The 56025-nt window shown below is 36.7% G+C and overlaps 3 protein-coding genes across 8 annotated transcripts; 1 reads left to right on the forward strand and 2 right to left on the reverse strand.

Annotated features, from left to right (window-relative positions):
* Positions 1–5440: 5440 nt before the first annotated feature.
* On the reverse strand, positions 5441–12102 carry LOC106875736 (transmembrane protein 223). Its single transcript, XM_014923984.3, has 2 exons — positions 11512–12102; positions 5441–5759 (listed from the first exon to the last, which is right to left on the reverse strand). Exons 1-2 carry the CDS (start codon positions 12023–12025, stop codon positions 5473–5475), a joined length of 801 nt encoding a protein of 266 aa, XP_014779470.2. The 5' UTR covers positions 12026–12102; the 3' UTR covers positions 5441–5472.
* A 2928-nt stretch (positions 12103–15030) lies between these two features.
* On the reverse strand, positions 15031–38842 carry LOC106875740 (putative ATP-dependent RNA helicase DDX28). 6 transcript variants are annotated; one of them, XM_052971887.2, is made up of 15 exons: positions 38722–38842; positions 37062–37151; positions 33961–34230; positions 32898–33005; positions 32002–32059; positions 31097–31239; positions 29497–29568; positions 27667–27742; positions 26756–26862; positions 25285–25446; positions 24387–24483; positions 23281–23426; positions 21097–21189; positions 19016–19168; positions 15031–16012 (listed from the first exon to the last, which is right to left on the reverse strand). In XM_052971887.2, the coding sequence occupies exons 2-15, from the start codon at positions 37131–37133 to the stop codon at positions 15920–15922; spliced, it is 1650 nt and encodes a 549-aa protein (XP_052827847.1). In that variant the 5' UTR covers positions 37134–37151; positions 38722–38842; the 3' UTR covers positions 15031–15919. The 6 variants fall into 6 exon arrangements, with proteins under 6 accessions (XP_052827847.1, XP_014779474.1, XP_089216343.1 ...); XM_014923988.3 differs by lacking the exon at positions 38722–38842 and adding an exon at positions 38401–38539; XM_089360217.1 differs by lacking the exon at positions 38722–38842 and adding an exon at positions 38401–38539 and having other exon boundaries at positions 33961–35042.
* Positions 38796–55446, forward strand: LOC106875734 (BRISC and BRCA1-A complex member 2). The gene is made up of 11 exons (XM_089360219.1): positions 38796–38930; positions 42410–42486; positions 43304–43401; positions 46034–46225; positions 47015–47092; positions 47940–48040; positions 49727–49826; positions 50681–50751; positions 52590–52672; positions 54182–54332; positions 55244–55446. Exons 1-11 carry the CDS (start codon positions 38809–38811, stop codon positions 55305–55307), a joined length of 1137 nt encoding a protein of 378 aa, XP_089216345.1. The 5' UTR covers positions 38796–38808; the 3' UTR covers positions 55308–55446.
* Positions 55447–56025: the final 579 nt, after the last annotated feature.

The following is a 56025-nucleotide window of genomic DNA, read 5'->3' on the forward strand; positions in this document are numbered from 1 at the left end:
GGACGCCTTGAGAGTAACTGATAAGGCCTGAAGTCACACCAAATTCCATAGTTTGTTTTAGTTTGGTTTGTCCCCTAAAAATATTACCCATTCAGCCGAGTTTCAAAATAGGAATGAAAATGCCATGGAGATGGGAAGAGGGGTAAAATATAAAATACTGAAATATTTAAAAAGAATTTTTCAAAATCGTAATTATCGTTGTATGAAACATAGGAATAATAATAAATTACTTGACCCTTTCCTTGCCCATGCAGTATTGATAGCTATTCCAAAGTTCTGTCCACCATTTTACCCTGTCAAAAAGGACATTATATGGTGAGCTTCAAAGAGAAGAGGAAAGCACTTGGCAATCCAGTTTTAAAGAAGAGTTGTAGTTACATCACTTAATTCATGATTCTAATGCTTTTGGTAATGGTATGAGTGTCGCACAATTTCAACCCCTTTTCTTAAGCCTTCCTGTCAAAGAAATTAAATATATTCCAATACAGAAGAAATGGAACTTGTATATATATATATATATATATATATATATATATATATATATATATATATATATCCTCATCATCATCCTCATTTAAAGTCTATGTATCCCATACATACATACATACATACAAGACAGTAAGGTGATTGTTGGTAATGAGTATAGTGAGGAATTCCGGGTAGAAGTAGGTGTTCACCAGAGACCAGTCCTCTGCACCCTCTTATTCATCAACAGAGGAATTCAAGATAGGCTACTCCTGGGAGCTCCTCTATGTTGATAATCTTGCTCTAATAGCTGATTCACTACCAGAACTAGAGATGAAGTTTCAGATGTTGAAGCAAGATCTAGAATTGAAGTGCCTAAGAGTCAATCTAGCAAAACCCAAAGTCCTAGTAAGTAGGAAGACAGACAAATCACAAACCCCTTCAAGTAGTTGACCCTGCTCAATCTGTAGAAAAGGCATAGGTAGAAACTCCATATGATGTACCCGGTGTAAGCTATGGACACAAGAGGTGCAGCAATATTGAAGAAAGGTTAACCAGGAAGATAATTTTTGTGTGTGGCAGATGCACAGAGGCAATAAATACCAAAAATGTACAGAAAACAGATTCCATCACATGCCAGGGGGAGAAACTAGAAGTAGTTGATAGCTTCCGCTACCTAGGTGACAAAGTCTGTAGTTGGGGTGGATGTTTAGAGAGCGTAGCCGCTAGAATAAGAATAACCTGAGCAAAGTTTAGAAAGCTCCTACCACTGCTGGTAACAAAGGGCCTAGTGAAAAGTAGACTCTATGATGCAAGTGTGCAAATAGCCATGCTACATGGCAGTGAAACATGGGCCATTACTGCTGAGGACATGCGTAGACTTGAAACAAATGAAGCTAGTATAATCCACCTTGAGAGAAAAGTTAGGCATAGTCCAACTTTTCTCTCAGGGCACTTACACTGTTGTGTATGCACACTGACATTACACATCCAGCAGATCATACTAGCTTCATTTGTTTCAAGTCTACACATGTCCTCGGCAGTAATGGCCCATATTTCACTACTGTGTAGCATGGCTGTTCGCACACATGTATCATAATGTCTACTTTTCACTCTGAGTGAGAGACTATGGTGCTGCTATGCCAGTCATTGGTTATGACGCCTTCGTGAACTACCTGGTTTACAATACAGGTGACTAGACCATAACCCACACCCTCAGATATTTTAAGCATCTCAGTAGTGATTCCTAATGGGCCAGGTGCTTTCCCTGTCTTCATATCATTAATTACTTTATTTATCAGGGTACTGTTGATGCGAGTAGCTGGTTCCTCAATTGAGTCAATGTTTGGCAGGCTCGCCTCCTCCCATTCATTCTCCATGTTCAGCAGATTTTCATAATGGCATCTCCAAGCCTTTTTCTTTGCAGAATCATTAAATGCAAATGCACCATGATCCATGTGGATACGTTTCCCTCCTATGACATCTCAATTTTCTCTCACACACTGTTTTGTATGTATGTATGTATCAGAGGCATCAGATGTGGTGTGCAAGAGAGACGACTGCACTGGTATGGTCATGTGCTACGTATAGATGAGGACAGCTGTGTGAAGAAGTGTTACACCCTAACAGTAAAAGGAACCTGTGAAAGGGGTAGACCCAGGAAGACATGGGATGAGGTGATGAAGCACAGCCTTTGAACATTGGGCCTCCAAGAGCGTAGTTCCTAGAATAAGAATAAGCTGGGAAAAGTTCAGAGATCTTTTACCTTTGTTCAGAGTGAAAGGTAGACTGTATGATGCCTGTGTACGAACAGCCATGCTACACTGCTGTGAAACATGGGCTGTGACTGCTGAGGACATGTGAAGGCTTGAATGAAATGAAACTAGTATGCTGTGCTGGAGATGATGACAAGTGATCGAGATCTTTGGCAATTTGCTGCGCTTGAGAAGACACATCAACAGGGAAGGTCACCATTGGACAATTCATTTAGTTTCTCAGCAAAGATGTCCATCTAATATGGGATTCCAAAACTGGGGTTAGCTCAGTATTCAGAAACACAACTGGGTCATAAAAACAGTGTCTTTCCATGTAATTATCAGAGATTTTCCCACCCAGAAAGTAATAACATAAGCTTGAAAAAACTGGTCAATAGTTGGACACCCAATTTAAACCAACCCTTTAAAATCAATATCTTGCATGCAGATGTGGACATTTCCTATAAGGCTTCAAAAATGAATAGATGTTTGTTAGACTCTGTTGATTCTGGATTAGAACATATTTGTTTTCACTATAATTTCAAAAATTCTAGGGATGAGAAATAAATTTGAAGAAGGGCTATTTTGTGAAAAAATTGTAATTTTTGTTCTACCACTTTGCTAACTTACCAACCCATTCACTCTGTCCTGTTTTCTGAACCATTTTAGTTATATTCACCTTCCTGTAACTTGAGGGTACTCCTAGACACTTCTTCAGTTATCTTCCCTCCAACTGGGGTAGCTATTTATCTTCTCTATACCAAAGCATGCATTTTCTATCCCTCTATCATACTTTAGTCTCTCATCGCCTGGCATAAAGCCACCTCTCTCAGCACTACACACCTTCAATCAAGGAATCTCATCTTGCAAATTACTTGATGATCTAACAAGTACTAATGCTACAGAAAAAGCACCCAATACACTCTGTTAAGTGAATCAATTAGAAAGGGCATCCAGCCATAGAAACCATACCAAAGTAGACTTTGAAGCTCAACATGGCACTGTCAAACTATCCAACCCATGCCAGCACAGAAAATGGATATTAAACGATAATGATGATGATCTGTAATTGTATACGTTTCAATTAGTGTTGCTAACGAAGTCGTCGAATTCACAATACTGATCTGGTTTCGATAGATATTTGTTCATCATTCATTCAGGAATAAGTGAAAAAATAACATTGTTATGAGCTATTTTTATCGTTGTTTGAACTTACTAAAATGTTTAAAATGTTTTCTTGGTTGTTTTGCAAATTACTGAAAAAGGAAGATTGCTTTTACTTCTTTCAGTCAATACACTGAGACCATACTGGAGCACAGACTTGAAGGGTTTATTTGGACAAATTATCTCCACTACTTACATTTAAGCTTGGCAATTTTTTTTACTGGTTTCTTTACCAATCCCTTAAGTTATGGGGATGTAAACAAACCAACACTGGTTGTCAAGCAAGTAGAGACAGAAAAACAAACTCAAAGACACATCCACCCACCCACGCATATATAAATATATATGACAAACATCCACAGTTTCCCTCTACCAAATCCACTCACAAGGAATTTGCCACTCCTGAGCTACTGTAGAAGACACTCGCTCAAGACGCCATAGAGTGTGATTGAACCCAAAAGCACATGGTTGCAAAGTGAGCTTTTTAACCACACAGCTAGCCAGGCCTGTACCTATGGGAATATGTAAGTCCCACTGCATGGCACCTTTGGCAAGTGTCTTCTTACAATTGCCCCAGGTTAACCAAAGCCTTGTGAATGGATTTAGTAGACAGAAACTGAAAGAAGACTATCATGTGTGTGTGTGTGTGTTTACCATGGTCCTGATATCACATGATGTTATAAACAAGCATCATTGTCATACAAGTGGGGTTCATTTCCAGTTGTCTATGAAAAGTGTGTCTGGCAATGGGGAAATGTTACCTTGCTTTGAAACAGGTGATGCTAGGTGACAGGAAGAGCATCTCTGGCTATAGAAAAACTGCCTCAACAAAATATTCTCTGACCCATGCAGACATGGAAAATTAGATGCTAAATGGTGAGGATGAAATTTTAAAACAGTTTCCATGCATTGTATACCAGTTTTATATGCGTGTATATATATATATATATATATATATATATACATATAGTCAGTTGAGGTGTGTTCTGTTAAGAACATATAAGAGTACAAATAGAGCCATAAATGTTGTAGCATGGAAATCTAAATTTACTTATGGAGACAGCAACTGAGTATCACCTGAGGAGATACATACAGATCTTCTTATACAGGTAAATCGTTACATAATTTAATTTAGACTCAACTTTAAATCCTGTATATACGAAGATCTGCATGTATCAAAACATTTGTAGCGATTAAAAAGCTGCCTAACCGTACTTACTATTCCTTTTGACTCTTTTACTTTTTACATATACATATATATATATATATCTCCAGCGTGTGATGAAATAAATATATTGGGAAACATTGTTCTAGGTTGACTTTGGCTGAAGTAAGGCTGTATAATGTGTATCTTGCATAAATACCAATTGTGAAGCTAAAGACAAAATTTGAACATATTAACTTTAAAACTAAAATTTACAAATGATCTCATAGCTTTATTTAAAGCAATGAGCTGGCAGAATTGTTAAAGTGCGGGACAAAATGTCAGGTGGAATTGCTTCGGATTCATTATGTTCTGAGTTCAAATTCCATCAGGGTCAATTTTGCCTTTCAATCCTTTGTGGTCAATAAAATAAAGACCCAATCAAGTATTGGGGTTGATGTAACCAACTTACATTTCTCCTCTCAAAATTGCTGTCCTTGTATCAAAATTAGAAGGAATTATATATACAAAGCCTTGCTAGCTAGCAGCTGTTGCTGCTCTGTCTTCCGTGATTTTTCTTCTCCGTTTTATAATTCTGTTCTCTAGATCTTTACCACTCTACCCACACCCGCCAACAACCTTCAATGAAACTTGTCTGATGCCTCCCTTCCTCCCTCTACCTCTCTTCTTCCTATTTATACTGTTTCTTTCACTCTGAACTCCACCACCGAACATAAGGTATTTTATCCTCAGCATAAAAATCCCTCCATCTTTTCCTATGTGTTTTTACAAAACACTTATCTCTAACTCTTTGAGGACAATAATCATACTAACTTCATTCAAAGAATTATTACATAACCAAGAAAAAGCACCAGAAGCAACAAAACACAACAAGAATGACAATGACCATATGAAAAATGAAAACAAAAAACAAAAGTGTTACTTTTATTTTAAATTTCGTTTCAATCCAATACTAAAATCAAATAGTTTCTCTTGGTGAAAAATTCCTTTTTTATCCAGTAGGAAATGGAACCATTTTCCTTTCATTTTCAATGGGATCTGGGTTTTAGGTGAATTTCGTTGCTGGAGACAGCTAATCGAATCAAGGGGTGCAACATAATTAGACTTGTAACCAAATGTGTCGATTTTCACAGCACGCCCCCCTTTCAGGAGCCACAGTTGTTTGACAGCTCGGCGTGGATAGATGATGCTAATGAATAATACAAGATAACCTGCAAGAGAAAGAAAACAAAAAGATAACTATCTTTGATGAAGGAGATGGAATGTAATAGCTGAAACAGATAGGGTTGTTGTTGTTATTGTTGAGTAGCTCTGATCAGTTCGACCACAAATGCAGTTGATTAAAAGTCAAGGAGCAAACCATAAATTCATTTACTCACTCATTTAATCCCTTTGCTCCTTATGGAGTATAATCCTTCAACAATTTCTCTCCATTGTTCTCAATTCTGAGCTGCCTTTTCTGCTTCTCTCTAGTTGGATCCCTACTTTTTCAGCTCTGCCTTATTCATATGTTTCCCTAAGGGAAGGCCTTCTTCTTCCTGGTCCTGTTGGTTTTGAATTGTCATTGATGTTTCTGTAACTTTGTCATTTTTTCTAGGTAGGGATGTTGGCTCTATGCAAACCATTTTTTTTTTTTATCTCTAGGAAGAGCTGGTCCATATCTGTCTGGTTTCCCTTGACATGGGAGTTTGCATTCTGCAGGCATAGCTCTCAGGGTCACTGAGGCACATAAGCCATCACACAAGCTGGATATTATGGTGGAACCCATACATTCAGCAGACTAGAAATGCAATTTTTTTTAGTTTAAACTTTATCCAAACTGAATATAAAATTAATAATTAGCACATCCAACATAATTGGATGTGTTGACTAGATTACCTTTGAACTGCTATTAACATCCAGAAATACCATCTCATGCTGATAGCTTGTGCTTATTAAGCACTGACAATATGAACTGATGAAACAATTGTCTGCACTGCAGGATGGTATTACCATATGATGTGATTTCCCTGTGAACCTAAAATTACTGAGGTGTAACAAAATAACAAATATGAAATATCGGTTTAAAATTTTGATACAAGGCCTGCAATTTTGGGGGAGGAAGTAAGTCAATTACATTGACCCTAATGTTCAACTGGTACATATTCTATCAATCCTGAAAGGATGAAAGGTAAAGTCAACCTTGGTGGAATATGAACTCAGAACACAAAGATGGATAAAATGCCACTAAGCATTTTGCCCAATATGCTAATGATTCTGCCAGCTTGCTGCTTTAATAATGGTAAAATATTGACTGGAAAATAGCATAAACAACATCACAAAAGATGAAGCTAATCTTCAGCATTTCATTTGATGCAGACTATACATGAGGAATTGACAAATTAAAAGGTGGAGGAACTGCTCTGAAGCACCCCCGCCCCACCAAAAAAAACCCAATAACAATGAATTTGTTTGTCCTCAAGGAACCTACACCTCTTCATCTATATTAGCCATCTAATGGACATAATCCCCCAATATAACCTGCTAAATTGTGTTATATTCATATATTTTTTTCTCTCAGATGAGTTTCATTGAGGTGTCTGTTTCTCTGACTATTTCCCTTCTCTTTCATGTGCTGTTGACACAACATCTCAATTGGCATTTTCCCTAATTGTCTTCAGGTGATATTTCTGAGCTTGACCAGTGTTTGAGCTGGGTAGCTTTATTTTACCAAGTGAGCCAGATGTTTTCACCACTGACCTACTGCACTGAAGAATGATAACATTGTCATTTTAAGGTACTTAAGGATGAGACTAATTAGTCTAATTAATCTCCATATTTTTTCATCTCAGAAAAAATATGGACAAGTCTTGGCATGGACGTGAGATAATGAAAGATAGTACATGTTTAGTTTGCGAGAATTGTGGTGGGTGAGTGCAGTGGTTTGAATCCTTATTGCGAGCTGGAAATAAGAACATGAAGGTTGTAGTGTTTTAATCATTCTAGGATTTTTAAAGTTAAGATTAAGCTGGCAAAAGATTGTGTGGAAACTGCCCATTTTAAGTTTAATAACTGTGATGACTTCTCAGTTTTCAAATTCTGGAGATTTAGCAGTGTTGAAACGGGTAGTTAAAGATGTTAGTGAGTAAAGAAAATTTTTCAAGTGCCTTTGTGTTTTAGTGTGTTTATGAATTTGTGAAATTTTTTTTTTTTTTTCGGTACTTTTTATGTTACTCTAGCCTATTCAACACTGAAAACAAGTACCAGCTGACTGCCGGTGTAGCTCTTCTTACCTCCAGTTACCACATCTCGATTCGATGTTCTGTTGGGCTTCGAGTGGAAAAATCAAGATGTCTGTCTGCTCGCGACGGTTGGGAACATCCAAGACAACTAGCATAAGCGTGGTACAAGTACCAACTCACTTTCGCTAGCGAAGTAGAAGTAGTATAGAAGTAGTAAAGATGTGTGTCTTTTGCCTTCTATTTCTGCCTCTTATATATATATATATATATATATATATATATTGTGTCCGATTTTGGTAAAGGGTTTTTATAAAGAAATTTAATTATCTCCCATCTTGACAGAGCGTTTCTTACTTACCTCCCTTCGATGTAACTTCAGCAACAGTAGAAAGTCTGGCCAGCTACTCGATTGTGATATTTTAGCTCAAATTTTGGAGATTAACTTCGTCTTTCAAAAGTCACGAACAATTAAAATAAGTACTAGTGTCCTATTGCGATCAGATCAATCATCTGTACACCTTTTTACAGCAAGGACAAAATTTCAAGCACTTGTTGAGATGAAAACTGAGTATACATATATAGTTGATTGCATGCCAGACGTAACCCAGTTTTAGCAGCGCATATTCAACAGAAAGAAACTTTTTGGTATATTAGAATATATAGACCCCGTTTCGGTCATGAATGACCACAGGATTCTACATAGAAAGTTCCCCTCCGAGGCACAAGTCCAGGTAAGTTTGTTAATAGGAGACCAGCATTCGCCCATGCGTACCAGCCTCCCCTCTCCATGCCACCAATATTATCGAAGGGAAAAGCAAAAGCCGATACTGCTTGGCACCAGTGACATTGCAACTCATTTTTATAGCCGAGTGAACTGGAGCAACTTCGCATATAGGACTCCGGGTGATTCTTTCGGAGCCTTTTTTTTTTTTCATGTATGTCATATATACCATCAAATATGGTAACTTTTGGGGGTAAATTTTCAGATTAACACCCGCACGATTTTCACTAGGGTGTTAGGGTCAGGGTTAAGTACGGAATTTCCTAACCCTAACCCTAACCCTAACACCCTAGTGAAAATCGTGCGGGTGTTAATCTGAAAATTTACCCTTTTTTTGCTAATGATAGATCAGTCCATCAGAAATCTACACTTCACAGAGATAGAAGAGGCTTATAATAAAAAAATAAATGAATTGATAGATGAATATAGATTCTGAGAAAAATCTTGTGTTAGTGATGAAGTGCTTAGTACGATAAAGAGATAAGAAGTGTTTTTGTTGCATAACATTCATTGATTCTTATCTTCCTTGATGTACAATATCAGGTGTTGTCAGTTGTTAACTGTCTCTTTTGTTATTTATAATTTATCACGAAGTGAATGCATGTGGCTTTTGGTTAAGGTGTTGCCATCACCATTGCCATGCACATGCTTTCAATTCCTAGACTCAGCAGCATGAAGTGTTCTTGAGCAAAACACTTCATTTCATGTTGCTCTATGATTACTTTGACAGCTGATATGTAACACACTGTGCAATGTTGATTTGATGGAAGGAGTATGCTAATGTGCAGCACAAACATTATACGTGCAAATCATCAATGAAGGTTGTTCAGCAAGAAAATGCAGAACACGTATCTGTCATTTACAACAGGAGAGTAAAAAAAAATAATAAAATGAATAAACATAAGAGTATGGTAGATGGCAGAAGCAATAATGCACCGGACTGAAAATCATGAGTGTTGTGTTCTTGAGCAAGACACTTTATTTCACGTTGCTCCAGTTCACTTAACTGTAAAAATAAGTTGCAATGTGACTGGTGCTAAGCTGTATTGGCTTTTGCCTTCCCCTCTGTGGCATAAAGAGGAGAGGCTGGTATGCATGAGCAACTACTGGTCTCCTATAAACAAACTTGCCTGGACTTGTGCCTCTGAGGGGAACTTTCTAGGTGCAATCCCATGGTTATTCATGACCGAGGGGGGGGGGGAGGTCTTTATCTTTTCTTTTTACCTATTATATAAAAGATACGTAGAATATAGCAGTATAGCCTCCTCTTCATCATCATCATCATGTCTGTTTCCTATGCTAACATTTGTTGGATGGGTTGTTATAGTCCGAGTCAATTCTTAATTGGAGTTACTGCTTCCTTAGATGAATTGAAAGGCAGTAACATCAAGTCTTGCTCACATTTTCCAATCTTGGAGTGGTTTCTATGGTCAGAAGCCCTTCCTAATGCCAACTACTTTAGAGTATTTACTGGGTGCATTTTATTGTGGCATCAACATTAGAGAGATTGCTGTGTCCTTGGGAAACCTAAAGAGTCCTCTATACTCTGAGAGACAGTGATTGGCAGCTGCATGTTGGTTGTTGGTAAGGAGATTGACTAGAAAAGAGGCATGATGGAAAAAAGAGTGATAAGGAGGTGATAGTATGGGAGATTAGGAACAGAGATATAGTTAACGAAGAATGATAGAAGAGAATATTTTAACAGAAATACTGAAGGACTGAAAGATGTAACGGTAAGAGAGATGGCTAGCAGTAAAGAAGAATTATGGTAGAAAGCAGTGAATCAGATGGTCTGAGTTTCTGAATGGTCATTGATAGTCCATTCCAAGCTTTGATGCCACAAGGTTCTCAGTATGAACAATGGACATTACCATGTCCATTGTTCATTGGAAATTAGATCAGAGAAGTCACTTAAACATTAAACATTAGTGCTATAAACCTAGTGTCCTGTATATTGGTACATCACTAACAGTGTAAACTGCAGTGATGTAAAAGAATAATATATTATTTTCACAGGGGCTGTGCCAGGATTTGAACAAGCATGTAAGCTAATGAAGCACAACCAAACAAGACAACTTCTACATGATCCACTAGAATAGTAACTAATCTCTCTAAAATCACATCCAATCATATTAAAGAAACGATAGACACATTAGCCAGTGTAGTCTTAGATACATGCGGCTGGGAAAAAACGACAGAATAGTTAAGACAGAAATGTTTCTGATCATAGGTTGAGATAAAACAAAACTGACCAGTGGCTAAACAATTAATGAAAATCCCTTAATTACTCATTGTACTTGGTTGTCTACAACATTTCTCTTCGTGACATCTATTTATAGCTAAGTGCACTACGAGGTTATGTATCATTACAAAACTCACGTATCAACATCTGTAAGACAGTATCGAACTCACTCGGACAACGGTGATTTTCAGTACAGATGTTGTTTACCCTCAGGACAACCGAGCAGACCAATGATCAAAGGCATTTTCAGCTATGATAATGCTGTCTTTTGGTAGGTATCTAGGAATACATAATTCAATGTCTCCTCCGCCATCCCATTTTTAGGGCGGTAGAGTTTGAGTTGATAGGTATTTGGCTACTGTTTTTAGCAGGTCGAGTAAATACACATAGGCTCCTTCTAGGCAAGGATAAAATAAAAATAAGAACATTTACTCATTCATTTGTTTCAAAGGCTCTTTGCAAAGTTTTAAAAAGTTCAGGTTTGTCTCGAGCATACAAGCTCACTTGGCCGGAGGTAATCCGGATTCTATTGCTATTAAGCGACTGAGAATACCAGACAGACCAGGATTCTGAACGGAGAGCCAAATCTATCGAAAGGTTAAACCCCTGTTCCTGATGATACTCATTTAGTTGCAAAGTAAGTGATATGATTCGCCCAGAAGATAGCTCCACAAAGAAAGAAACTAACAAACACAAAAAATATGAATAAAAATACCAACCAACAGATATACAAAGTAAAGCTATGCCGTTGCGATACTTGTTCTCTCCTAAATTAATTCTTTTCCACCACGGTGGCTTAGTAACATTCCCATTTGTTTCCTGTTCTTTGGGTTTGACGTCTCTCAACGTTGTGTAGGAGAAACCGGCCAGGTGGACCCAGAAAAAGAACTGTAAAATACCGAGGAAAGCCAGAAGTTTGTAAAATTTATCGTTCTTATATGAATATATTAAAGTGTCTTTAGTTACTCGATCGTTTACTTCAAACGGTAGTCCAGTTGGAAGCTGACGAGAAGCAGAAGTAAATATATGTCTATTCAACACGAAAGTTGACAGTAAAGGTACAAAGTGCGATCTCAAGGGTATTGCTGAAAGCGATGTTTTGTTGCCGTGTTTAATGAGATTATTCACTTGCCCAATGTATCTTTGATTGTATATTGTGTCTTTGAACCTAAACATAGGTTTGAACGAAGAACATCGTCCTAAACACAAACTTCGATACAATAACACATGCATCTTCTAATTATTGCGATTGTTATGCATTAAATGAAGAGCATAAGTACAAAGGGAGACTATTCTCCTATAACAAAGGGAATTAATCTAAGAACATGACCTTGATACCTCATCAGTTACGGCTTCACAAAATCGGTAGAGCAACGGACAAACTTAGTATTTAGTTACTTCTTTTCGTGTTCTAAGTTCAAATACCATTGAGCTCATCTTTGCTTTTAACTTTTCTGGTACTGAAAAAAATAAAATAAAATCGTAGTTAAATATTAAGGTCGATATCATCGACTATATTCCACCCCTAAATGTGTGACCTAGTGCCATTTTTACTTTCTTGTAATAAAAAAAAAAAAGGGAGAATCAGCAACGCACCAGATCAAATTTGTTGTGGTATTTAGTTGCTGTCTTTCATGTTCTGAGTTTGAATCTTGTCAAAGTTAACTTTATAGACTTTGGAAACATCACGGCAACGAAAATATCAACAAGTGTTGATAGTTAGGCCATATTCTCTCCAAATCTGTGCTGTTGCACTTATGTTTGTGACTAATTATCATTATCTTAAAAAAAAAAAAAGCTACCGTCTTTTCCTCCCTGTACTGTCTGGTTTGTCTGTTGTACAGCTGTATCAGTTTTCTTAGAAAAGTCCAAGTTGCGTTACAAAAGATTGGATCTTTGAATTCGCTTATGAAGTGTAATACAGTCTGTTAATTTTCCTGAAAGCTTTGTGGAGAAAAGATGCTTGATTTTTATTAATGGATCTTTGAGTTTGCTTATGAAGTGTATTACCATCTGTTAATTTCCCTGAAGGCTTTATGGAGTAAAGATGCTTGATTTCTTTAATATTGAAATATGAAAGTTGTCAACCATCCAAGCCAACCAAAGGTCTGAGTCTAGGAAGCATCTATGTGATCTTTTGAACTGCAAGAAATAACAGTCAAATCTCCTTCAAATCAAATCTTGAAAACAATCCCCCAAAAAACAGAAAGGACATGTTAGATACCTCTAAAAAGGCAAAAAAAAAACTTTAATCATAGGTGGTCAAGGCAAGAAATTCTTTAATCATTGATCTGAACTTCAATGAAACACAGTTGGATCAGTAAGATACTGACATGTATTTTGTAAAGAAATAACTTAGTCCAAACATCTGTAAAAAGGTACCATAAAGAGGGATGCTGTAAACAAGTGAGAGATGCTAATCAGCTCAACTGACTAAGAGTATATGAGCCAATAAATAAGCCTCTAAATCTCATCTGAATTGGAAATAGCAGCAATATCACCTTTAAATCAGAGAGAGGGAGAGAGAGAGAGAGAAATATGGTTAGAATTGGAATACCTTTAGTGATAATTTGAAATTAAACAACCACCATGTGTCTGCTCAATGAGGGTTGATCTAGGGCCAAACAATGCCTAAGGATTTAAAGTTAGAAAAGCTATATACAATAAGTACCAGACATCACTAGTGTCTTCTTTTATAGCTCCAGGCTGGCCAGAGTCTTAAGAGTGGATTTGGAAGATGGAAGCTGAAAGAGGTCCGAACGTGATCGTTACCAGCGTCGCCTTACTGGCACTTGAAAAAACATTCGAGTGAGGTCGTTGCCAGTGCCGCTGGACTGGCTCCTGTGCAGGTGGCACGTAAAAAACACCACTCGAGTGTGGCCGTTGCCAGTACTGCCCGACTGACCCTTGTGCCGGTGGCACATAAAAGCACCCACTACACTCTTGGAGTGGTTGGCATTAGGAAAGGCATTCAGCTGTAGAAACTGCCAGATCAGATTGGAGCCTGCTGCAGTCATCTGGTTCACCAGTCCCCAGTCAAATCGTCCAACCCATGGTAGCATCGAAAGCAGACGCTAAACGATGATGATGATGTATGTAGGTATGTATGTTTATATATATATATATAAATATATGTATGTATGTATGTATGAGGGTCAACCGAAATCATGTGAATGAATTTAGTAGGTAGATGTTTCCATTATGTGTGTACATGTGTGTAAGTACGTGTGCCCCCTAACAGAAAGGTAGGAAAAAACATATATGTATGTATGTTTGTGTCTCTTTGTCTGGATACTGTGTAATAGTTGTAAATGAGTGCCACTGTCATTCATTTCAAATATTCTGCGAGAACATGTTCGGCCATGAGGAAATATTACCTTGCTTGCAAACAAGGGTTACCAACAGGAAAGGCATCTGGTTGTAGAAAATCTGTCTCAATAAGCTCTGTCTGAGCTATGCAAGCAAGGAAATGTGGGCATTAAAATGATGGTAAAGAGGAGGATATATATTACAACAAGCTTTTTTTTTCAGTTTCCATCAACCAAATCCATTTACATGATTTTGGTTGATCCAAGGATATAGTAGAAGACATTTAATCAATATGTCATGCAAGTAGGACAGACCCAAAAAAGCATGTGGTTGGGAAGAAATTGTTTTAACCATGCAACAATGCTGGCTAGCATTTGTAATCCATATAATACAACCTTTTTACACACATACTTGTCGTGCTGATTGTACCAGAGAATTACATTAAAGAGCAGATGGATCTGTGGAATACTCAACCACTTATATGCTAATTCAAGGGCAGGTAATGCAGTTGATCAAACAACTAAATCCTCAGCATCAAAACTGATAGGGATCCCTATATATGACCCTAGTATGGAAGAACTAGTAAATTGTCTATGAATGCAAATGACAACAATTAAAACACATGTGATGAGCAACCAAGAGAATTTCTATGTCGTCACTCAACCTGCTAGAAATAGCAGTCAAATCACTTTCAAATCATATCCAACCATCTTCTAAAAAATATAAAAGGGAGGATATATTGGATAGTATAATCATAGATATACTGTGCTTGATCATAAGTCCATTCAATTGGAACTCACTTGGTTCTAAACAACCACAAGGTGTGTAATATGATGATACTGAAGATTCAACTGTTTATATTGACGATTAAGTTCAATTAGCAGTGATTAAAAAGAAATCAATATAGAAATAAACACCAAAACATGATATAAGCTTGTTTTAAAAAGAATTTATTTTGTGTGCATGTGTATATTACACAAACACAGAGTCCTTGGTGTTACTTTAAACTGCATTTAGTAGAGGGGCTTAAGGGTTCCAAGAAGTGTGGAACCATCTCTTAATTTTTACTCTAACTTGGAGTAGTAGCACTTGCCAGGGCCTCCACTATGGGTTAATTAGCATGTCATTGGAAGAATGTCACTCACAGGCCATTTAACAAACCCAGGGCCTTTCAGGTTTTTAACTGCTCATCTATGAGAAGGTAATTCCATACTAATCCTGCATCCGGGTAACCACTGGGCTTTTGTTGCACCAAACCAGTACAAGTTTGAAAGATGAGAGTGGAACTGGCTCTGCAAAAACTTTGCCCACACTATAATAATATTCATCACACAGGCTGTTCAGCAGAATGAGACACCAACACCATCACACTTTGAGAACATGATGTAGCTGGCTTGCTGAGCCCCCATATGCCAAATCAATGAGAGTCCTAAGGTATATATGTGAGGGCACATGGCCCAGTGGTTAGGGTGTTGCACACACGATCGTTAAATTGTGATTTCAATTCTTGGACCAGGTAGTGCGTTGTGTTCTTGAGCAAAACACTTCCTTTCACATTGCTCTGTAATTAGTCCAATGACATGTGAGGTATGGTGCACCTGTTCAAGCAACATTGGTTTGATGGAAGGAGTGAGCAAATGTACAGCACACATATTTCATCACCATAAATAAATTATTTGAGCAGCTTTTTCATACATCGTCTTTGACAAGAAATTGTCATACACACGAATATATATATATATACATACACACACACACACACACACACACACACACACACATACACATTCTCAAAATCCTTAAATGTTTTCAAATTAGTTATTTTCTCTCTGTCTGTACATGCCGCCCTACAAGTTTGCGTTTGATATTTGCATTGACGTTATGGACTTTGGTCATTTTCCGAGCTGCCATCTGAAAACAGAGAAGGGAAAAAGAAACATTAAAAGTCAAATTCTGCCAAAATACTGAAAAAATAGACTTGTCAGAAGTAAATGTTTTTTTATTGTCGTCAATTATAAAATTGAAGATGCAAAAAGAATATGGCATTGCAATGTCCAAGCTGCTAAAGGGTTGGTCTTTTAGCTAGATTGCTCAAAGCAACACATGGATGGAGAATGAAGAATTATCTCTTATGTTTTACTTGTTTCAGTCATTGGATTGTGGTTATGCTGGAGCACTGTCTTCAGGGTTTAGTTGAACAAATCCATCCAGTACAACAGTAATCCCTCAACTATCACGGGTATTACATTCCAAAATTCCCAGCGAAAGGTGAAAATCCGTGAAGTAGAAACAGTACTGTACTGTATATTTTTTAAAATCATTTTTATAATTTGTATATATTTATTTTATTATAAATGCAAAACAACACCGCGGAGGAATCAATATAAGCTTAAATGATAAACTGTGATAGGTGAACCACAATATGCTAAGTTACAAACCAATGTCAATGGTCAAGCACACATTTATATATACATACATCATCATTATCATAATTTAATGTCCATCTTCCATGCTGGCATGGGTTGGATGGTTTGACAGCAGCTGGTAAGCTAAAGGACTGTGCCAAGCTCTGCTATCTGTTCTGGCATAGATTTTATGGCTAGATGCCCTTCCTGATGCCAACCACTTTACAGTGCATTTTATGTGGTACCAGCACATATGTGTGTGTATGTATGTGGCAATGACAAACAACCGAGACCTTTGGAGATATACTGTGCTTGAGAAGACCTGGCAAGCCAAGTGAGATCGTAGCTGTGGCCAATGCCAGTGTTGCATAACCAGACCATTTAAGAGTTTCCTTCAATTGTTGGGCAATGTGCTGTGCTTGAGAAAACATGTTGAGTCAAGTGAAATTGTTGTTGTGACCGATGCCAGTACTGCCTGACTGGCACCCGTGCCGGTGACTCGTAGAAAGCACCTTTGAGCGTGGTTAATGCTAGTGCTGCCTGATTGGCCCCATGCTGATGTCATGTAAAAAGCACTCACTACACTCTCAAAGTGGTAGGCGTTAGGAAGGGATCCAGCTGTAGAAACCTTGCCAGATCAGATTGGAGCCTGGTGTAGCCTCCTGCTTGCCAATCCTCAGTCAAACCGTCCGACCCATGCCAGCATGGAAAGTGGACGTTAAACAATGATGATGATGATGATGATAATTTATACACACACACACACACATAGATGACAGGCTTCCACACAGTTTCTGTCTATTCATTCATATGATACCTTCTGTCATATTCATTCACAAAGCATTGGTTGGCTAATTTGATATAGTAGACACTTGCCCAAGATTTCATCCACATGGTTGCAAAGCAACCTTCTTGACCACACAGCCATACCTGTGCCGTGCCTATATCCAGAAAAATTTTAAACTTGCTTCAGTCTTAAGCACTGAATGTCTCCCTGTCATCTCTTGGACTGTAAACCACAGTATTTGAGCAAACATCTGCCAATAAGGACATGACAGCCTAGTTTCTTTCAAAAAACACACAAAGAACAATCTAATGCCACACTCTCCCACATGTGAACACAACAAAAACACCTGCAAAAGTTATAAAAAACTAGATAGATAATCTTAAATACAACATTGTCATATTTGCATCACAAAAACCAAGATGCCACTTCAGCCTGATTAGTTACTAAGCCTATAACAAAGCTCAAAAAGAGTAAATCAGCACAAAAATACAACAGTAAATTTGTAACATAAGGTAACATTGCTGTTACCTACAGTGACTACCACCACCACTGCCACCACCAAGTCAAGTTTAGTTTTCCATGCTAACATAGTTTAGTTGGATTCAGCACAGAATCTCATCACTTGTTGCATTCTTTCATGTTCTCCTTTGTGAGTCTCAGCTTCCTGATTTCAAACCTCACCACTTCCAATGATTGATTAACAATACATTAATGTGCATGTGTGTCAGTATGTGTGTGTGTGTGTGTGTGTGTGTGTGTGTGTGTGTGTGTGCGTGTAGTTGTATTTTTGCATTTGCTTGTCTTGACATCACGTGGTGGTTGTATTAATGATGATCAGCACCATACAAGTGATGCTGCTCGATTCTAGTCTATGTAAAATGTATCTGGCCATGGGGAAATATTACCTTGTTCCTTGTTTGGAAACAGCAAGGGCATGTGATCACAGAAAATCTGCCATAACAAATTTTGTGTGACCCATGCAAACATGGAAAAGCAGACGTTAAATAATGACATAGATGATGGTGATGGAATATAGAAAAATCTTTCACCTCTAAAAATGATAGTTTGAAAAAACATATAATCTTATAGCAAATTTGTATTGGTTAAGCAGATCAATGGAAATGTCATTGTTATCATCATCATCATCATCATCGTCATTTTAACACCCAGTTTTCCATGCTTGTATGGGTTAGATGGAGTTTATTGAGGCAGATTTAGGGTTAGTCCTGTCACTAACTCTCAACTGCTTTCAAGAAAGATAACATTTCCACATGGACAGATGCGAATGACACTACTTATATGATAGTGACTCTCATTTACAACTATTATGCAATGTCTAGACAAGGAGAGAGTAACACACACACACACACACACACACATATATATATGCATATGTAACAGGCTTTTGTCAGATTCCATCTAACAAATCCATTCACAAGGCTTTGGTTAGCCTGAGGCTACAGTAGAAAACACTTGTCCAAGGTGCAACACAGTGGAACTGAACCTGGAACCAAGTGATTGGAAAGCAAACTTCTTAACCTCAGTGACGTCTGTGCCTTTGTCAAGGGTAAACAACTAATATGTGCTGATGCAATTTCTGACTCTGAATTGACTAAATCACTGTAGATTTCTTTATCTGACAAATCTCTTAAAACTGAAAAACAAAACAATAAGGCTGGCTTCAATAAGCAATATTATTGTCAATTAGTTACAGATACTTACTTCAAGCAACCATACTATTTCCACTTCATACTTGTGTGCCACTAAAGAAATTACTTCAGAGGTTGCATTTGAACCAAGACGTCCAACACGCCCAACACGGTGGATGTAATCAGAGACGAAATGAGGGAAATCATAGTTCATAACGGTTTGCACCTAGACACAGAAAAATGAATATATATATATATATATATATATATATATATATATATATATATATTAGCAGAGATACCTGGCATTGCTTGGGTTTAAAAAGGCATAGTTTGTGTATATATATATATATATATATATATATATATATATATATATATATATATATATATATATATATATATATATATATATAAGAGGCAGAAATAGAAGGCAAAAGACACACATCTTTACTACTTCTATACTACTTCTACTTCGCTAGCGAAAGTGAGTTGGTACTTGTACCACGCTTATGCTAGTTGTCTTGGATGTTCCCAACCGTCGCGAGCAGACAGACATCTTGATATATATATATATATTACAGTTATATATATATATTACAGTTATATATATATTACAGTTATGTTGAAACAGGTGGTACAGGAAAGTGAAGAATTGACAACAAAAACATTTGTAGAGTAAATGATGGGCCAATTCGACTAAGCGACATGTCAAGCGTCTGTTTGGAGCAATCCAGGCCCTAACCTGTCATGGAAAATTGGGGTTGGTGAATAAGTGATTTTTGAATGCACTGAAAAGCTGTCAGTGGATATACTCTCCTTGCGGGGTGTAATGCTATTACCTTGTAAAATTTGATTTGATTTGGTCGAGCCATTTGAAAACACATAGGGAACAGACAGAGAGACAAAGAATTTATATATATATATATATATATATATATATATATATATATATATATATATATATATATATACACATACATGAATGACCAAAAGCAAGGAAAGACATGAGTGGAATAAGTTTTCACAAAGGTGTTATTAGTTTTATGTTTGAAAAGGAAAAAAAAAACAAAGAGGGTCTTTGACATTTTGGACATTAGAGTCCTTCATCAGGAAAAAGAAAGGAAGAAAGGTAGTGGAAAAGAGAGAAGAAAAAAAAGAGAGGGTTAGGGGGCCAGGAAATGTGGGTCTATGAGAAAGAGTTAAAAAGAGAGAAAGAGGCATGTTTTGTTCATATATAAAAGAGGACCAGTGTAAGGAGATGGACATTATTAGTATTTCAATTCAATGAACCCCATAGCTTCATTACTTTGGTTATTTTGCAACAACTAGATGCCTTTTCTTTTATCAACAAGTGGAGCAGATTGGATGTATCAGGTCATCCCATAAGTTCTGCTCTCCAACATGGGTACACCTTACTGCAGTATGTGCAACCACATAGATTTTCAATAGGTTTCTTTAAGACTGCCCACCTTCAATGATTTATAAGCAACAACTTAATATTTTAAAAAACAAATGGTATATAAGCTACTCACAGAACCACACATCTTGGGGAAGCAAACAATAGTTGATTATATCAACCACATCATCATCATCATCATCATTTAACATCTGTTTTCCATGGGTTGGATGGTTTGACAGGAGCTGGCAAGCCAAAAGAGTGAACTGAGCTCTACTGTCTGTTTCCAAATGCCAATCACTTTACAGAGTGTATTGGGTGCTTTCAATGAGGCACTGGCACCAATGAGGTCAACAAATAACTCACAAGACAAGATCCCGCAACAGAGTGGGGAGTTGTATTGAGGGACGTGGCTTTATGCCAGGGGATGAAAGATTAAAGTATGATAGAGAACAGGAACAGGTGTCTTGCCATAGGAGAGATACACACCTGCCCCAGTTGAAAGAGAAAGTAGATGGTGGTGAGGATGTGTCAGGGTGTATCTTCAAGTTACAAGAAGCTCAATAAAAGAGAAGTATAGTAGAATATTTTGTTTTATCCATTCCATAAGGAGGAATGGCATAACTGACCTCAGTGGGATTTGAACTCTGAACATAACTGATTAAGTGAAGTACCACAAGGCATTTTCTCCATCACTCTACCAATTCACTTAATTGTTTCCTTGTTTAATTCCATTATAATTCCAGCATACTTACATGTGTTGTATCCAAACCTCTGGAAGCAATGTCTGTAGAGACTAGAATACGGAATTCTTGATTCATAAATTTCTCATAAATATCTTTCCTTTCCTGAAAAGGAAAACATTTTTTTATTAAACTGACAAACATAAATTCATCATCATCATAAAAAAAAAACAATGTAGTTATAAAATGGCAAAATGTGTCATGCTTCATTTTACAAAACATATACAGGATAATAAAACTGTAGGTAAGTTCCATACAAAACATAATCCCTTAAAAGTTGGTTCATAGCTGATTCTTGTTCAATGAATTAATATATTACAGGCATATTACAGGTATGTGATTAAGGAATCCACTTGGTAATTGCATGGTTTGAGGTTTTCTCCTACTATGCAGCATTTTGGTCAAGTGTCTTCTATAGTTTCAGGTTAACCAATACTTTGTGAGTGAATTTATAGACAAAAACTGTGCAGAAGCCTGTCATGTGTGTGTGTGTGTGTGTGCGCACACATGTGTGTGTATGTATGTATGTGTGTGAGTTACATCCTTGTAACTTAGCAGTTTGGCAAAGAGAAACTGACAGAATAAGAACTCAACATAACATAGTACTGGATTGATTTAATCAACTATATCCTTTAAAGCTGTACCCCAGCATGGCCATAGTCTAATGACTGAGGCATAATCACATAATTAAGAGCCATGCTATACGATGCTTGCTGGATGCTTCAGTTTGATGTTAATATAGGCCAGAAAAGTATATTTGATATCACTCTTGTTCTTTCCCTTATTACTTGAAGGAATAGAATAAGCATAGTGTATATTGTAAAATATTGCTTTTTACTGTTTAACCCATTTATTACCATATTTCTGTTAAAATACACTGCCTGAAGGATAATGAAGAATTTAATGAAATAACTATTGTTATTCTTAAGATGGTGATTTGGATACATCATGAAATTTTGATGTTAAGTTTAAATTTAGTTCACTTTCCAAGAAGTTTGTATCAAAGAACCAGGAGCAATCCCCGGTGGGTTGGTAATCAAAAAGAATAACCCATTAGCATTCAGACTTTTCTGTTGAATGTAATGCTTATCGCCTTACTGGCACTTGTGCTGGTGGCACATTAGAAAATCATTTGACCGAGGTCGTTGCCAGTGCCGCTGGACTGTCTCCTGTGCAGGTGGCACGTAAAAAACACCATTTTGAGCGTGGCCATTGCCAGTATCGCGTGACTGGCCCTCGTGCCAGTGGCACGTAAAAGCATCCACTACACTCTCAGAGTGGTTGGCGTTAGGAAGGGTATCCAGCTGTAGAAACTCTGCCAGATCAGATTGGAGCCTGGTGCAGCCATCCGGTTCACTAGTCCTCAGTCAAATCGTGTAACCCATGCTAGCATGGAAAGCGGACGTTAAACAATGAAGATGATGAGGATGATTGTTTGAATTAACCATCATTAACTTGTATCCTCAAGATTTTAATGATGTGATTGCCTATTTTTAGAACACCGGTGGAGGGTAGGTGTGAGAAACCAGATTTAACCAGTTGTGACAGACTGGGGTCCTGTTAAGAAGGTATGTTGTGATCTTGATCACATATACACTATGGAACCCACATACTCAAGACTGTAAATGACCAGGGGTTGATGAGATGAATAAGTAAATGTGTAAATTTGTGAAAACAACCTTACGTTTCAGTATGACAAACAAAATGGAAAGTAACAAAATAAAAGACACAGAAAAGTATTAAAATAGGTAAAGAGTTTAATTATTCAAGGCGTAGGAGTGGCTGTGTGGTAAGTAGCTTGCTTACGAACCACATGGTTCCGGGTTCAGTCCTACTGCATGGCGCCTTGGGCAAGTGTCTTCTAGTATAGCCTTGGGCCAACCAAAGCCATGTGAGTGGATTTGGTAGACGGAAACCGAAAGAAGCCCGTCGTATATATGTATGTGTGTATATGTTTGTGTGTTTGTGCCCCCAAGATCGCTTGACAACCGATGCTGATGTGTTTACGTCCCCATAACTTAGCGGTTCAGCAAAACAGACCAATAGAATAAGTACTAGGCTTACAAAGAATAAGTACTAGGCTTACAAAGAATAAGTCCTGGGGTCAATTTCCTTGACTAAAGGCGGTGCTCCAGCATGGCCACAGTCAAATGACTGAAACAAGTAAAAGAGTAAAAGAGAGTAAATCACACTAACCTCAGCAAAGACGTTTCCATTAAACAGAGCAGCTGATACACCATTTTCCTCTAAGAACTTGTATAACCAATAACTGCTAGAATTGTCCTTGCAAAATAACATCACCGAAGACATCTTATTCTTTTTGGCAAACTTCAATACAAAACCTGAAAGCAAAATCTTCTTCATTATTATTTAATCTTCTCACATTTCATAACAGAATAATAATTTGTTTCATATACAAATGCAGATGCAGGCGTAGTTGTGCAGTTAAGAAAGTTGATTCTCAGCCATGTGGCCTTTGGTTCAGTCCCACTATGCGACACTTTGGGCAAGTGTCTTCTACTATAGCCTTGTGCTGACCAAAGCCTTGTGAGTGGATTTGGTAGAGGGAAACTGAAAGAAGTACATCATATATAAATATATATATATATATATATATATATATATATATATATATATATATATATAATCAAGGTGCAGAAATGGCGTATTCCAAATGAACAAGGTAATGTAATCCGATGGTACAAAAAAATTCCACAAATTAGGTACTCCAAAGTCAGTCAGAAGGCCTGGGGTCCATGTGAGTGTATGGTAAATAGTAAATCTCAAAAAACGAAGAACAAACACAAGAAAAAACAACAATGCGAGGACTACTAATACTCTGCATGTATCATGTCCTCGTGTTGTTTTTTTCTTGTGTTTGTTCTTTCGTTTTTTGGGGGATTTACTATATATACATACACACATGTTATGCATGTATATGTATGTGTGTATTTGTATCTCCTTTTCCTGACATAACATGATGGTTGTAAATGAGTGTCATTGTCATACAAGCAGTGTCATTCATTTCCAATACTACAGCGGTAGAAACCAAGCCAGTTCCTGTCAAACCGTCCAACCCATGCCAGCATGGAAAGTAGATGTTAAATGATGATGATAACAAGAGTCTGTAGAAGCACATAACCCATGGAATAAAAAGTTAATGTGTAAACATTTAAGAAAAAGAATGAAAATCAACAAAGTATAAGAAAAAAAATCATTAGTTAAGGCATCAAATGTCACAGAAAAACTTATGAAGATCAAACAGCTTCCCTTAATGATGAATATTCATTAGAATTACTTACCTGGTTTTTCAGAAGGTAAAAGTCTGACAAATTTCTGCTTGATGTGAGGTGGAATATGATGCAAATATTCTGTAGTCACTTTGGTAAAGGTGTCTAGCTGTAAAATAACAAGTAGAGTTGTAAGGGAAAGTTGGGGAATCATATGACTGAGACAGCATAATAGACTTTATCCTTAAACAGAATAAAATGGGGTCAAACAACTAACAAAACATTTGGTAATTTTGCAGTGTGCCTACTGTTTGCAGAAGAAAGTACTACTGTGTGGTAGCCACATACAGAGACAAAATGTACCACTTTTGTACTTATTCATTACATAGGTGAGATATACCAGTCTATGGTACTTAGTTTAGAAGATTAGATGTGCCAACTTAGTGATATCTAACTGCAATGAAATAAATGGAGATTTAGATGACATTGATAGAATATGTGCACACACACACACGCATGCAATGGATTTGAGGGAGAATGGTAGAATGGAAAAGAGAGAAGGGGAGAGAGAAGGAATAGGAAGATTGGGGAAAAGAAGAAGAGGAACAGAGAAAGGAGAAAAATAGAGGACATGGAAGAGAGAGAAGGAAGGTAGCTTTTTAGATGTGGAAGAAAAGACTGATCTCATGGCCTGTGCAAGGGCTATGACCCAGTGAGGTTCTTGTGGCTTATGTTCATCTTGAATAAGTTGCAAACTGATGACTGCAGAGAAAGAGTTCCAAAGGGCCGATATTCTGGGAAGGAAGAATTGGAAATAATGGATAGTGTGGAGCCTGGAAATGGGGTGGGGGACTATATAGTGGATGAGAGAAGGGATAAGAAGGTAGTACCAGAGTAACAGCAACATGAAACCAACCAGAATCAAGAAGAATCCATTGTAGTAAAAGTAATACAAGAAAGCAAAACTTACTGGGATAATGTTACCAATCTTTGCATCCAAACTTGTTGGTAATGTTGCACCTGCAAGAATTATTTGAGTGCCACTCACTGAAATAGCTGCATGTTCAGAAGAAGACGAAGAAGAAGAAGCAGCAGCACTGAGATCTGCAGGTGACATGGTTTTGATGTGTGCCTGTAATATAAAGGAACAAATCGAGACAAGACAATCAGATGTATAGCAACAAATTGAAACAGAAAACAGTTAGCAGAAAACAGTATTAAATTAAGACAGCCATCTATATATCATACTTAATGTATATATATACATATATATATATATACACACACACACAGTTGAGAGGCAAAATATTGCAGTTTTTGTCTAAGATAAAATCTCTTAGAGATGTGTCGTGTTTAAAAACATAATATATAGAGAATGGAAATGAAACGTCATCCTCAAACGAAATCTGTCACCTCTAACATAGGAAAGATTGAATAGTATATTCACTGATATTGCAAATAGATGCTGGGCTGAATAAAAACCCAATGTATACAAATGAAGCAACATTAAATTAAAATAGCCATCTATGTATCATAGTCAATGCACATACACCACTGACAAGCAAGATACTGCAGTTTTCAATTGCATAAACCAATGGCTATTTGCAATATTGATGAAAATATTACTCACGGTTTCCTACACCAAAGGTGTGAAGGCATGTGGTTTAGTGATTAGGGATATTTGGCTTATAGTTGCAAGGTCATGAGTTTGATCCTTGAGCAAGACACTTCATTTCATGTTACTTCAATCCACTCAACTGGAAAAATGAGCAGTACTTGTATTTCAAAGGGCCAGACTTGTCATATTCTCCCCGAGAACTATGTTAAAGACTGTAGAGTGCTCAGTCACTTGCACATTAACTTCATGAGCAGGCTGTTCCAGTGATTGGATCAACTGAAACACATATTGTCATAAATGAGTGCCAGTAATATCAAAGGTGATAGACTTCATCTAAGCCTGTGACTGCAAAACAAGGCCCAAGAAAGCCAAAATGCAATTGGTCTTCTTGGTAGTAGGTAGCAGGATGATTTTTCATCTCTCTCTGATGTATATTAAGTATAATTCATATATATGGAAGCGCATAGCTTAATGGTTAGGGTGTTGGACTCGTGATCCTGGGATTGTGGTTTCAGTTCCTGGACTGGGTGATGCGTTGTGTTCTTCAGCAAAACACTTCATTTCACATTGCTCCAGTCCATTCACCTACCAAAAATGAGTATTCCTGTGATGGGCAGGCATCCAGCCTAGTAGGGAAATACACTGAAGACTCTCTCTCAATATATATATGTGTATGCGTGCAAGTTTCTATTTCCCAAATTACACAAAGTTCCACACAACAGGATCATATGATTGCAAAGTGAAATCCTAAATGACTCCACTGACAGTACATTGGTGCACCAATTTCTACAGAAAGTAAATACATAAGAGACTAAATACATACTTTCATGTGATTAAGGATGCTGACAATATCAGACTGGAAGCTGTCATCCAATAATGTATCTGCTTCATCTAATACCAGCTGCATGAGGTTATGGAACTTTATCCTGTCTGAAAATGGCAATATTAGAAAGAGTTTCATTGTGACTGGTGAATGTTGGTGATGGCGGTAATAACAATAATAATGATGATGATGGTGATGGTGGTAGTGGTGATGGTGAGATGATGATGATGATGATGATTATTGTCATCATCATCGTTTAACGTCCGCTTTCCATGCTAGTATGGGTTGGACGATTTCACTGAGGACTGGCAAGCCAGGAGGCTGCACCAGGCTCCAATCTGATCTGGCAGAGTTTCTACAGCTGGATGCCCTTCCTAACACCAACCACTCCGAGAGTGTAGAGGGTGCTTTTACGTGCCACATAATATGTACAGAATGTTTAGAGTAGTTAGGGTGGAGAATGACAGTATGTGCATGTTGTGAGGGGTGTCGTGTAACAGTGTGGGTTTTAGTGCAGATATGTTGTAGTGGATGTAGTGTGACGGTGTAGGTATGTTGTGTAAGATAATAGTGCGTGAGACAGTGCAAGCACGCAGAGTAGGAAGTAGTGTGTGGCAGTGAGGTTTGTAAAGTGGTGTGTATTGTGTGACAATCACGGGTACAAAGAATTGGGTGCATTATGTAGAAGTGTGAGAATGTAATGTGACCCTCTGAAGGTGTCGGGTGGAAATGTTGTTTAATAATGTGGGTTCTAGTGTGATAGTGCGGGTATGATGAAGATTCTGATGTTCAGGTTAAGGTAGTGATTGTAGCTTAGAGGGATTAAGATAAATTTGGTTAGTGCGGTGTAGATACGTTTCTTCATGATTTATTAAAAGACAGTTGCTAGAAACATCAATCCCAATACTTACTTTTTGCCAACATTGCTTTCAAAGCTCCAGATGTTGTTACTAGAATGTCCATATTATTATTCAACACCAACTTTTCCTAATATTAGATACAGAGAAAGAAATAACAATAATAATAATAATAAAAATATTGAGACAAATACATAACAAAAACACCAGGACTAAGAAGTATATGTAACATACTAGGCACCGGACACATCCTACATAAAACACTTTCAATACAGTGAAAATAAGAGCATCACAACAAACCACACCCAAGGCACACAGAGCTGCGCTCGGTAGTGCAGTGAAAGTATGTGACAAAAATAAGACTACTGAATCATCATCATCATCGTTTAACGTCTGCTTTCCATGCTAGCATGGGTTGGACGATTTGACTGAGGACTGGCAAACCAGATGGCTGCACCAGGCTCCAATCTGATCTGGCAGAGTTTCTACAGCTGGATGCCCTTCCTAACGCCAACCACTCCGAGAGTGTAGTGGGTGCTTTTACGTGCCAGTCTGGCGGTACTGGCAACGGCCACGCTCAAAATGGTATTTTTTACGTGCCACATGCACAGGAGTCAGTCCAGTGGCACTGGCAACGGCCTCGCTTGAATGGTTTGTTCATGTGCTACCGGCACAAGTGCCAGTAAGGCGACGCTGGTAACGATCATGCTAAAATTGTGCTTTTTACGAGCCACTGGCACGGAAGCCAGACAGCTGCTCTGGCAGTGATCCCACTCGGATGGTGCTCAATAATAATAATAGTTTTAAATCTTGTCACAAGGGCAGTCATTTTGTGGGAGAGGATGAGTCAATTCCATCAACCCCAGTGTTCAACTGGTACTTGTTTTATCAACTCACAATGGATGAAAGGTAAAATTGACCTGAGCAGAATTTGAACTCAGCACAGAGCAATGAGCAAAATACTGTTAAGCATTTCGTCCAGCGTGCTAACAATTCTGCCAGCTTGCTGTCATAATAATAATAATAATAATAATAGTTTCAAATCTTAGCACAAGCCAGCACATTGAGAGGAAGGAGGTAAGTCAATCACATTGACTCCAAAATGATGAAAAGTGGAGTCTACTTCACTTTCCATCCTTTCAGAGTCACACACAAAAAAAAAAAATAATGATAATAATAATAACAAGAGCACTCAGTGGGCGCAAGCCTTCGTGAAGGCAGCAACACCAACGTCCTCTCAACGATTAGCCAGAGATGATTTTTAAAATGAGAATAGCTGAAATAAACTCGATTGCTCTCACAAACGAGAATACTAAAAATGAACCTGACTGTTTTAAAAAATTAAGTAAAAATAAACGGAAAAATAATCCAGAATCCTTGTTTGGTACCTGATCGATCCCAATGGTAGTCATGGATAGTGAAGGTGGTTGTAAAAAATTTAGTAACAGTAATAAATAGTTTATCCTTATCTAATACAAGCCAAAGTTAAAAAATTCACCATTCAAAAGAGTTACAGCCTAAAGGGAGATAATTGAGAAAGACTTGAAAGTTAACGTAAGATCGAAATCATATAAAGTAAATATAACAAATAATCCAGAATCATTGTCTGGTACCAGATCGATCCCAAAATCTAATCAGTTCGTGCCAGTCATGAGGTCAAACATCCCTGGAATTGAAACCACAATCTTACAATTATGAGTGCAAAATTTTAACCACTAGATGATGCATCTTTACTGGTGGAATTTATGACTTACAGAAATAGACTGTAGTTAAAGATCAAGACAAATAGAAGGTAAAGTGTGTGTGTGTGTGGGGGGGGGGAGTATGATTGAGTTAAGGAGATAATGAGATGAATTAGGTCTTTTTAAGGACAAAAAATCTTACCATTGATCCAACTTTTCCAAGAATTAACTGAGGCTCTAAAGGCATAATTTTTGTCAGGTCCTTTATAACAGACTAGAATTAAAAATAAAAAAGTGAATAGAATGACAATCAAAAGTTTGTGTGAAGATACTGAAGTTACATAAGGCTATTGTAGAAAATTATCATTAGAAATAAACTCCTAATGTAAGTTGATTACATTGGCTCCAGTACTCAACTGGTACTAATTTTATCAACCCAAAAAGGATGAAAGGCAAAGTCGACTTTGGTGGTATTTGAATTCAGAATGTTAAGATGGACAAAATACTGCTAAGCATGTTGCCTGGTGTGCTAATAATTCTGCCAGCTCACCACCATTTATATGTATTTTAATGGACATTAAACGATGATGATGATATTGGTAACAGGGACATCTGTCCAAGCATGGAAAAGTAGATGTTAAAAACGATAGTTATCTATACATATAGATGTATATATGTACACACATGCACATACAGGGTCATGGTTGTGTGGTCATTAAGTTCATTTCTCAATCATGTAGTTTGAGGCTCAGTCCTACTCTGTGGGTGGCACCTTGAACAAGTATCTTTTACCACAGCTCCAGACTAACAAAAAGTCTCATGAATGAATTTGAGGAAAACAATTAAAAGAAGCAGACAGATGAAGAAAGATTATAATTTACAGGAGTATCTAATCTCATCTTTAAAGAAGGAAGATTTTTCACAATATTTGCATCGGGATTTTGTTTCAATCTCTAATCATATAGCTGTCTTATAACTGGATGTAACAGCTTACTTGTTTGAACAAAGTATCATTATTTCTAATTTGAGCTTAACGATGTTCATATCTATTAGATGACTGATACATGTGCACAATCACTGTCATCATCACTGGTTTAACGCCTACTTTTCCTTGCTCGCATGGGTTAGAGGAAATGTTTTAAAGATTTTCTATGTTTGGCTGCCTTTCTTGTCACCAATCTTCACCTGTTTTCAAGGAAGGTTTTAATTCTCCATGACCAGACATGATTTTAGTGGAGATTGAAAATGAAAGACATTGTTTACATGATGGTGACACATGTTTACAACCATCATGTAAAATCAGGGCAAGGAAACACAAACACACATGCGAGCACGTGCACACATGACGAGCTTCTTTCAGTTCCATGTAACAAATCCACTAGCAAGGGTCTGGCTACAGTAGAAAACATCTGCTCAAGGCACCATGCAGTGGGACTGAACCTGGAACCATGTGGTTAGGAAGCAGACTTCTTACTACACAGTCACACTTGATAGATATTGGTTTCAAATCTTAGCACAAGGCCAGCAATTTCAGGGGAGGGGGTAAGTCAATTACATTGACCCCAATGTTCAACTGGTATTTATTTTATTAACATTGAAAGGATGAAAGACAAAGTCGACCTTGGCAGAATTTGAACTCACAACATAAAGATAGATGAAATGCTGCTAAGCATTTTGCCCAGCATGCTAACAATTCTGCCAGCTCTCTGCCTTAAACTTGACAGACATTGAAAAGTCTTATATTTAAAGATGAGGCTAATAAACCTTTAGACAAATGAATTTCCAGACATTGCTGCACTTACCATAATCTGGATGGCAAGCTCTCGAGATGGAACTATGATTATAGACTTTGGAGAATTCTTATGTTTGGAGTTAGTCACTACATCATTATACTGCTTAATTAACTGGAAAATTGGTAACAAGTATGCCAGGGTTTTACCACTTCCTGTAGAATAGAAATATCACAAAAATATCAGAGTTGGATGTCAGTAAGATGTTTTAGTAATGTAAACAAGGGGTGCTGAAAATTTTCTGGTTTTGGGTAGAAGAAAATACAGGAGGATCACTTAATTATGATTTTATTCAACATATTCCCCTCTCAGATTCACACATTTATTGCAGCAATCTTCAGTTTTTCTAAGTCCTGTAAAAAAACTCAGAAGGTTGGGCCTCCAACCAGGCCTTTTGCAATACCCTTAAAGTCAGGCACTTTTTAGCACCCGCTTGCAGAAGAACTTTATTGAAGCACTGTAGAGATTAATGCCCAGGAGTTGTAGATGATGAAGTGTGTTATTTGCAGTGAAAGCATCTAAAGGCAACAAGTTGTATATATGGTTGAGGAAGGGGCCAGGGAGCTTCAAATCAAGTGATCATACAGACATCTGTCCCCCCCCCTTTTTTTTGAAGGAGAGAAGAGGTGGAATTGGAAAGAATAGCTTGAATGGTTGGAGATTACAACACAGAAGTTATAGACGATTATGTGCTTTATTGGAAGATTGCAGAAGTGTAAGGTAAGAGAGAGGAATTTGATCAGCATGTACATGTGTGCCCAAGAAGAGTGTTGTGGCATTGATAAAGCTCCATTTTGATTACTGCAATCAAGCAGGTTGATTGACTGTGTTGATAACTTCTTTTAGAATTGCATTTAGTTCATTTGATGAAATAGAGATTTAATATAGATTCAATGAACATAAGATGTAATCCTTACCAGTTTCAGCTGCACAGATGACATTGCTGCCTTGTAAAATTTCTGGAATTGCTTGAATCTGTAAAATATAACATATTCAATTATGTTCCTTTTCAATTGAACAGTTTACAATATATGAGTTTCATTCTTACTTTTACATTGTGTTACATAATAAACTGGCTCCCACCTTGTGTTTTCACCACACTCTCATCATGAGTGACATTCTAGAAATTCAACTAGAAATTTCAGTAAAGTTATCTCATAAACCAGTTTGTGCGGAAGCCTGTCTTATATGTACATAAATGTGTGTGTGTGTGTGCACGCGCGCGTCTTTGTCCCCCAATTGCTTGACAATTGATGTTGGTTTGTTTAAGGGGACTGATAAAACAAGTACCAATCTTAAAAAAAAGTATTGGGGTCAATTTCTTTGACTAAACCCTTCAGGGTGATGCCCCAGCATGGCCACAGTCCAATGACTGAAACAAACAAAAGATAAAATATATCATTATAAAAGCATAGCTATAGTTGTGTGTATATGGGATTCATAAGATAACTGTGTGGTTTTAGGTTCTATCCACTGTGTGGCACCTAGGAAAAGTGTCTTCTATTGTAACTTGAGACCGGCCAATATTTTGAAAACTGTAAGGAAGCCTACTCTATGTGTGTATGCATGAATGCTGATACTCCACATCTTTGCATAACAACATCTGAGCAAAACAGTGATGTCATATTTACATTAAATAATATGTCTTGTAGCTTTGTGCTTTGAAAATCCATTACTTCAAAAACAGGTGAGGTTAGGTGACAGGAAGGGCATCCAACCATAAAATACTGCTTTAAATAAGTCTTTATCCAACCCATGCCAACATGAAAAACAGATGTAAAGTGAATGAATGAACAAAGAAATATTGGGATACCTGCACGTCTGTTGGAGTGCTTAATCCTGCTTCAGAAAGGTAATCCCTTAGACTACTCATTAAATTCAGATCTTCAAATGATTTTGGTTTTTTAACAACTGCTGGATTCTGCAAAATAAATGAATAACTAAATAAATACATATTTCAAACTTGTGACAATAAAAATTTTTTTTATTTTTTTTTTAATTATTAATTAAAAGTTGGATGAAAACAAAATTAGCTACTGAGTCTTTGGACAGAATAATCTCCCTTACTAACTTCTTTGCAGAAAATCTATACTATTTAGAAAGCTTTCTTTCCTGATGAAACTTGTAACCATATATGTTGATTATCTTGCTTCGACCATTGTCCTCCTACTATATTTGTTTTAGCAGCAGCAACAATAGTCTTCAACACCTCCTCTTCTTCCTATTTTCTCTCTTCCTCAGAAATTGCAACTCACTAACTATAAAGAAAGGTAACATTAACTCTTGTTTTTCTGTTGAAATATGCTACTTTTGCTTCAATTAATTTTGAAAATAATGAAGGAGTGGCTGTGTGGTAAGTAGCTTGCTTACCAACCACATGGTTCTGGGTTCAGTCCCACTGCGTGGCACCTTGGGCAAGTGTCTTCTACTATAGCCTCGGGCCGACCAAAGCCTTGTTAGACGGAAACTGAAAGAAGCCCATCGTATATAAGTGTATGTATATATATATATATATGTGTATTTGTGTCTGTGTTTGTCCCTCCAACATCGCTTGACAACCGATGGTTGTGTGTTTACATCTCCGTAACTTAGCGGTTCGGCAAAAGAGACTGATAGAATAAGTCCAAGGCTTACAAAGAATAAGTCCTGGGGTTGATTTGCTCGACTAAAGGCGGTGCTCCAGCATGGCCGCAGTCAAATGACTGAAACAAGTAAAAGAGAATCGAATAAAATAACTTTGTCTTATTAAGCTGTCATTTGGAATACAAATTAAGAGATTTCAATGGAAGGTTTTACTTTAAATAACTTTAAAGCAGGGTTTTTCAAGCATTTATCTCAATGTTTCAAGTAAATTACAGTACAATTTTTATACTTACTGAATTCCAGTCCATCAAAGTAAAATGGTCTCCCACTGATTTGCGATGCTTCCAGCCATAAGATGCTAACGTTTTAGGATTGAAATCATTGTATGTTTGACCCTTGTGGTGATTGAACTTTTCTCGGTGACACGATATCACCAGAGGAGATTTAAACTTCAAGGGTTTTCTAATCCTTTTTGTCCTGTCATTTCTTATGTTCTGTTTATTTAAGTTCAAAACCATTTTCTGAGGAATTGTTATTCGAGGAATAAATTTATTGGCTGTGGACTAAGACAAAAGAATACAAAAATAAATACAGAAAAATACAGAAAACAACAAGATTCTAATATGACTGTTGCATAATGTAACTCTTTTCTGCTATAAGCACAAGGCCTGAAATTTTGTGAGAGAGGGCTAATCAATTACATTGACCCCCAAGACACAACTGGTACTTGATTTATCAACCCCAAAAGGATGAAAAGCAAAGTTAATTTTGGCAGAATTTTCACTCAGAATGTAAAAGATGGGTGAAATATTGTTAAGCATTGTCTGGTGCTCTAACAATTCTGCCAGCTTGTTATGTTACTGTCATCGTCATCATCATCATCATCACCTTCACCATCATCATCATCATCATCAACATCCGCATTCCATGCTAGCATGGGTTGGATGATTTGACTGAGGACTGGTGAACCAGATGGCTGCACCAGGCTCCAATCTGATCTGGCAAATGTAAATAATATTTAAGATAAGTTGAAGTGGTGGCTGTGTGGTACCAACAAAATGGTTCCGGGTTCATTCCCACTGCGTGGCACCTTGGGCAAGTGTCTTCTACTATAGCCTCAGGCCAACCAAAGCCTTGTGAGTGGATTTGGTAGACAGAAACTGAAAGAAGCCCATCATATATATGCATATATATATATGTATGTGTTTGTCCTGCCAACATCGCTTGACAACCAAAGCTGGTGCGTTTACGTACCCGTAACTTAGCGGTTTGGCAAAACAGACCGATAGAATAAGTACTAGGCTTACAAAGAATAAGTCCTGGGGTCAATTTGCTCAACTCAAGGCGGTGCTCCAGCATGGCCGCAGTCAAACGACTGAAACAAGTAAAAAAGTAAAGAGTAAACAAACAGCACAGAATTGAAGTGAGAAAGTGGAGGGGTGTTGGGTAAGTGTTTAATGAAGGGTAGTAGATAGGTTTTTAATAACTTTAAACACACAAAAGAGTGAATACCGAATAGATACTTACCTGGATAGAGAACAGAATGGATACTGTCACACTATAACTAAGGTAGATGTAAAACAAAGAAGAGGATTTGGGAAGGTCATGGTTGTTGGCAGTGAAACTCATTTACAACTGTCACGTGATGTCAAGAAAAGGAGACACACACACACATATATATGTGAAGGTGCATGGCCTAGTGGTTAGGGTGTTGCACTGACAATCAAAAAGATAATGGTTTCAGTTCCTGGACTGGGTGGTGTGTAGCATTCTTGAGCAGAACACTTCATCTCACATTGTTCTGCAATCACTTCAACACCTGACGTGCGGCACATCATGCACCTGTTCAGGCAGGGTCGATTTGATGGAGGGAAGGAGCTAGTGTACGGCACACACATTTGATCACTATAAACAAATCATTTGTGTAGGTCATTCAGCAAAAAGCTGAACATTCATACATACATTTACCTTGAATTGGAAGTTCAATCGTATTCAGAGTGGTTGGCGTTAGGAAGGGCATCCAGCTATAGAAACTCTACCAAATCAGATTGGAGCCTGGTGTAGCCATCCGGTTTCACCAGTCCTCAGTCAAATCGTCCAACCCAAGCTAGCATGGAAAGCGGACGTTAAACGATGATGATGATGATGATGATGATGATGATGATGATGATATGGTAGGGGGGCTCCGGAAGGGGTCTCAGGGAATAGCGTCCCTGCCTTCCTGAGCTAATTTTCCATCACATTTCTTAAAAATTGTGGTAAAAGTCTAAGTCTCAGGACCACTCATGTCTAGAAACTGAGGTTCGGTGTAAGCAAGGGCATGCTCCCTGTAGAAAATCCAGCTCCTAGAAAGCCGCATGGTAGCAAGGGAGAATAAGCACCAGCCAGCCCAAAGGTTGGGATGGGCTGCCTACCTCAGTTGCTATGGCATTGAGGCAGATCTGGCTACCCCCATTAACAGGGACAAAACCTGGATTTAAAACATTGCATGATGATGATGATGATGATGATGATGATGCTATACAATGGGTTGTTTTCAGTTTCCATTCACCCAATCCACTCACAAGGCACTGGCAGACCTGGGGCTGTAGTAGGGGACACTTTCCCAAGGTGCCATGCGATTAGATTGAACCCAGAATCATATGGTTGCAAAGCAAACTTTTTTAACCACACAGCCACATCTGTATCTATATGCAGACTCTTTTAACTTAAAATATACATATTCATTTTACTAACTTTGTATCAAGTATGAGGGTGGGCCGAAAAGCTCATAGGCTGACTAGGAAGGAGTGATGCTAGAGCTGTGAAATCTTGCATGCATTAATTTCAACTCTTCTTATTGATAACTGCATTGATTCTTTCCAGCTAAATTGACATCTGACTGTTCAAAGACTTCAAAAATAACTAGTAGTAACTTCTCTTGAAAATCAACAAAATTTGGCATTGCACTGTAGTTAAGTACCTGTCACTACATTAGGGGATGATGCTCCAGCTTTATCAACAGTGCAAAAGCAAGCAATTGAATTTAGTAGGGGAAGAGAGAGTTTTGAAGATGACTCAAGGTCTAGAGGTCCTGCAACACCAGGGTAATCACTGATTGTGTTCCCCACATGGTGATGGATGACAGGCGACTGATTATAAATCAAACAGCCAACGTTATAAGCATATCCCATGAAAGAGTTGAGAATGTTCTGCACAATGAACTTGGCATGACAAAGGTTTCTGCTTGATGAGTGCCATGTCTTCTGAAACCTGGTCAAAAGTGCACCAGGTTGATCACATCATGGGAAATCTGACATTGTTCAAGGCAGATCCAGCTGGTTTCCTCAAATGTTTCCTAAGTCAGGATGAATCAATAATAGATTGGATAATCATTTAATCTTTAGATACTCACCATATACCGAACAGTCAAGGCTATCAGTAAACTCTCCTGTTGCAGTCCCCTCCAAACACAAGTCAAATTCATTGTTTTTGATTATTAGGTCTGAAGGGAGAAAAAGAAAAAATGAGAATTTTCAAGGAAATAAAATTCAGTTGCTAACATCGTTATTGCAAATCAACCAAGATAACATAGTATGTAACTAATGTGGGAGCTTCTACAGAGTCACTAGTCCTGCTAGAAATAACAACCACAGTTACTTCAAAACACACTCTACCATCTGAGGAAAGGACACATTAGATAATGTATTCCTATATACCTCTAAAACGACGAGATGGTCATCATGGAGTGTTAAGACACAATGTCACTGAAGAGAGTTACAAAGAGAAGAGCATATTGTTATGTACATGTACTCCCCAAAGTTATGAACATAACTCAAGTAAAATGGCTGTAACCAAGAAACGAAAACTATTCACCGATTTGGCTCGGCAGTGATTTGTCTCCACGATTGTTGATAATTTACATATTGATAATCAATGTCCACAGTAATTACTAGCCATTACATTAGTTCTTTATGCTATCTGGAAGATTACAGATTTATTCAGAAAAGCTTCCACACTTGTATTTTGAAGTAGATTGTTAATATTTACAGATGGTATACACAAAACAAGTCATTATCCAATTCATTGATGGATTTTTGAATAGGAAAATGAAAATAAAAACGATCTGGTTTATTAATTGAATTTGACAGAACTGGTACTAATAAAAAAAATCCACTAAAATCAATTTTATACATAAAAGTCACCTACATAAACACGCATGAACTTTAACATCTACAAAGTTATGAAATAATAGAAAAAAAGTTTATAACACGTGGATAAACAGAAAAAAGAAAAAAACCTCGGAATTACGATCGCATTTAGAGAGAAAATCAACCTCGTTTGAGCAAACATTAAACTATCAGGTCGATTTCTTTTAAGAAGTTTTCGGATGAACAATTATCCTAATACATCTAAAGAAAAACTAAGTTTTTATTTCTTGGTCACACTGATAACTTCTGAGAAGGTGAAACTTTTCTCTAGGACGAATGTAACATCGGAGAAGTAGCAAGGGGAGGGGGGAATTAATTCAAGTTAACTAGTGCTGTTTACATTGGTAAAAACAAAAATACATATAAAATACAAATTTACAGCTCTCCATCAGTTCTCATTTCTCCAAAGAAGGAATCCTTATTCAAATACCTCAAAACCTACTTCTATTTACGTTATGCAAAAACTTATTTTATGAAATTTAAGATTCCAATTGTTGATCACATTCAATGAAATAAACTTAACTTTTATTTTTCCAAACATACCTATAATTATTAGCTGTATAAAAAATTCCAACAGTGACGTTTTCTTTAAATATACGTTATGACATCAATTAAAGTGTCCGCACAGAACATAGCAAGCACTTGCTGAAAAATCTCGTGTTTCCGTCAATCCTTGGACGCTAAAAACAATATTCCCCTCATTTTTTATTTCCCCTCTTCTTGTCCCATTTCTTTTTCGTTTTATGACTTTCGTCCAGTCTTGACATTATTTAGGTCAAAAATCGGAATTCATTGAAGATTTTTTTACAACAACATAAAACTGAGTCGTATATATTTTCTGTAAATTAGTAAATATGTTTTTACCATTTTGGAAATACTGTTGCTACAGGACGGATTTATTGTTTACACCGGTGTTTAGTTAATTGTCAAAAGTGTTTAGAGTTGGGAAGCATGGATCCTGAAATTTGGAACCGACTATCTCCAACGATAGTTCATTATGTGGAGACATTGGTTAGGCATGGTCAGGTTGGGATCGGCGCTGGAAATATTTATATCAAAGATGTTTTATCAAGGTATTCTTTTCTTCTAATACTTTCTTGTAATAATTTCCACTGTTGTTATCTTCTCATCGTAAAACCCTTACTATTGATTTAGATAACTAAACAAAACGTATATAAACTATATATAGTTTTTGAATTTTACGAGTTTTAAACACAAAAAAATCTTTTATGGACATTTTTACTGTATTTGACTGTAAATTGCGTAGTGTGTTTTTCATTTGTTAATTTATGAGGCGAAGAAATATACACTTAGTTCTTTTTAGGTCTTCTAAGACGAAAACATAAACATGGGTATTTTAATACTACTTCAAATTATCAAAGGATTACTTGCGGAAGCTTTTCGTTGCAGTTTCAAATGACGAAGTAGATAGCTTTACCTACTAAGTATAAGAAGCCGGAGCTTCGAAACTATCAAGAAACAGGACTTGTTAATAATAACTAAGTTAAGTAGAGTTCATGGATCCAAGATACGAAACTTGGTAGATATATTGAAATAGATTCATTGATAAGGAAATTTTATACATGGGGTCTTTTAAGACTATTTAAAGTTTATCTTGTTCAAGTAATAAACCTTATGATAAATTTTAATATCATGCACTTTAATAATAATAATCCTTTCTAAAATAGGTTCAAGGCCTAACATTTTGGGGGAGGGGAATAGTCGATTACTTCGATCCCAGTGTTTCACTGGTACTTAATTTATCAATATCGCAAGGACGAAAGGCAAAGTCGACCTCGGCGGAATTTGAACTCAGAACATGAAGAGGGACGAAATGTTGCTAAGCATTTTGACCGGCGTGCTAACGATTCTGCCAATAATGATAATTGTTTCTGATGTAAGAATAAAGGCAAGAATTTTGGTGTGTGTAGTGGTCGTGGGGTTAGTCGATTAAATGGACTCCAGTAGTTGACTCATACTTTATTTCATCTACCCTTGAGAAAGGGAGGCAACGTTGATTGACCTCGACGGGACTTGAACGCAGAACGTTAAGAAACACGCTAAGTAGTTTTTCCGATGCTCTAACGATTTTGCTTAATCTCTTGTTTAATTTACGCACAAGGCCAACAGTTTTGAGTAGAAGAGGATTGGTCGATATCATTGACTCAGAAAGGACGAAAAGCAAAGTTGATCTAAGTGCGTAAAGAGCTAGAACAAATAACTCAAATAATAATAATGATTGTATGGGGAGATGGGTATATAGCCAACTATAATTCCATTCACATCTAAGATGCATTATAAGATTATGAATTGGCCCTAGCACTCACTAGTATATTTTATGGACTATGGGAAGATAAAAGGCAAAATTGACTTTGATAGGATTTGAGTTCAGAATGTACGGCACCATAACTAAATGCCAAAGTGTATGTTGCCAGATAATTTAGCAATTCTGCTAATCATTGCCCTATAATAAATCGTTTTTAACATAGGCATGAGGCTAGAAATTTAGAGGGGGGGGGGGAAATAAAAATGAAGTACCAGTTGAATACTGGGGCTGAAATTATTGACCCAGTAGTTGACTGGTACTTTAACTTTGAACCCTAGCTGAATAAAAGTCAAAATTGACCTCTGTGAGAGGTGAATGGAGTGTAGATGCACCTGTCACTACACACCTGTTCTTTGATCTATCCATTCTTCCATTCTTTGTCCCCGTTAACAATAATAATATAATTTAATCTTTAATTAGGATTTCTAACATCAGCACAAGGCTACAGATTTTTAAGGAGTGAGATATCCTTAATTAATTGGTACTTATTTTATCAACTTCAGGAGGATGAAATGCTTAAGTGACCTTGGCAAGATTTGTAACTCAGAACATCAGGGGATGTAACTTGATATGAAAGGTTTTATCATTATTATTTTTTTTACTGTTCCTAAGAAATCTGTCTTTCCTTGCCCCTTTTAGTAATAATGATGATAATGAATTTCAAATATCAGTATTCACCTTCCTGTAACTTCAGGGTAAACCTTGCTACCTCTTTCCTGTTATCTTTTCTCCTTTTCCAGCTGGGGTAACATGTATCTCCTCTACTACAAGACACCTGTTTCTGACCCTCTATTATATTTTAACCTTTCATTACCTGATATAAAGCCACTCCCTCAATTCTACAGCCCACCTGAGTTGAGGTGTCTTGTTTTGTGAGTTACTTGGTGGTCTCACTGGTGCTATTTCCATGTAAAAAGCTCCCAGTACACTGTGTGAAGTGGTTGGCATTAGGAAGGGCATCCATCCATAAAATTCATGCAAAAGTAGACATTGGTGTTTGGCACAGTCCTCTGGCTCTTCAGCTTCTGTTCAACCATCCTACCCATGCCAATATAGGCAAAGGATGTTAGATGATGATGTTGATGCACAAGGATGCATATTTCATGGGATGTAGTCAATTAAAGCAAGCCAAATATTTGACTAGACATAATTTATTGACCCCAGAATGATGGGTAAAGTATTCTCCAGTGAATTTTGTACTCGGAGTATAAGACATGTAACTAAATATAGCAAGCTATTTTCTTTACCATTTCTGCCAGGCAATGCCCTGAATAAGAAACTAATTTGAAAAATATCCAAACAGCTTAGCTTGTTTTGCAACCACATGGTTTTGGGTTCAGTCCCATTGTGTGGCACCTCGTGCAAGAGTCTTTTGCTATAACTCTGGGATGACCAATGCCTTGTGAGTGAATGTGGAAGGTAGAAACTGAAAGAAGCCTGTTGTATATATATGTATGTGTGTTTGTTTGTCTCTCCTCATCACTTGATAACCAGTGTTACTGTGTTTACACCCTTGTAAATTGTTGTTGTTATTTGTTCTTTCTCGAGCCATGCCCGTCTCATAGGGGCTGATTTCCCAGTTTCATTGGCATATAAGATCCCCACCTGGATGGGACGCCAGTCCGTTGCAGATGAGCTGCTAGATGCAGGAGGAAAGAGTGAGAAAAAGTTGTGGTGAAAGAGTCAGCAGAAGTTTGCCATTACTTTCTGCCAGAGCTGCATGGAGCTTAGGTGTTTTGCTCATAAATACACACATCACCCGGTCTGAGATTCGAACTCGCAATCCCTCAATCACGAGTCCACTACTCTAACCACTAGGCCATGTGCCTCCACTCCCCTGTAAATTAGTGATTCGATAAAAGAGACCAATAGAATAAGTACTAATCTTACAAATAAGTACTAGGGTCGATTACGTTCATCGTAATTTGAATTTAATATATATGTGTGTGTGTGTGACAGACTTTGACACAGTTTCTGTCTACTAAATTCACTTACAAGAAATTGGTTGGTTCAGGACTATAATAGAAGACACTTACCCAGGTGCTGTGCAGTGGGACTGAACCTGAAACCACATGGTTGCAAAGTGATCTTCTTAACCATACAGCTATGCCTGCACTTATAAGGCATCTCAGCTAGAGAAAAGAGATAGAGATTAAAAGTTGTCACTTAATATCCCCAAAATATGTTATATGACTTTATATATTTTTGTCTCTTTTTCTGTTCTAGTTGTCCTAGCATAACACTTCCACCAAAAGGTGACCGTTTTAAAGTAGCCCTTCCATATGCTGGTTGTTTTGTAACATGTAAGTAATATTTGATTTATATGAGTTCATATTACCTGATTGATTTTAAGTTTTTAAATTTTTTTTTCTCCTTATTTGTCTCCACGTGAGAGATTTTAATGGTTGCAGTTGGTACAATGAGAATTTTGAAACCAAATAGTAATGTTTAAGTAAAGTTTTGTATTTGTGTTTCTGAATGGTTGATATGTTTTCCATGCAGTAATTGTGTTAGTTTCAATGCATGGTCTCATATCAAATTACTTGCAAGAGAAGTACATCTCCAAAATTTTAATGTCTTTGTTTTAAATAAATTTCACAGCAAGTTTTTTTCTTTCTTTTTTTTTTTTTTCTGTGAAAATTAATTCTTCCAATTCTCCATCTAATTATTCTGCACCCCATTTTCAGAATATAATTCTTCTGGAACTCCTTTCTTATCCACTTTTTTCTGCTTTTTTAACCTATAGAAGTTCAAGCTGAACATCAACCATATGAATCTAATCAGTTAACGAGCCTTGAATGGCTGGCAAAAGAAAAGTGCCTGAATAATTTCTTTCCCTTATTTACTTCATTTGCATTCTTTCATTCTTTTAATGTTCCTTTTCCATACTAGCAGGGGTTAGGGTTATTTTAAGTGGTAGGATGTCTTCAACTTGAATTGACTTGAGACTAGAATTTCTTGAAGAACTTGATTGTGGGGACTGGTGCTTCAAGCAAGCTTGGTAGTGCAATTTACATTCCATTCAAAACATGGTCCTGTGTTGGAAATGCATCTCTGTTGGACCCTCTATCATTTTCCAAACATTGTCTTTAATTATAAAATGATATTGTACAATTGTAGGGGAGGTGCTGTTTGATTGCAACCATCCAGATGATCCTCCAGACTTCATCTTTGATGCTGACCAGAAAGGATTTGCTCCAGAATTAGAAACTATTGAGGTAAGAATCCAATCCATTATTTCACCTTTCTCTTTTGTCTCTCATATTGACCAGTAACGCATTGAAGCTTTTAGGGTCCACCAAACAAGATGAAAGACAGTGCCTGTAGTTCTTTTATGCAAGATGAAAGGCAGTGCCTGTTGTCCTTCTGTGCCAACGTAAGGCAGTACCTGTAGTCCTTTTATGCTAAACAAAAGGAAGCACCATCAAGATTGATAAGTTTGGTGTGACTGTATGGTTTGTCCAGTTAGTAATTTGGAAAATATAAATAAGCCAAGAATTCTTGAAAGGTAAGGATACATCAGAATATTTCCCAACTGGTTTCTCTCAACTTGCAGGAAGATTTAAACTCAACACTGCAAGCTAATAGAACTCATGTCAGTTATGCCATATCCTTACTCTCATTCTACCTTAAGCAGCAGGTACCTTGATTTTGTTTTTCTTTTATTCTTTTACTTGTTTCAGTCATTTGACTGCAGCCATGCTGGAGCACTGCCTTTAGTCGAGCAAATCAACCCCAGGACTTATCCTTTGTAAGCCTAGTACTTATTCTATCAGTCCCTTTTGCTGAACTGCTAAGTTACGGGGGACATAAACACACCAGCATTGGTTGTCAAGCAATGGTGGGGGGACAAACACAGACACACATACATATGTGTATATACATATATCCGACAGGCTTCTTTCAGTTTCTGTCTACCAGATCCACTCACAAAGCTTTGGTCGCCCCAAGGCTATAGTAGAAGACACTTGCCCAAGGTGCCACGCAGTGGGACCGAACCCAGAACCATGTGGTTGGTAAGCAAGCTACCTACTACACAGCCACTCCTGCTGTTTTATTTACAACTTCAACATTATCATCATTTAACATCCACTTTTTCATGCTTGCACAGGTCAGGCAGAATTTGTTTAGGCAGATTTTCTACACTGATGTGGCTTGGATTGTAGATGTGTGTAGAAACATCAACACTGCTTTAGATAGGAGATCAGTACTATGACATAAGTTTTACATGACCTTTGTAGAAGGGAGGCTTGAAACACTTCTTTGGTTCTTTTACCTGTTTCTATGTCAGCTACAAGTATGTAAGAGTAATACATATATATATATATATGTATATATATATATATATATATATATATATATATATATTGATTGCCTCATCTTGTTCGATGATAGTGAGACATCCGTATGTCATTGGAGTTAAGTGACAAAAAAAAGAAAAACGTAAAACACTTTTACCATTATTTTTTTGTCACTTTTGCTCTTGGTCACCATAGTAGGTTCCAGTAACAAGTATTGCAAGATGACTGGCACTACTTTGACTGAAAGTTTTATGCCAGAGTATCATTCTCCTAGAAGAGCTGCCTTCCCCACGGCTTTATCAAAATATAACAAGGGCCTCCTCTACTTCCAGGAAATCTTTTTGATTCATGGATAGGACCCTGATGAGTACAACTGTTCTGGGTCAGAATGGACCTTGGAGTAATGGTAATCAAGAGGTCACTTCATGCTCCCAACAACTCCTGAACTGGAGTCTCCTCAGCAGATGCAGTTTAATGTCATACCCAAGACATATATATATATATATAGTTGGCGTTAGGAAGGGCATCCAGCTGTAGAAACTTGGCCAAATCAGATTGAAGCCTGGTGCAACCTTCTGGCTCACCAGCCCTCAGTCAAACCGTCCAACCCATGCCAGCATAGAAAGAAGCAAACGTTAAACGACGGCGACGATGATGATATATACATACATATATATGTAACATGAACAAGAATGGAGAAAATTGCATCTTTAATTGATGATTAAACCATACATTCTGACAATCGTTTCTATTGTGCCAGCATATTTAGATATAAAGAAAAGGTACAAAATCCTTGTCAAATCAATATATCCAAAACTTTATGCTCAACAATGAGTGTTTTCTCAATATCTGCCTGGATTTATTAATCTCTTCTACCTCTTGTTTTATATAAATATATATATATATATATATATATATATATATATATATATATATACATATATAGATTCAAGATTGAATATGGTACTTATGTGTAGGCACCAGAATATTGTATGGTATTATACAAAAACCATTCCAAAAGGATAGGTGATCAAAAAATCAAAATAAGCAACACGGATTTCAAAAATAATTGCAGTACGCACGTTTCATGCTACTCCATTTATTTAAGTAATGCGAGCATTACATTAAATGCAATATGAAGAGCAATCTTCAGCTGCACGAAAATGCAGAAAATTACAGTAGAATAGACATATTATAATTGTGGCAACATTTCAAATCCAAGTGGATTTATGTATTCTTCCTCCCACTTGGATTTTTATGTATTCTTTTTCCCACTTGGATTTGAAATGTTGCCACAATTATAATATGTCTATTCTACTGTAATTTTCTGCATTTTCGTGCAGCTGAAGATTGCTCTTCATATTGCATTTAATGTAATGCTCGCATTACTTAAATAAATGGAGTAGCATGAAACGTGCGTACTGCAATTATCTTTGAAATCCGTGTTGCTTATTTTGATTTTATATACATATATATATATATATTTCTAAACATTTTCTATCGGTTATTATTTTGTAATAATTCAGCTCTTGTATTTTTGCCATTTCAGTCTCTCATTAACTGGGATCATTACAAAGCTTCATCACTTTTGATAGTTCTCCAAGAATTACTTGGCAAATACCGCCTTTATCAACAGCAGCTAGTTGAATCTAATTATCGGTTGAAGTTTGAGTATGAATCCTTACTGGAACACACAGATGTGAAACCTGAAGAGGTGGAGATGCATATCTCAAGGACAGAAGTAAGCTACTCTTTGCTTCCTTTTCTTTCTTTCCTAATTTAGCTTATTAAGACTGTCAAAGAATTTCAGACTGACTAAATTGAAGTAAGGCAGCAAGTTGGCAGAGTTGTTAGCACATTAGATAAAATGCTTAGTGGTATTTCTTCCAGCTGTTTACGTTTTGAGTTCAAATCCTGCTCAGGTCAACATTTGCCTTTCTTCTATTTGGGGGTCAATAAAATTAAGTACCAATCAAGTACTGGGAGTCAATGTAGTCACTCTGTCTCCTCCCTTCAAATAGCTGGCCTTGAACCCTGCATTTGACTTATGTCTTGTCCCTATGGAAACCAGGTAACCAACCTTATGAGTACTAGGGCTCAAGAAAAAGAAGAAAAAAAACAGTGAAGTGGTGGTCTGTTGTCTTTCACAGGTGAATTAGATATTTTGGAATACCAAACTCCATACCCATCTTATTCTTTTTCTTTTGAAGCCACTTTCATTTGTGGCATCAATCATCATCATCATCATCATTATTATTGCCATCATCATAATCATCGTCGTCGTCATTTAGCATCCTTGTTTTATGCTGGTAGGCTTTCATAAGTACATTTTTCATTGATAATAGATTCCATGTCCAATTATCCAGAGTTCAGTTGAAATCACACAAAAATTTAAGTAGCATCAGAAAGTTAAAGGGATTTATATGTAAAAATTTTCTATGTCATAATGGTTTGAATCTTGGAAATTCAAGCTGGAAATTGCTGAAAATGTTTTGGTTTATATATTTTGTTTTGTTCCTTCTTTCTTCAGAACCAAGCTGTTGGACCTGTACACTTTTTAATAAAAATGTCTGTTGATTTTTCTCGGATACCATCATATCTAACAAAGGTCAGATTCTTTTCCTCTTTTTTAACTAGTATTTTGGAAAATTATTTCATTCATGGATACTAAATACCAATGTATGCACATGACCTAGTGGTTAGGGTATTGCACTCATGATCTGATCATGGTTTTGATTCCCAAACCAGCAGTACTTGAGCACAACACTTCATTTCACATTACTCCAGTAACATGTCCTTGAGCAAGACACTTTATTTCATATTGCTCCAGTCGATTCAGCTGGCAAAAATGAGTAGTACCTGTAATTCAAAGAGTCAGCCTTGACACATCCTGTGTTAGGCTGAATCTCCCTGAGAACTACTTTATAGGTATGCATGTCTGTGGAGTGCTCAGCCACTTGCATGTTAATTTCATGGGCAGGCTGTTCTGTTGATCAAATCATCATAACCAAACAGAATGCCAGTTTGATTTTGAATACACCATACTAAACAGTTGTGATTTGATTTGTGCCAGCAGATCACTTTTGGTCCTTCCTTAAATCCTGTGATTATCATTTACTTACATTCTAACTCTGCTATGTATAGAAGGTGAAATGGCCAAATGGATAAGATGTTAGACTTCCTGCTCATAAGTCACAAGTTCAAATCATCTGCTAGCATTTTGTAGTGTTTCTTGGTAAAATTTTCTTTCTGTAGATTATTTCACTTCACCTAGCTGTCAGTAATAAGCTCTAGATTAAAAATTTGAGAATTTTATCTTTAATAGCTCAACATCCTATCTATGGGAAGATTTATGTCTTAATACTGAAAATACAAGACTGAACTCTACTCTTAAACTATGTCAGCGAGGCTTATAATTACATCTCTCACTAATTCTCTTAATCCTTGTTTGTTAGGATGATCCTGGTGAAGACAATGCTGTCCTACTACTGATGTTCCCTTACCCAGGAGCCCCCACAGTTAATCCACAGCTTCATCTGTCACCACGTGTTGAAAAGTAAGGAAAAATGCCTACTTCTATTCCATTACATTTTCTGCTAAGAGATTTTTTTAAAGATCCATTCTTCTAGCTTTGATTGGATACCATTGCCAACTCTTAAATATTTGCATAATTAGCTGTATCATAATTTGGAGCAGTTCTGTTTCAACATTACTTCCTTTCTAGAAAGGCCGGGAATTTTGTTTTACTTTCACATTTCATTTTTATAAGGTTTCTGTAGCTGGCTGCCCATCCTACTGCCAGCCATTTTGCAAAGTGCACTGGCTGCATATTACATAGCACCAGAAGGGTTGTCATATCTATGGCAAGATTAAAAGTCCTCTCTACCCTGTAAAGTATCTTTACATATATAAGACCTGGGCTGAGGTGGTGAGGCAAGACCTTCGAAAATTGGGCCTCTCCGAGGTGATGACTACTGACTGAGACCTTTGGAAATGTGCTGTGCGTGAGAAGACCCGGCAAGCCAAGTGAGATCGTTGCCAGTGCCCCTGGACTGGCTCTTGTGCGGGTGGCACATAAAAGACACCATTTTGAGCGTGGCCGTTGCCAGTACCGCCTGACTGGCCCTCGTGCAGGTGACACGTAAAAGCACCCACTACACTCTCGGAGTGGTTGGCGTTAGGAAGGGCATCCAGCTGTAGAAACTCTGCCAAATTAGATTGGAGCCTGGTGATGCCATCCGGTTTCACCAGTCCTCAGTCAAATCGTCCAACCCATGCCAGCATGGAAAGCGGACGTTAAACGATGATGATGATGATATATATATATATATATATATATAAAGAGAGAGAGAGAGAGATGTATTTGGAAAGGATAGAAAAATATTGTAACATTGCCTCCAAAATTTGAACACTGCATCTGCTGTATGCATGTGTGTGTGTTTTTGGTAGTAATAATGCTACCTTTGTTAATAATGAATTGTTGTCCAGCTTGCCAGATATTTGCAACACCAGTGACTGATTAATCACTGTTTTTCTATGTATCAGTACAAGGGAAATTTGTCTAAGCATGCAATGATAGTACATGCTTGCTATTGATGATGCACAAATATGCAGAAATCTCATGATCTAGCAGTTCCCTTGCTGCTCTTGCAAATTTTGTGTCTGTACTTTTTAGCTGTATATGTATACATGATGCTTTTGCAAGCCAAACACCACAGTATTTTTTTGTTTTTTAGTATATTCATGTTAAGTAATATATATATATATATATATATATATATATATATATATATATATATATATATATATATACACACACACTTTTTGTATATATAAATTTGTGTATTTGAGCTTGAAGAATTGCTTGGAGGCATGAGGCACAATATAAATCTGTCGATTGTGTTTCCACAGCATGAAACTAATTATAGTTCATTTTAAGTACTGTGTATATTAAATGATATATATATGTATAAATGTGATATATGTATGCATGTATCTTCCTTAATAAGGGACATAGTTAATTTTCTTCTTTAAACCATGATCCAAAGGGTGACTGAACCAGCTTTACAATATCACCAGTTCTTATTTATTTTACTTTAACAAACACGAAAGGCAAAAGTGCCTCTGGCGTGCCTCACTATTTAGAAATCAGAAGAATAGTTCCTGTAGAATAAATGGTAAATTAAAAGAAATCCTTATTATTCCTTTATTTACTATTTTGATTTCATCTTTCATTCACCAGCGCTTTGGGAGGTTCAGCTAACCTGAGAATCCCACCATTTCCAAATGGAGGTGTTCTCATTGACTATGTACCAAAGGTAAACCAGTTGTTAAAAAATAAGGTAAATATTAATATATTTGTAAACTTATATTCTCTTTGCAAGCATAATCTATATTTTAACTTAAGTTTGCATTAAACAACACAAAAGTCAGGCTAGTGTTAGCCTATAAATATGTTGGTATAAACACATAAGAAAATATAATGTTAATATTAACCCACAAATAAACCTAATATTGATATTATCCTACAGATAGACCTAATACTAATATTAGCTTATACATAAACTTAGTGCTAGTAGTAGTCCATAGATAAATATAAGTCTGTATTATCCCATAGGTAAATTAATGTTAAGTATAATGATTGTATTATTTTTAGATACATTTAATAGTGCTGTTAACTCAAGGAAAATCTAATGCCTTGTATTAGCTCACACATAATTTTATTGTTGGTATTATCCTAAAATAAAACCTTACATTTGTATAGACAGGAAGAAGAAAGCAAATTCTCCTTACTGTATTTGGTGGCCTGTTAGGTGCACCCCAATTTCAGCTGTATATATTTAGGAAAAGTTAGTTTCAGGGACAAAATTAATTTATGAGAGGTTTAACTTTACATATATGACCCAGGGTGACTTTTAGAGGCATTTTGGTGGGGGAAAAAATGTCTTATATGCCATCAAATTTAACAGCCATTTTGATACCAACATGCCCAACATGGCTCCTGGTTCTACAATATAAACATGTTTTAATGATCCAACTCAAAACCCTCCATCTAAATTTCATGTCAATTTATCTCCCAGCTTAATAATGACAGAATGATATTACTAAATTCTTCATAATTTTCAAAATTAATTGAAACAAAAGTTGAGTATTTCACATCCTAAAAATAGTAATGAGATGTTTGGTAATGTTTCAGGTGGAACAAGTTGTACAAAGTTATGAGAAAAGGAAAGAATATATAGCTTCTTTCTTAAGTCATTTTGCAAGGTACGTTGGCTTTTCTTACCGTTCTTCATTATTATGTAACAAACAAAAGCAGTGAATTGGCAGAATCATTACTGCACCTGACAAAATCTTTAGTAGAATTTCTTCCAACTTTACATTCTGAGTTCAAATTCTGCTGAGGTTGACTTTGCTTTTCATCCTTTCAGGGTCGATAAAATAAGTACCAGTCGAACACTTGGGTTGATTTAATTGACTTAGCCGTTTCCCCACAAACCTGCTGACCTTGTGTCAAAAGTTGAAACCGTTATTAATGTAACAAAAGGGATGAGCTGGCAGAATCATTAGCACACCAAACAAAAAGCTTAGTGGCATTTCATCCATCATTACAGTCTGAGTTCAAATTCTACCAAGCTTAATTTTGCCTTTCATCCTTTCGGGGTCAATGAAATAAGTACCAGTTGAACACTGGGGTCGATATAATCAACTTTCCCTCTCTTCAAAATTTCTGGCTTTGTGCCAAAACAAGAAAGGATTATTATATTACATATGAGACAAGTATTTTTACTAGTCAGTTAGTCTTTTAAAATTGAGTATTTGGTGGTGTGGATACAATCTATATTATTATATTGTTTTGTTGTTTAGTCCCAGATCATTCCTGATTTAGCAGAATTATGATCTAAGGCAAGCATGGGTAACTATTTTCAAGAAATTGATCACATAAGGCATAGCTCATCATCAAGCAGGCTGCACTACTAAAAATAATTTGAGCTAATTTTTCATTAGGCTTGCCATTCAGAAATTCTCACAAGTCACAGTTTGCCCATGACTAACCTAAGGCATTCCAGAGGTCACATTCCCATCTTTTATTCTGACTTAGTGTAACTAGGTCTATACTAATCAATGCATCCTTCTCTTTTTAAAAATGTAGAGTGGATTCAGGGGAAATTTGGTTGCTGTTTCTAGCAACATGAGTGACCTGTTGCTGGTTCATTTATACTCCTATAGTAGTTATCACTCTTATTGTCTATAGGTTAAGAAGATGGTGTGCTAGTAGAATCATTAGCATGTCAGACGAAACTGTTTAGCAGCCATTTCATCTGTCTTTACATTCTGAGTTCAAATTCCACTGAGGTCGACTATGTCTTTCATCCTTTCAGGGTCAATGAAATAAGTACCAGTTGAGCACTGGGTGGGGGTGGGGCGTGGCTGTCAATGTAATCGACTTTACTCTCCACTCCAAATTTTAGGCCTTGTGCCTATAGTAGAGAGGGATTATTATTATCATTATCATTAAGCAAAAGGTGAAAGTGAAATTCTGCTGAGGAAGGTAAAATCATTATTAAGGTGGTGAGCTGGCAGAAACGTTAGCATGCCGGGCGAAATACTTAGTGGTATTTCGTCTGCCGTTACATTCTGAGTTCAAATTCCGCTGAGGTTGACTTTGCCTTTCATCCTTTCAGGGTTGATAAATTAAGTATCAGTTACGTACTGGGGTCAATGTAATCGACTGAATCCGTTTGTCTGTCCTTGTTTGTCCCCTCTATGTTTAGCCCCTTGTGGGCAATAAAGAAATAAGAAACGTTAGCATACCGGGCGAAATGCTTTGTAACATTGCTTCTGGCTCTTTCTGTTCTGAGTTCTAATTCTGCTGAAGTTGACTTTGCCATTCATCTTTTTAAGGTCAATAAATTAATAAAGATTTCCTTGTAACTATTAGATAGGGTTCATTGGGTCTTGTATCAAAAAAGAGAGCCTTGTCCCAGCCAGTTCTTTAGAGCAGAACTTTCCAGGCACAGATCTATAGTTTTATGGAACATAATGGAGGCCCCACTTCTTCAAGTTGCAAAAATAAATTATCTTCACTTTTTTATGTTTCACAGGTCTTTAATAGAATATGATGCTGAAGGGTTCTCCCGAATTTCATTTCTTTTTGAATGGAATGATTTCTTTTTCATTTTTGAAGGTAAGCCACATCATTTTTTCAAGATGTATCTTTCTACAATTTCAGCATTATCTGATATTCCTTGAGAATGGCCATACTGGTGGTGCCCCAGTATGGCCGCAACCTCAAGGCTGAAACATATAAAAGAATACTCATTTAGGAGAGAAGAGTAACACTTCGCCCACAAACAAACCTTCCACATACATGTATGACATCACAATTCACATCCTTCCATTATTTCCATTTGCACAACTATTTCCACTCTTCAACCACTACTTAGAAACCTTGCTCCTGCTGCTGGATGTAGAAGCAAGGTTTGTAACACCAACCACTCTTCAGAGTGTACTGGGTGTTTTTTATTATGCCACCAACACTAGAGTGGTGTCATATCCTTGACAAAACTAAAGGACCCTCATAAGCTTACATTTTACAGAAGTCTACCATTTTTTTTTTTTTGTGGTACCATCACTAGAACTAAAGAGGTAGGCATGTCTTCAATACAATTAATGTGATCTCACAACTCACACCTCTGCTTGTCCTCCTACCTCTTTATAAAATGAGAAGCACCTTTGATAGTGATGAGAAGGATGTGTTATAAGGTGCAGAATAATTCGAGAATTCAGTATTCTGGGACAGGTTTGTATATTCAAAGCAATGTAATTAAATTATCGAAGGTCTGTGTGACTCTGAAGATAGAATTATGGTTGAAGCCTACGACATCATCATCTTTGTTTAATGTCCATTTTTCCATGCTTGAACAATTCAGCTGAAATTTATAGAGGCAAATTTTCTACAGCTGGATGCCCTTCCTATTGCCAACCCTCACCTGTTTTCAGCAAGATAATATCTCATTGTGATCAGACATGTTTTTCATGGAAGACTGAGAACAAAGAATGTTGCTTGTATTACAATGATGCCTATTTACAATTTTTATGTGATGTCAAGACAAGGGTGGAATACACAGAAATATACACACTTTTATATATATATATATATATATATATATATATATATATATATATATATATATATATATATATATATATATATATATATATTACTAATATTTAACAGGGGCAGCAGAGTGACTAAAGGGCTGAGAGCTTTGTATATTAGCATTTATCAAACTAGTTACAAATTTATAGGATATAAATTTATATACCAGTGATAATGGTATTTCTCTGGACAGTTCTGGAACAAATTTTTAATGCAATTACAATGTTAATTCAATGAAGAATATACCAATATTGAACACCTTTTTGAGCTCCATGTGTCTAACATACATGGGCATGCCTACAAAGTCAGAAAACAGCACAGCTCCCATGATTTTCTAAAACATTTTTTCATACTCAGAATTGCTGAGGCAGGGAACAAGCTACCTGCATCAGTTGTTAGTTGCTGAGACATTGCATCCTTTCAAACCTCCATGCTTCCTGAAATTTGCCAACAATAAACACACACTCTCTCCTCCCTTATTAATTTGATCACATATCAGCAGACTTCCATATCTTTATATCTTTCTCTCTGCAGCTGAGCTATCTTTGTACTTTCCTCGTGAGGCACCCGTTTTCACATTCCAGTCCATCTACCATGAATCAAAAGGACGACCATATACAGAAACAAAGAAAGACTACCCGTACAGTCCACGGTGGAGTGGAAACGAAATGGCTGAACGTGCAAAGTAAGAGAAACAAATTAATTTCTTTGGTAACAAGTAAAATTAGTCTATGAATTCAAAAAGGCAATGTAACCATTTTCCAATTCAAATTATTCTTTTAACATCTGATATTAAAAACTGGCATACATTTTAGCAAGATTAATTTTTTTATTTCGATATCAGATCGTTCAATACAAAATCAGACATGGCTGTGTCTTTTATCTTTTAATTGTTTGTCATTGCTCTGTGACCATGCTCGAGCATCATCTTGAGTTTATTTGAATGAATTTGCACCAGTATTTATTTTTAAGTCTGGTATTTATTCTATTGATAGCATTTGCTGAACCACTATGCTACGGGGATACAAAATACCAACACTGGTTGTAACAGGTTGGGGTGGGGGTAAACACAAAGACGTACATGTATGTAATGTATATATATATATATATATATATATATATATATATATTATATACACATATATATGTAATATACACATATATATGTAATATACACATATATATGTAATATACACATATATATGTAATATATATATATATATATGTATATATATATATATATATATATATATATATATATATATATATATATATATATATATATATATATATATACACATTATATATATATATATATATATATATATATATATATATATATATACAGGGGGAGAATTCACAAAAAAGACAAAAGACGAAGACAGGTGGTGTAGACAACAAACAGATGTATTAGTTTAACGCTCGGGAAGTGAAAAAGTCTTAAGTTGTGTTGGCTCAAGTTATATAATATTTAATGTGTATGTGCATGTAGATCAATACCCATTCCTGAATTTCATCTAATTCCTAAAAACTTTCCAATTTAACATAGGTTGTTAATTAAAAATTTTATTTCTCTCTCTCTCTTTCCCATTACAGGAGTTTCATATTGGAAAGTATTGGTGCATTCCAGAAGTCTTCTTTGAACAGTGGAACATTCTGAGTCAGTGTTTTAGAAGAAAGCTTTGAGCAGTGACCATCCACTTGTCATATGGAACAATTGATCTAGAAAACATAATAATAACAATAATAATAATAAATGATGATGGTGATGATGATGATGATGATGATGAATAACCCCACTTGACAGTGACTTTGTGAAATAATCTGATAAAAAAAAAAACTCAGTATTTATCATACAATCAACAGTAGGAGGATACATGCAGTTTATGCAGGAGAATACATGCAAACACTGGAATACACACACACATGCATGTAAATATGCATTTATCGAAACGGTAGGGATCGTTCCAATCCAGGCCATCACCTAGCACTTCATGCAAACTTCATGCAGTTCTATGATTGACAGCTCAAACAGATGCACACACCAAGTACACACCAGTGCACCTCATTAATCAACCAACCAAGTGTATCATTAATCAATTAATTAATGATACTTAAGCACTGTAGATACCCAAGGATTGATTATATAACAACCAATTGTATTTATCTCAAAGGAAATGATAATATCAAATGGATAACGAATGATGGTTGTTTCCACAACAATGCTTGTTTATTATTTATTAACATAATAAACAACCGTTCTCGTGGAAATGGTTATCACCTAAAGGAAAATCACTTTCCTTCCTTATTCACTTACATATATATATGTGTGTGTGTGTGTATATATGTATATATATATATATATATATATATATATA

This window comes from Octopus bimaculoides, chromosome 11 (genome assembly GCF_046866305.1).
Source record: "Octopus bimaculoides isolate indiv1 chromosome 11, ASM4686630v1, whole genome shotgun sequence".
NCBI lineage: Eukaryota > Metazoa > Mollusca > Cephalopoda > Octopoda > Octopodidae > Octopus > Octopus bimaculoides.

Coding starts and splice junctions, on each gene's coding strand:
- LOC106875734 (XM_089360219.1), top strand. CDS start 38,809: ATGGATCCTGAAATTTGGAACCGACTATCTCCAACGATAGTTCATTAT. Junction 42,487..43,303: donor TGCTGGTTGTTTTGTAACAT/GTAAGTAATATT, acceptor GTACAATTGTAG/GGGAGGTGCTGTTTGATTGC. Junction 49,827..50,680: donor ACCAGTTGTTAAAAAATAAG/GTAAATATTAAT, acceptor GTAATGTTTCAG/GTGGAACAAGTTGTACAAAG.
- LOC106875736 (XM_014923984.3), bottom strand. CDS start 12,025: ATGCATGTGTTATTGTATCGAAGTTTGTGTTTAGGACGATGTTCTTCG. Junction 5,760..11,511: donor TTTACTTTGTATATCTGTTG/GTTGGTATTTTT, acceptor TTTCTCTTGCAG/GTTATCTTGTATTATTCATT.
- LOC106875740 (XM_052971887.2), bottom strand. CDS start 37,133: ATGAATTTGACTTGTGTTTGGAGGGGACTGCAACAGGAGAGTTTACTG. Junction 29,569..31,096: donor AGCTTGCCATCCAGATTATG/GTAAGTGCAGCA, acceptor TTTTAATTCTAG/TCTGTTATAAAGGACCTGAC. Junction 21,190..23,280: donor ATGGAAACGTCTTTGCTGAG/GTTAGTGTGATT, acceptor TTTCCTTTTCAG/GAAAGGAAAGATATTTATGA.